Source organism: Chiloscyllium punctatum, chromosome 3 (genome assembly GCF_047496795.1).
Source record: "Chiloscyllium punctatum isolate Juve2018m chromosome 3, sChiPun1.3, whole genome shotgun sequence".
In the NCBI taxonomy this organism is placed as follows: domain Eukaryota; kingdom Metazoa; phylum Chordata; class Chondrichthyes; order Orectolobiformes; family Hemiscylliidae; genus Chiloscyllium; species Chiloscyllium punctatum.
The window spans coordinates 85407739-85463624 of record NC_092741.1 but is presented as its reverse complement, the minus strand read 5'-3'; the positions used below and the strand labels follow the sequence as shown (position 1 = coordinate 85463624).

At 40.5% G+C, this 55886-nt stretch overlaps 2 protein-coding genes across 2 annotated transcripts; both read right to left on the bottom strand.

The window, feature by feature from the left end:
- Positions 1-2619: 2619 nt before the first annotated feature.
- On the bottom strand, positions 2620-52194 carry smpdl3a (sphingomyelin phosphodiesterase acid like 3A). Its single transcript, XM_072555935.1, has 8 exons — positions 51965-52194; positions 25480-25693; positions 21498-21642; positions 19673-19769; positions 15323-15501; positions 10614-10794; positions 8681-8805; positions 2620-5957 (listed from the first exon to the last, which is right to left on the bottom strand). The coding sequence occupies exons 1-8, from the start codon at positions 52062-52064 to the stop codon at positions 5658-5660; spliced, it is 1341 nt and encodes a 446-aa protein (XP_072412036.1). The 5' UTR covers positions 52065-52194; the 3' UTR covers positions 2620-5657.
- A 1809-nt stretch (positions 52195-54003) lies between these two features.
- Positions 54004-55518, bottom strand: fabp7b (fatty acid binding protein 7, brain, b). Its single transcript, XM_072555931.1, has 4 exons — positions 55328-55518; positions 54872-55044; positions 54487-54588; positions 54004-54392 (listed from the first exon to the last, which is right to left on the bottom strand). The coding sequence occupies exons 1-4, from the start codon at positions 55398-55400 to the stop codon at positions 54342-54344; spliced, it is 399 nt and encodes a 132-aa protein (XP_072412032.1). The 5' UTR covers positions 55401-55518; the 3' UTR covers positions 54004-54341.
- Positions 55519-55886: the final 368 nt, after the last annotated feature.

Here is a 55886-nt window from a genome sequence, read left to right as displayed (position 1 = left end):
TGATTAAAACCTTTGACCCCACAGCATTTTCCTTTTTCTTGCAAAGTCTAAAAATGTCTGACCAGGATTTTTCTTGTTGTTCTAAATTTTAATTAAAAAGCTTCAAGGGCAAGCTAATAAGCACTGAATTATGATTTTTAAAATCAATTTTGTAACCGGAAGGTGGGTAGGCCGTCCTGACCACTGTCACCCCGGACGGGTACTGGGGCGGGCTGTCCTAGAGGTGGTCGAAAGGTGTGTCAGGGCGGACCAAGAACTGGAAGGGGCATGGGGTGGACCGAGAGCCAGAAGGTGGGTAGGGGTGGGCTGCCTTAGAGTGGTCGGAAGGTGGAAGGGACGGGGGCTTGCTGGGTCTGTATTGTATGCAGTTTTTTTTTAATGTAACTGGATTGGCTTTTTATGTACAAATGTCATTGTTGCTGTCTTTTCATATGTGGAACTAGGATTTGAGGTTTGTCCTCATCTCTCTGTAAACTGGTTGAACGGTAGGGTTTGGGCCTGGTTTTGCTGCTCCTCTCCCTTGTAAAATTGCTGTTGTATACAGCTGTAAATGTTCACTGTTTTCCTTTTTGTAAACTGTTTTGTAACTTTTCAATAAAATAAAAAAAAATCAATTTTGTAACCTACAGATTTGTTTTCCTGGTCAACTTGTATACATAGTGATAGCTATAGAGTTTTAACAGATATGTAACGTTAAAGTCCAAAAGTCTTTTGGTCACTTTGTCTGTCCAGCTACTTTTTCAATTGAGGTGAAACAAATGTAGGCTCTAAACCAGGATGGTTGGTTAAATCAAACACCTCCCTGCAATCAGAATTATCTTCTGACCTACTATCTCCTCTTTCTTTACTCTAAACCTTTCTCTGACCAACTACTGTTGTCTGATTCCCCAGTTTCTTTGAAATTAAAGTTTTGTTTTAAAATTCCAACTCCTTTTCCATTTCATGCATTATTTCCGAGTGTCTCTCCCTTTAATACTCCTGCGTTTCCATTTCATTTTGTTTTTCTTTCTCTTCCTTTTCCACTTTCTTCCCTTATTTTCCAACTCACATCTTTTCATCTATTTCCCCTCTTTCTCCTCTAATTCAAGCTTTTCCTTTCATTCCTAACTCTATTTTTAGCTAATTCTAGCTGTGGCATCTCAATTTCAGGCTTCCTCTTCTAATTATAAATGTTGGATAATCACTTTAACATTTGCTCATTATGAGATTCTGTTTTTACTTCTAACTTCAATTATCTACTAACTCTCAGTTCAGCCTTAGTCAAAGAATTCAAATAATACATTGTTATGTCTTCCACGCTCATCAGACTCTTAACAACATTCAAAGCCACCATATGCAAAAAACTTCACCCAAGCTCCTGTGATATGGTCAATATTTCTAAACACCCATTCCTTAAAAGAAACAGAGACTTCTTAAATTTAATGAACTCAAGTCCTGGCAAGAAGCCTCATTTGTTGTGATATTTACACCATAGTAACTGAGTTTTCCCTAAACTGTTCAATACTCCCTTCTGGGAGAATAACAATAATTGCTTCTGACCCCAGTCATCATTTGTCCAAAAATTGCCCTAAAAGCTTTCAATCTCTGGGTTTCCAAGCTAAAGTTAATCCTGGATTGTTCTAAACCAAATGCAAGCAAATACCTTTTAATGTTAACTTCCCCTGGCATAAACCCCTCTGTATCAATCTACTGTTAACATCCCAGTGTACGTACAACAACCTGGTCTGTGGCACAACCTCCACCACTTCCTCTGGCACCTCATTCCATACACGCACCACCCTCTGCTTAAAAAGGTTGCCTCTTAGGTCCCTTTTAAATCTTTCCCCTCTCACCCTAAACCTAAGCCCTCTAGTTCTGGACTCTCTGTTGAAACGCCAAAAATAATATTAATATATGTATATAAAAGTCATACATTTCATCACAGCAGCATCAAATGCTGTTTTGTAAGCATTCTCTAAACTTTATCGATCTAGAAGTGTTATCTAGCTTCACTCCTGAAAGACGTGACTATAATTTTCAGGTGCTGTTATCTAGTTCTCCACGTTCAAAGTAACTGAAATAATTTCTCTACCGTACAAATTCCTTGTAATACCTTAAAATTTTCCATCAAATTACTCAAACTGTCCAAAGACAGTGAGTACAATCCTGAATAGATCATACTTCCTGTCAAACTGCACATTTCATTGTCAATCTTCAATTTCAAGACCTAAAGCTAACTAAAAATGGGTCATGTGAGAGCATTAACATTGTTCTCTACTTGTATATTATTGACATGTAGGAGAAAGTGAGGACTCCAGATGCTGGAGATCAGAGTCGAAAAGTGTCATGCTGGAAGAGCTTATGCTTGAAATGTAAACTCTCCTGCTCCTCGGATGCTGTCTGACCTGCTGTGCTTTTTCAGCATCACACTTCTTGACTATCTTTGACATATGTATTCTACTCCACCAAAGGGGTGAGGGCACTCCTCCGAAACAATGATGAATGGAGATATTAGTGCCCCCTTAGCTGGAAGGGGTTAGTTCACTGAAAATTAATGTACAGTGATTTAAACCGACTTCATCTGTAACTATTACAGCTTTGTGACCCCCAAATGGAGCAGAAAAGAAATGGGTGCCAGAATTCCAATGTGATTCTTTATTTTAAGTGCCACAAATTGAACAAGACGTGAATAACTGCAAGATGGTGAAGGATTAAGCCATTGCATCTGTAACAGCAAACAATAATTGAGAAAAAACTCCATCATTTGGTATTCTTCTCCTTACTCAGTAACCCGAAAGGATACTTCAGGTAAATCTGAATGTATGAATGATGAATTGTCACTGAGTGTGGCACAAAGCCCACCAGATTCTAGGATGGATGAGGAATCCAAGTTTTTAATTGGATGCACAGAGGCTGTCAGCTTTAGACCAGGCAGGCAATAATCTCAGGGGTATTACAGGGAAGAGAAGAATACTAGCAGAACATTACACACACACAAACACTGTGTTCTACCTCAAACAATATACGGCTGCAGAAATTTCTAGCTTGAGGCAATACATTCTGAGCAAAGACACAACTGCATTAACATCTATATCCAACTCCATGACATTCCGCACACTAACACTGAAGCATTCAATAATAGGCCTTGGGAAAACAAATAGATATCAGAAATTAAATTATACCATATAACAGTTCAAAAGGCTGAAGAGATATCAAACATACTTTTCCACAGGAGTTTAAGGATCTGAATGAGATACAGGTAATTAGGTGTCCTTTTCCATAGATCAGTGATGCTGATCTTGTATCCTGTATAGTAGGAGGAAAAATAATCTAAGAAACTTGCTTTTCGGGACAGAGCTGCAAAGGGAGCTCTTTGAGTTGTTTCATCATATGTCTTCAAAGTCAATTAAGGTAAACATCAGGCGTAAGGGTGCAAAACCAAGTTGTGCTAAATTTACCCTCCTCCAAATCATATATGTATATATTACAAACAACAGGGGGCTAGCACTGATCCCTACGGAACATCACTGGTCACAGATCTCCAATCATAAAAGCACCCTCTCATTGTTACACTCTGTCTTCTATGACTAAGCCACTTCTGGACCCATCTTAACAGCTCATCATGGATCCCTTGTGACTTCGCCTTTTGTTTCAGCTTGTAATGAGGGGCCTTGTCGAAGACCTTGCTATAGAGACAACATATACCTCTTGCGCTCATCAACCATTTTTGTGATTTCCTCAAAAACCTCAATCAGTTTGTGAAACATTATCTTCTCCACAAATGCCACACTGCCTATCGCTAACAAATTCATTTTTTCCCCCAAATATAAGTAAATGCTAAGAATCTTCTCCAATAATTTCCTCACCTTACCAGCCTGTAATTTTCCAGAATATCCCTCTTGCCTTTTTTAGGTAAAGGAACAACACTGGCTGTTCTCCAGTATTCTAGGACATCACCACCTGTGACTAAAGAGGATAGAAAGATTTTGTACTGGGCCCCAACAGTTTCCTCGCCTACCTCAGCATTCTGGGAGAGATTTCATTAGGTCCTGTGGACTTGTTTACCTTAATGCTTTTTAATTCACCCAAAACCTCCATTTTTTATACTGACAAGCTCTAGAATAGCAACCAACTCACCATCCACTATGTCCTCCTTTGTGAACACCGATGCAAAGTATTTAAGGACCTCACCCACTTCCCTCCAGCTCCATGCATACATTTCCTCCTTTGTCTTTGAGTAGACCTACCTGTAGCCTATCAACTCTCTTACTCCTTATATATGTATAAAATGTCTTACGATTCTCCTTAGTCTTGCTTGCCAAAGATGTTTCATGGCCCCTTTTAGCCTTCCTAATTCCTTGTTTGAGTTCTTTCCTGCCTGAAGATGAACAATCAGGGCTCATCTAGGATTTGAACATGGGGCCTCTTGCACATGAGTGCAGTACAAGCCCCTAAGAGAGAATCGTACCCCTAGACCAACCAGCCCATTCCAAATTCTTAGCATTATACTTTTAGATGTACATCAAAGCATTGGAGACAATGTAAAGGCAATTCACTAGAATAGAACTAGTCATGATCAGCTTCAGTTCTGTGTAGTGACAAAGAAACTGGTTGATCTCCTTTCAACAGGGTATGAAGAAAGGGGATTTAACAGAGGCATCCAAAAGATGGGAAAGGTTTTTAATAGAAAGATATACCTTCCAGTTACTAAAAGGATTAGTAACAAAAGGACATAGATTTGAGATAACTGGTAACATGAGGAAGCAGAATTTTGATAGCAAGTTATGCTGATATGTATTGCACTGGAGGGTGATGGAAGCAAATCAATAACGATAAATAAATTTGAATAAACATTTGAAGTGGAATAACTTGCAGAACTTTGGGGAAAGAACAACAGATGAGATCAATTGGATAGGTCTTTCAAAAATAGGATTTATTTCTATGTTGTATAACATTACAATCTTTGACTTGGAGAATTCCCTTGCCTTTCCAAATGCATGTAAATCCTGTCCCTCAGGATTCCCTCCAACAACTTAAAACATTTTATAAAATCATGGATAGGATAACTAGATAAGGTTTTTCCCTGGGGTGGGGGAGTCCAGAACTAGAGGGCATAAGTTTCAGGTGAGAGGGGAAAGATATAAAAGGGACCTAAAGGGCAACATTTTCATGCGGAGGGTGGTACATGTATGGAATGAGCTGCCAGAGGAAGTGGTGGAGGCTGGTACAATTACAGCATTTAAAAGGCACCTCGATGGCTATGTGAATAGGAAGGGTTTAGGGAGACATGGGCCAAGTTCTGGCAAATAGGACTTGATCAGTTTAGGACATCTGGTCAGCATGGACAAGTTGGACCGAAAGGTCTGTTTCCGTGCCGTACATCTCTAGGACTTCATAATTGGGGAAATACTCACTGCAGCTCTGAAAATGTAACTTGTGATGCTAACAGAAAAGTATATGTAGCAATGAAATGGGCAAAAGGAAAGCAGGATGCTGGCGAAATAAAAGCAAAACAGAATCAGCAGAGAACAGGAAAATGGAATAAAGGTAAGGAATATTAATTTAAATGATGGAGACTGCCAAAAAGCAATAGAAATTAAGAGCTTTCAGCACAAATTGAAGAAGAGAATGAATAAAAGTTGCATGGCTCAATACACTTTCTTTGACAGGGCCTTACTTCATTCCCTTAAAATGCAGTTCATGTATGAAGCATGATCTAAATATTTTATAGCACATATCTGTTTCACTTTACAAAGGCCAACACATTCCACGCTGGAATTGTAACTGACAATATAATGATTATAATACATTTGGAACTTCTGACTATATGGACCAATGAATGTATTAGCTAAATTGTACAAACATTGTGGTTGTATATCTTTTATGCCATAGGCTACAGTCATGATGTATTCCAACTTCCATTCAGGTATTTTCTCCTCATTGGCTTCAGTAAGGTTCAAGTAATACTGCCATATATCCTGCAAAAGAAAATGAAATGAAAAATAATAGTTTTTTTGTCCATTCTATTAACTGGTATATCTTTTAAAAACCGCTTTTCATCTGAAAAGTTTGCTTACATTAGACTTGTCTATGTGGATACACTATTTGAAGTAAGGAAAATAAGGACTTCAGCATATAAGCTTTGCAAAAGCAGGAGTACATTAGAGAGGCTTTTCATTAAGTACAGGAATACTGACAATGCATTATGTTACCAGCTCACCTGGTAAATTATGAAATTTTCACACAAGTTCAAAAAGCAGTTGTGTGGATCTCTTGCTGTAGTGTTTATCATTACATAAAAAGTAAGTTAAACACAGGATAAATACCACTGAACTGAACTCTCTGAAAGTCATTTGAATCTTTTTAAAATGGGAGTTTAGAAGATGAATTCTTGGACTTTATGAATTGACAGATTGTTTTTGCAGCTGGCAGGAGACAGCAGAGAGAATTAAAATGCTCAGTTATAACTGTTTGAGACAGGCTTGAGAAATTAGTAGGAAAGACTAGATTGGAGTGCTTGTATATTTTAGATTAGATGTGGAGAGAGAAGTAAAAGGGAGGAAGGAAACAGGTGAACACCAAAGTAACAGAAAAACCTAAGATGCATCACATGTTCTGACTTACAGGTCCGATAAGTTCTTATATGTCAGATGGTATTTCACAGGGTCAATGCGTGTACACCTAACATGCACCAGGTGGACATGCACAAGCACAGCAATCAATGCACCAGGGGTTCCCATACAGCAGATGTCTACAACGTTCCTCTTCAACTTATGTTTAAAGGTAGCCAGTCGGATAGTTTTATTAATGCTCTTTTTAATAGTTACTGGCCTGGCATCAACTAGTTTTGTTAATCCAGGTACTGACACTTCAAATTGTCAGCTACTCTATTGTTTCGAGACATGGTAAAACCTGTGCAAGTTACTAAGCAAGATAACTTGAGTATAAAAGGAGATTTTTCCTCTTGCTCTGTCCCACCACACAATGAATTTTCTTCTCATGGATAGAAAGAAGTACTGTTCTGTGATCTGAATTTACTGGGGAGCACAAGATAACAAACTTGAGAACCATACCAAAGCAAGAGCACTCAACAGCACCATGTTTTAGATGGATGGCCCAAATGTTGTCTGTTATTGTTGTTGCTCATAATATGCACTGGGGTAATCTTAAAACTATTTTAATGCTTACCATGTATGATAAAATTAAATAAAACAGACATTCAAGCTGCAACTGAACCAAAATAATTAAAATATTGATATTCTGTAATAGGGATTAACATTAAAATTTATTTAACACCATGTATCCAAACATAAGCATTTTGTATGAGCATTCTGGAGTTCTTCTTGCGTTCTCTGATCCTCAAAGCTGCCCTCTCCATAATGGTTAGGGGAGATTCTGAATCTGCCCCAGCTGGAACAGGTTTGAACACCATGCTGCTGTCAGCAATCTGATCGACATCCACCAAAGAGGTAGAGTTGCTGTATTAACTACACTTTTACATGTAATAGTCTGTAATTATGAACATTGATGGTACAGGCTCAATATTCTTTCCATCATATAGCTGACCAAGAATCTCTCCCAGTCTTTCCGCATACCATTGACATATGTTGGATGGATTTACAGATTGATACTCAACCTGTTTGGCCACATTATGAAAACATCTCCCGTGGCTAACAAGTCCTTGAGTAAAATTTTAATCGAGAGTTTGTCCGAGAAGGAGAGACACTACTGTCTCTTAGTCTCTCCATTTGGAGTTCTGTATGCTGTTGAAACGGCTGACATCGCAGAACCACAATACCTACAGGACAGGACTGGTTAGTCTTAGCCTATAAAGCTAATGAACAAATGTGCATAGTTAACTTTCCAAGAGACTAAAAAAGATATTCATGGCCTGAGAAGCAATGAGAAAAAAGATGCCCCCCAAAACATAGCAGCAATTTTTTTTGCTTCATCATTTTTACCTAGTCACTTTCACACAGCCCATAAACCCGGGTATTATGGATTAAATTGGTTTCCTGCAGTTACAAATTAAACCAGTTCAGTTCGCTATGTCTCTTGCAGTGATTTTAATGCCAACTACGCAAGTGGTGAATTTCAGACTCATTATACATGCTAAATTTGGCTGTAAAACCCAATTTTTGATTAGATTAGATTAGATTCCCTACAGTGTGGAAACAGGCCCTTCGGTCCAACCAGTCCAGACCGACCCTCCGAAGAGTAACCCACCCAGACCCATTTCCCTCTTACTAATGCCCCTGAACACTATGGGCAATTTAGCATGGCCAATTCACCTAACTTGCACATCTTAGGACTGTGGGAGGAAACCCACGCAGACAAGGGGAGAATGTGCAAACTCCACCGAACCTGGGACCCTGGTGCTGTGAGGCAGCAGTGCTAACCACTGAGCCACCATACCGCCCAATTTTAATTGTGTTAACAAAATTTCTCCACGTCACCACCCTTAACTACATAAAATAATGTTACTTAATGGAAACAAAGATAAACAATTATGTTCTATTATACGTCGTAATTGTTCTGGTTCATGGACAATTCTACATTTCTATTTGCACCATTCATTTTGACACCCACTTGAAGCATAACTCAACAAATTCAATTTCAAGCACATTTTGGAAATGTTTCCTGATTTTATGGCCAAGCAGAAACACTGTTGTCCAAGTTCTTGCATCCAACAAGCACCTACCAATAATGTGTAGTCATCTGTGTCATACTTGTACAAGCGTAATCCTGGATTATTGGTTACACCATTCAAGGATAGTCTTTGAGGAGTTACAGCTGGTGCAACAAATAGAGAGTTGATAGGATTCCCTGTTGAAGAACAAAGAACTAAATGAATAAAATGACTGAATCATTCAAAACTTTGAGATTTTGGCACTCTACTTTAAAACATATTAATTCTGTAATTACAGAATTTTAGAACTCTGGATCAATAGAAGGGCGAGGTTCGACAGCCCTGCTAAGATACGGAATGTCCCTGACAGACATCGAGTGCCTTTGAAAGCCAAATGACATGAGAAATTTGTCTGGCATTCATTCACACTTCCCTCTCTTGCACGTCAAGGTGACAGCCAGGGATACCTTGAAGAGTTCAGGCATGTGAGCATATCCCAACTCCACTGAGGCAGCCATTATGGTCACTAATGGAATGATTATTGAGAGTCTTGGCCACTGGAGAAAATGAGAGAAGAGTGAGAGTGGGGAAGCCTCCTTGTCACAACCCATTTCTTCTTTGCTTCACAATCTCTATTGATGTCTAAACTACAGATGATATAGGTATCATTCTCCTGCTAATGTGACACTCTGCAGACACTGTGAATACCGGTTTCCCTCAACATGATGGCAGCAGACTAGAAGCACCAACTACAGACCCAACTCAAAACAAACCTCTAAATTATGCACTGTCAATTTCTGAACTGAAGGCTAAGTGTCTGAAATCAAGTGTTAGCGTGGTTTCATCTACACTGTCTATTCAAGAAATCCTCAGGATAACAGGACAGAGAATGGACACACAGATCCATCTCCAAGGAGGTGAAACCTCCTATCAGTTGAGCGTCAATTCTCTCAATGGATTTGTATAACAATGCCCTTTGAGACAGATTTTCATAACAGCTCAATGTTTGTATCTGCTACATCCTAGAACAAGATCGCTCCCCAATGGGTAGGTATTTCCAGAGGCCATTAAGGTGCCTGTAAATGTAGGGTCACACCCCCCCCCCCCCACCGCCCCTTCCCACCCCCACCCAGCAACCGCAAATAGTCTCTGACTCTTCTAAGTTGGTGTTCTACCATGTACTGCAAGGAAACAAAGCTGTGTGTTCAGAGTGTCAGAAATAGCTTCCATGGATGGAAGGAAGTGCAATGTTGGTAAATGGTGAGTTACTGGGGGGGCGTGTGGAAGATGGCAATAGAATGATAGTGAACGTAAAAATTGGACATTCAGATGGGAGTTTAAATAGACAGGAAAGAGAGGAGTTAGTGCAGCTGCCAGGTGTACTATTCTGAGGAGACCTGAGAAAATGCTGAGAAATCAGAATGTAGAGTCCAACAGCAGAATGTGTTATGCCAGTCAACTTTCCCCACCATGCAGAGATTTTGGATTCTCGTGGTGTTGTGTCCCCAGGATCTCCACTTCCCTCTTGTTTTTTTTGACAGAATTCATCTCACTCCAGTTTTCACAGCTGGTCCTCCATGTAGAAGTGAGAAGCCTGGACTGAAATCTCTCTTTCCAGGTATCCTCTTCATTGCCAAGGTTGCTGAGACTTAAACTTCCACAGACAGTTCAGCCTTTCTGACTGTCTTAATTAGGAATCATCTCTTTGACAGTTTCAGCTTTCTCTCTCTCTCTCTCTCTCTCTCTCATATGGACCAGGAAGCTGAAAAAAAATAAGTTAATGTTGTGGCTCAGTTAAGAGCCACAGCAAAATATTCAAGTCAATCACCATCTTTAGATACCTTTGCAAGAAGTTTGCGGGTGCATGTGATCTATATTCTGGGCTTACATAGCTACAAGTTGACAAAGGATCGGCAGAACTCTGAGAATTATAATCCCTTTCCTTAGGGAAGGAGACAGAGAAAATTACAGTGAAAGGAAGAAGAAACAAGAGAGAAGCTGTTACCTTGATTATCCAGAAGGACCATTATGCTATCCCTGTGAGTATGACCAGTAAACTGTCCAACAATAACCTCGCTGTATTTGCGAAAAATTTGCACCAGCCTTTCATTATCTTTCTCCCTTATTGCAGTGGTGCCCATTGAGTCTGGCAAGTATCCTGGAGGAACATGTGCAATGAGATAAACCTGTCAGAAAAGACAATGATTCAGAAGAAATCAAATCTCATTTAGCACAACATTTTTATTCAAAGCTTCTCATTTAATATAACTTTTGATACACAATGGGAAATTTTACCCAAAGCATTGAAAATTTGTATATTTTAAGTGTTAGTGCTCTTCAATTCTTTCTTTCCATTCCCCAAATTAAGCTACCATTTTGCTTAGTGTATGAGTATTTCATGACTTGTTGAGACGTTGCAGTATAAATTTGAAGTAACTGTATGATAACTATACAATAACTGTCCAATATTTTGTTAGTACATATATAATCCTACAAAAATACACATTTTGTCAAATATTTGCATGTTGCACTCAGGACAACTCACAAGAATACCCATTCAAAGGGAAAACCAACATTTATACTGCATCAGAGGAGACTGTGGAAACTGGTATTTGGTTAAGTTGATTCTTGATTGGTAGAGATGTGGCTATGAAGAATGAACCAATTAATTGTGATTGACAGCTAACTGCCAGGTTTTGTTTAAATTTTAAGTCAGGCAGCTTGGCGGTGATTGCTGAAGACATTGCCCTGAGAAATGAACCAGCGAATGGTTGTCACCTGCTGAGGTGAGATGAAACCAGTGCAGGGCATTTACATGTTGGTGAAAATCCATGCCGATCACACAAATAAATAATGTGATGTATGAATTTCAGTTCTGGTGTGATGCCAGGGATGTAGACCATATGTCACAAAGACTGACATATCATATCAAAGGGATATCCATTCAGCTGTTCACAACAAGCAAGGATCTCGCCATATCAAACCAACTTGTGCTTGCAACATTTTGTGACTGTACCAACTCAACAAAATAGGTGCAGTTATTTCCTGGTTCATTTCCAGGGCAATGCCTTGACCTAGATATTATGGAATGCAAAACCTGGCATTTAACTGTTATCATTGGTTTCTGCATGCTTTATGGACACACCTCTATCAGGGTCCACTTGCCAAACAAACAGCACTCTTTATTCATGTAGTACAAGTGGATTTGTATTCTTGTGAAGTGTCGTGATGAATGCAAGACAATAAGCTTCAACAATGTCTATTGTCAGCAGTGGCTTTCAGCATCTTTTATCTTTATATTCTTGATTGCTTGGAATTAATAAACAAGTTCTTGCAATATTCAGCCTTGGCGTTAGTGGCATCTAGTAAAATAAACACTGATTGCTATGATGACTTAAACTTGATTGTTAGTCCCAACAGCAGAGAATGCTAAGATGTTCACCTCTATTGAGTGCTACAATTTTCATGAAGCCCCCTTACCTTTGTAGCTAGAAGGTGCAGTATGTTAGATGGTATCTGGAGGAGCCTATACTGATAGGACCACCTTGACCTGTCAGTTAAAAACTTGAGTTGGTTGCAAAAATGGTTTTTACTTTTTTTGTTTAGGGCTGCTCCCAGGTACATCCTACTAGGAGCACATTCCTTTAAAATAACAGGATTGTGACAACATTCCCAACACTCTGAGTCTACTGCTCCAAATACTTTTCTCTGCCCACCTTGCTCCTGTACCTGTATTCCCAGCAACTCTGGCTTCCCTCCTGAATCCAATTTAATTAATTCCCTTGCATATCCAGCAAACATTTGGACAGTGGAGCCAGGGGATAGCTATCATTATTAGTGCGCCAAGAAAGAAAATTGCAATGAGTCAAGTGAAAATTACCTGTCATTGAGCTGAACACTTATCTCAAGTTGAGTGTCGTTCAGCTCAATGGGTGCAACGTTGGCATTATATGGTTAGAACTCTCTATTCACTTGGTCAATGAAGCTACATTGCAACCAAAACAACAAGTTCTCACTAGAGCCTATCAAAATGTAGGGCTGTACTTTTACACATAGTCAGTGGCAAACACCTCTGTCTCACCACCAATTGATGATCAGAGCTATATACATTGTTCCAATGTTCTGACTGAGCGAACAATGGTGACACAGTGATCATTTCACTAGGCCAGTAATCCAGAATGCCAGGTAAACGTTCTGATGAAATGGTTTCAAAGCAGATGGCAAAATCTAAGTTCAATAATAAAGTCTGGAATAAATAGTTGGCCTCACGGTGACCGTGTAACCACTGTCAATTGTCATAAAAAAGAATGAGGTTCACTAATGTTTTTAGGGAGGGAAAGCTGCCATCCTGAATAGGTCTTGCCAATAGTTAACTTTAGAACAACAGCCAAGCAATTGACTTAGAGCAGTTAGAAATGGGTAGTAAGTGCTGGCTTAGCCACTGATACCCTCATCCCAAGGACAAATCCAAAAACACTTCACTGAAGTTAAGGCAGGCCATCAAAAGTATTAGCAAGTTTTGAGAAGATCTGTACCTCAGGTTGAGGTTCTGGATGTAGGTTTGCTCACTGAGATGGAAGCTCAGCGAGCAAACCTACATCCAGATCAAAAGTATCGTGCATAAATCCTCTCCAATGACCAATTTGTGCAAACCTGTGTCTTATCAGTACTTACTTAGTGTTCTTACATGTTCTGTACAGTAAGAAAAGCATCTGGTATTATAATTGATGATACATTCATGCCTAATAAGTAGTACTTTAAAAGTAACAAAGATGTGAATGAAGAATTCAATGGCAGCCAGCCCATGAGGTGGCAGAATAAGTTAATGTCACAGTAGTGAACATAGAAAGTCTTAGTCTTGGCACAGACATGAGCTTAGTTGCTCAACTTGGGGTCTACATAACTTAAAAGGTTCTAACATTCTCAAGTTAACTGAGTCAATACCTTTTGTAGAAGACATCAAAAGGAATATAATAGCTCCAACAGCTCAATTCTTGTACAGTGCCAATGATCTCTGAACTATCATTTTTTTGAATGATAAAAGATATATTTCTTTGAAACACTTACGCTGGCCCGCTTTGCTTAAAGCCTGCAGGCAATCAAAAACAAAGTATCCATTTTCACCTGCAAGATGTTAGTGAATTGAATACTCCACAAATTTTGTAAATTCCAACATTCTATGATTATTATTCAAAAAAGGTCGTGGAAAAGTGGAATATTTTTAGACTTTTTTTTCAGGTTACGACTTTTCAGGGGCTGAAATTCATGCTACAGTCCAAAATACCATATCATTAGCAGAAGCCCAACTGATTGCTAAACAAATAAAGAAAAAAAAAGCACAATGAATTACGGTAATTACTGGATAAAAACAATAGAAACGAAAATGAATTAGTAAACTTTATACATACATACATACCAAAAGTGAAGTAGGAACATAATACATCTTTAAATTACAGTTGCATGGTACATCTTAAATTAAACATGCCAAATCCAGAAGTTCATTAAAATCCTGCAAAAGCACACTGTTCAACATCTTCAGCACCAAATAAAGCTTCATAGTCATCAGGATGAACGATATCATCACATAGATCCTCTTCATCTTCGCTGTCCATAGTTAGGGGTAGCACATCATCCGCTTCTTCTTCTTCATCTATGTCAAAGGGGCATTGTCACCTGACGCTGACTGGATGCGTCATTTGCGCCAAATTGGTGTGAATTGTACATCAAAACACATAATAGCATGAAAATAAAATGAACTTCCTCATCAAAACATTTATGTACAGGATACTACCTTGACTCTCAAATGCTGATCTGTTATCTGTGAAGAAATAGGATCAACTTTTACATGAAATGTATGGAAACTTATAGATTTTTTGGCTATAAATAGTGGTTGACTTGTACATAAGATTGACTTTTACTCGTGTATATAATGGTAATTTATCTGATATAAAGGAAACACAATTTGGAAACAAAATCCCCCAAACTTAAAGACGTTGTAGAAATTACAAAACAAAAGAGGAATGCAAGGTCTTTGAAAAGTCTGTTTCTCTCATTATGTGGAATATGTTGTGTTGTGATTCGTTCCTAATATAAAAGAAATGAATAGAAATTTTCCCATGAAGGCCATGTCTTATAGACACAATAGGGGAAAACATGTGGCCTCCCCAGCTGTAAAGATTCCTTAGAAAAATGGAATACAAATTTTATTTTCCCATTGAACCAATGTTATAAAGATATATAACATGGTTAACAAAACAACTTGGAATTTACAATGTCTTCTTAGGATATTTCAAAGTACGACACAAATAATGATTTTTTTTAATGTTTGAATGTAAAATCTGCTTCAATTGGAGACATAGTAGTGAGGTCTCTGGACTAGTAATCTAGCACCGTAGGCCAATGTTCTGAAAGTATGCTTTCAAATCTCACCGTGGCACATGATGAAATTTGAATTCGATAAACTCTGAAAGAGTAAATCTGATGGCAACCATGTAACCACTGTTGGTAGTTATAAAAATATATCCGGCTCAGTAACGTCTTTAGGGAAGGAAATTATCTGGTTTGGCCTCCATGCGACACCAGACCCATAGCAATGCAATGGACTTTTAACCACCTTCCGTGCAATTAGGGATGGGCAATAAATGCTGGCATAGCTAACAATTCCATGAATGAATAAAATAACTCTTTTATTGCAAGATTGTTAAATAGACTTACCTTCTCTTTGTTTTGTTGAGCTTTCTTCAGTGTATTTTCAAGCCACACAAACTGCCCAGCAGGGTCAGGAATTCCCTCAGTCTCTTTATTGGGACTATAGTACAAGTTTGTGTTTAAGCTGATTATCCTGAGGGTCTGCTGGGTAACATTACAATTAAAGATCTGGGTGTAGAACCCACCTATAGTGAAAAAAAAACAGAAGGCAAATTCACAAATGCAACAAAGGGATTAAGTTCAAGAACCTCCAAAATATGTAATGAATTGATAAAGGGGACCATTGCTTGTAATTGAAAGAAACTGGAAATCTCACGATAAACTAACTTTGAACATTAAAATGATATAGTTGCTTAACATATTTGGATCTTGATTCATTAATAATTAAGCATTGTTATGCACTAGGAAACAATCTGGTGAAATTTTGAGAAAGATCACACACAAATACAATTAAGTTTGAACTATTTATCCATACATTCTTGAATTACTTTTTCAGCTTGCATTGTAGAGACATTCTACTGGCCCATTTTATATTAGTTTACAGTTATAATGATAGAATCTGTAACTCAGTAGATAGTATCGAGGGGAACTATATGGGATAAAGGAACAGTTACCAACCAACGGAAAACTTGGAGCAAACTTAAATAAAAATTATTTATTTTTAATTTGGTGTAGAATTATTATCATTTTTGATAAGGTCAATTCTGAACAATCACCTAAAATATTTGACTTAAAATCTGGCAAGAACAAGTACTTTAAGAAACAAAATTTTGTTTGACATGATTTGATAAATTGTGCTGATCCTGTTGTACTGAATGGAAATCAGTTGGTATATCATAATTAGTTTGGTTCTTAGTGATGATGAATGTGAGGGATTAGGAATGAGAGTGTGTAACTGAATTCAAAATGACTGGATCTAGATTATAAATTGTTCTTTTACTTTTCTCATTTTTATTTTGGCTTGAAACAGTGATTTCAAACTAACTTTGAACAGTAGTTTGTTGTAAAAGAGAACAAAGATGTTTGCTGTTGGGAATTGGCCTTGATGATAATGCAACTTCATTACCATTCTAAGGACACTGTACATGAATTAGCCCTGAGCTGTTGCTATGCTCTGACCTGTCAGCTGGTCAGATGTTGAATTGGTCAATCAAAACGGGAAAGTTAGGACTGCAGATGCAGGAGATCAGAGTTGAGTGTATGGTGCTGGAAAAGCACAGCAGGTCAGGCGGCACCTGAGGAACAAAAGAATCAATGTTTTGGGCAAAAGCCCTTTATCAGGAATGAGGCTTGTGGACCGGGGGTGCTGAGAGATAAATGGGAGGGAGGTGGGGCTAGAGGGAAGATAGCTGGGAATGCAATAGGTAGATGAAGGTGGGGGAGTAGGTGATAGGTTGGAAAGGAGGGTGGAGCGGATAGATGGGAAAGACGATGGACAGGTCAAGAGGTGCAAAATTGGAGGCTTGGGACTGGGATAATGTGGAGGGAGGGGAAATGAGGGAACTGCTGAAATCCACATTGATGCCGTGTAGTTGCAGGGTCCTAAAGTGGAAGATGAGGCGTTCTTCCTCCAGGCGTCAGGTGGTTAGGGTTTGGCAATGGAGGAGGCCCAGGACCTGCATGTCCTTGGTGGAGTGGGAGGGGGAGTTGAAGTGTTCAGCCACAGGGCGGTGTGGTTGGCTGGTGCTGGTGTCCCAGAGATGTTCTGTGAAACGATCCGCAAGTTGGCTTCCTGTCTCCCCGATGTAAAGGAGACCACATTGGGTGCAATAGGTACAATAGGTAACATTTGTGGGGGTACAGGTAACTTTTTGTCAAATGTGGAAGGATACTTTGGGGCATTGGCAGAGGTGAGGGGGGATATGTGAGTGCAGGGTTTTGCACTTCCTGTGGTGGCAGGGGAAGGTGCTAGGTGTGGGGGCGTTGGGGGGAGGACATGGATCTAACAAGGGAGTCACGGAGGGAATGATCTCTCTGGAACGCTGATGGGGTGGAGAGAGAAATATATCTCTGGTGGTGGGGTCTGTTTGTAGGTGGTGGAAGTGGCGATGTATATGGGGGTTGGTGGGGTGGAAGGTGAAGACTGGGGGGGTGGGGGAGCGGGTTCTGCCCTTGTTGCATTGGGAGGGGTGACGTTCGAGGGTGAGGGAAGTGGGAAGTGGAGGAGATGCGCTGGAGAGCATCGACCACGTGGGAGGCGAAATTGCTGTCTTTGAAGAAGGAGGCCACCTGGGATTTTCTATGGTAGGATTGGTCATCCTGGGAACAGATGCAGTGGATGTGGAAGAATTGGGAATAAGGGATGGAGTTTTTACAGAAGGCACGGTGAGAGGACATGTAGTCCAGGTAGCTATGGTAGACCATAGGTTTGTCATAGGTGTCAGTGGTTAGTTGATCACCAGAAATGGAGTGGAGGGCTGCGTGTTGTGAGGATGGGAGGTTTGAGTGGGTGAGGGGTGTGGACAGGTTGAGGGCCTGTCCACACCCCTCAAGGGAGGACCAGTGCTCTCCAGCCAACCCCACAGGAAATGTTGATTGGAAAGGAAATAAATAGTTCTGATTTGGTTTTGGCAAGACAGTGATTTTTGGAAGTTCTAGAGACAGTTGCTATGTTATTCTTCTCTAGCTCTAATTTTCCATTGAGTTTTTAAATGTTCTCAGAAAGGAATCCCAGTCTGTAGGAAATAAGTAAATGCTTCTGGAGATCTACATTGACTGGTGACTTCAGAATTCAGGCCAGATATATAGTTTGATATGCCTGTGAACAAACCTTTAATCAAGGATTTTATGAAGGCCAAGTATCCATCATTTCAAACAGGTTATTGAACTAAGAAATTGCAATTCCTTTTTTTCCTCCCAATTTACCCCTTAAATGTGTCTGCTTATCAGAGTGGAACTTATGATCAAAAAGACTGGACTTTAGATCATAGATATTAATTAGATTATCTTGTTGCTTCTGTGTTCTGAAGTTACATTATTAATGATAAATTGTAAGTTTAAGTTGTAAACTTGGCACCCAAGATCTGTTATGTGTTTCTGGTTAGAAACAATTAGGCAAGTAAGAGTCATTGAGCATTTTAATTTCAAAGTGTTGCAAATTCAGTGATAGAAAGGTTGATTTGGCTTGGCTTGCTATCCCGGTGTCATAACAATATTCAAATTGTTCACAGAGACTTGTCACAGCATATCCTTGATCTGCATTCACACATTCTACACTAAGTTTGGACAAAACGCAAAACTCAAGCAGTTGTAATGAAGCACTAATGTGACAGACCTGTCCACCGTGCCCTCTCGGAGTAGGGAAACTCTAAAGTTCAATCTTACGTGTATAAATGAAATAAATAATTGTACATGGAGGTGAAAATCGTTTTCCTATAAATTCAACTTCTTGCTACTAACAGCTTATATTTTAGTTTACTGCCGTTAAGATAAACTCCATTGAACTAAGGCCTACTGTATATTCTGAAATGATACAGCCAAATATCAACTCCATAAGGCATGTACAACATTGGGACAAATAATGTGACTTGAACTTGTGCTGTAAAATTTTAAATATTAACTAGAATTTATTTTCATAGGCAATGAATAGGAGATTTTGGGCTCCATAGATAGAGTATAACAGCAGGGAAGTAATTCAGAATATTTTTGTAAAGCTTTGATAAAGTAATGATAAGTACATTGCTTCCAGTTCTGGTCACCACACTTTACAAAAGAATATAAACATACTTGAAAGGTGGAAAAGATTTATCAGAATGAGCCCAGGGTTGAAGGTTTTTAGCAACAAGATTAGTTTAGAGATGCTGTTGTTGGATTCCTGGAGAAAAGATGATTGAGGGGAGATTTGATAGCAGTGTACAAGATTATGATAGATTGAGATATAGCAGAGAAAGAAAAGTGTGTTTCTATTTGCTGATGTTTAAGGACTAGAGTACTCAGGGTTTTGAGCAAGTGATTCAAAGGCTGCGTGGAGCAGGGGACGGGGAAGAGAGAGAGAAAAAGAGAGGGACAGTTTGTGAAGAGTTATTTTACACAGTAAGTGTAATGATCTGGAACTGGCTGCCTACAAGGATAGTGGAAGCAGTGACAATCATTAATTTGAAAAAGAAATTAAATGAGTGCTTGAGAATATTAAACTTTCAAAGCTACAGAGATAGAGCAATATAATAATATGGGGAGTTGCAGAAAATGAATGGGCTGAGTGCTCCCTTTCCATGTTGCCATGATTATGACATCTTATTTGGATTATATTTCAAGTGACTTGGAAAAGCAATAAATGTGATTTTTTTTTAAACAGTTGAATAAAATTTCCCATTTCAATTAAAATCAAAATCTAAGCATCAATGGTCAAATGTTAACCTTTTCGCAAGGTCCAACGTGCATCTTGTGTCAACCATTGTTTCCACATATCAGCTGCTGCATTGTAAACATCACTTCTGTTAACAGGAAGTTGGTCCTGACCAAATAAGAAGAACAGAATTTTATCATTTTCTTTCTTTAAAACTACTAGTAATATCAAGAAGTATTATAATGTAAATTATAATTATGGTTTGCACAGTGGCTCAGAGGTTAGCACTGCTGCCTCACAGCACCAGGGTCCTAGGTTCAATTCCATCCTCGGGCGACTGTCTGTGTGGAGTTTGCACATTCTACCTGTGTCTGCGTGGGTTTCCTCTGGGTGCTCCGGTTTCCTCCCACAGTCCAAAGATGTGCAGGTCAGGTGAACTGGCCATGTTAAATTGCCCATAGTGTTAGGTGCATTAGTCAGAGGGGGTTGGGTTGCTCTTCGGAGGGTCGGTATGGACTTGTTGAGCCGAAAGGCTTGTTTCCACACTGTAGGGAATCTAATCTAAAAACATTCCTGACCACTTCTATTAAGTTTTGCTGGAATATCCTTCATGGAAGCAGACATAGGTCTGAGTTTGTTTTCTTGGCTGGAGGGGTAGGGGCCCTGGGTTTGACAAGGTGTGCTGGAAAGCCAATTCCAGACATCCTACCCTGAAACTGGCACCAAACATTTTCAACAGTGGGGGGATCCCAGAGATGGGTGTTATGTCATGCATCTGTTTACAGAGATAATTGGCTTTGAACAGATCCAATTTTTGTTAGTGGGATTATCAAAATACAATTCTTGGTTTCACGCTTTTCACGAGAAGGTCTAAAGTTTATCGAGTTCTTTGAATAGTTGGAGTGGTGTTTTGGAGAAGCAAGGTGCCCTGTTAAAAAGATCCAGGGAAATCTTTGAAACAAGTGTTCTTTGGCCATGTTAGAAATAGAGACCAATGTTTACATGAGCTGAATAAACACATTGGAACAGTCAAAGCTGTCAAAACATTAAAATTCCATTGGAACTGCCAAGTTGTCAAGGCATTTAAATCTGCTACCCTTTAAACTTAAAAATAAAAAATATTTAGTTAAACAAGAAAAAAATCAGCCCTTCATAATTCACTTTGTCAACACAAAACTGAAAGCGATCATTATAGGATTTGTGCTGCATGACTATTTCATAACTAACCATTATTACACCGGATTGTCTATCCCCTCACAGTTAGGTTTTTTGATGCGGGGCTTTCAATTCAAATTAACTTTGTCATCATAAAACTGAAAGTGATCATGATAGGTTATGAAATAGTCATGCAGCACAAATCCGATCATTATCACCCTGGATTATCTGTCCCCTCACAGTAAGTTTTTTGATGTGGGGCTATAAATTCAAATTCTTTTTAAAATAAGGGATTAAGTAGATTAAATAATTTAAGTGCAATGCACAACTTTTTACCAACGAAAGCATTTTTTTGTAAAAAACATTAATTGACACTCGACCGTTCTTTTATTTAATCTAAGCATGGGCTGAGAGGTCATCCCATGGTGGATGAGTGGGTTGGATTGGAGGACTATAAGAATAAACTATGGTGGATGGGCGGATGTGTCAGCACTAAGTTGGCAGAGAGGGCCACAGAGATGGATGATTCTGCCTAAAGAGGGCAGGTAAATTTGAGCATGTGTTAAACATAGCCTGGATTATAAATTTACTTCAAGGCAAGCTAACTGTTAGGGCTTGTGGAACATCCCTCATGTATATTAGTAAGAATACACAACACTCAGATAGTAGGTGTTAGAATTATATGGTGCTTTGTATAAAAATCTATGTTCATTGCATTACCATGGCGAACTAATCTACTACCTGTGGCCAGTAGTCATGATTTCCCAATGCAGGAAAAACCTGTAGATCTTTGAAATATTCCTGGATCGTCTGCGTCATATTACGGAGAATGTCAATCACAATCTTTGTTGAAAGCTCTGCAACTGGCACATGAGGAGGGCTATCTCTACAATAACAAAAGAAAACCAAAAGCAATAATGATGGTAATTGGTCACAGGACACACATGGGGCTGATAATAAAACTGTAACAAAATATTCTACCTTTTTCCTTAGCTGTTTACTGGACCAAATTAAAACATTGAAAATACTGAGTGGGTCACAGTATCCTATTTCAAATGCCTTAAACATTCAAACTCCAGAAAACTTTAAATGGTAACATTTATATTCCAAAGTAATTCAGTGCTTCTACTATAAAATGAAGACAGTCTTGACTCAGTGGTATCACTTCTGCCTCTGAATCAGAAGGTTGTGGGTTTTAGTATAATAGAAAGCAATCTTAGCTGACAATTCAAAGAAGCAGTAAGCAAGCCTGCACTGCAGAGATGTCATCTTGCAGATGAGATGTAAAATAGAGGCTGGTCTTCCCTCGAGTGAGTATTAGTCAAACAAAAGGAGAATTGCTCTTGGTAACCTGGAAAATCTTTATCACAGAACAGACATCAATGATGTCTCAGGGTTTAGCAAACTGGCTGTCACATTTCCTTCATTGCAACAATATATTTTTTTTTAAAATGGAGTCTCCTGAGTTGTAAGGTGTTCTATAAATGCAAGAACTTTACTTTTCATAGAATCCAGAGAGTGTTGAAACAGGCCATTTGGCCCAACAGGTCCACACTGACCCTCCGAAGGGTAACTCACACAGACCCATTCCCCTACTACTCTACATTTACCCCTGACTAACGCACCTAGCCTACACCTCCCTAAACACTGTGGGCAATTTAGCATGGCCAACTCACCTAACCTGCACATCTTTGGACTGTGGGAGGAAATTGGAGTACCCGGAAAAAACCCACACAGACATGGAGAATGTGCAAACCACAGACCGATAGTTACCCGAAGCTAGAATCGAACCTGGGACCCTGGTGCTATGAGGCAGCAGTGCTAACCACTGAGCCACCATGCTACCCTTTAAGCAAAACTTTTGCTGAACATTATTTGAAAAGCTAACTTTCCTTATTGATTGAGATATAGAATCTCTACAGTGTGGAAACAGGCCAATAGCCCATCAAGTCCACACTGAACCACCAAAGAGCATTGCACCCAGATCCCTCCCATCCCTGTAATTCCCCATAGCTAATCCACAGAACCCGAACATCCCTTGACACTATGGGCAATTTAGCATGACCAATCTACCTAACCTGCACATCTTTGGAATGTGGGAGGAAACCAGATTATGTGGAAGAAACCCATGCAGACACAGGAAGAATGTGCAAACTCCACACAGACGGTCGCTGAAATTGAAACCAAATACCTGGCACTGTGAGGCAGCAGTATGAACCACTGAGTACCGTGCTATCCCAGTGATTTACACAGAATACATGACAATTTTGTAAATCAAATGTTTTTAATAAACCTGCAGTTGCTGAGTCTACCCAGCAGGTTGTGGTACAGTCTGTTAGGAAGGGTTACCATATTGTTTTGTCACTGGTCAGCAAAATGCAAATCACTCTTCAACTTGTTGTTAAAGGATACATGCTTTTCTATCATCGTTGTCTGCACAGCTTATTGATCAATAAGCCCTAAGATAAATTCGTTGGCTGCTCATTCCCTTCATCTATCTTTCAACATGTGGCACAAGACCCTACTTTTGACATGGCCTTGTCTACCTCTTGAATAAGTTGGCTTGATTGTATATTGTATCATCTTGGCTTTGTTGTACCCTAATGCTTAAGTAGCCAGCTCTCCATCTCACAAATGAATCTGTGTTCAAGCGGAGCACAATTGGAACTCCCACAGGACTGAAACTGAGAGATATGACTTCATCTAACCCCTGTGGGAACTCATTTCATCAGAGCAGCAACATAACTAACAAAATCCAATGTTCTTCCCCTTCCAGCCCTGGCAGCAATGTCCAACTCTATGGTTACTAAATCTGGCTCAATATTTCTCCCTCACCTGTGATCCACACCATGTTAAACAGTAATGATCAGTCAAGAAAAGTCTGGTACTATGGTAGGAAAAGTCATTTCAGCAAAAGTTTCCTCCCACCTGACTAAGAGGAAATTATGATGACCATTCACCACATTTCATCTAATCATGTCAGTCAAATACTATCTATATTATATTTAGCCTTTCTTCTAGGTTCAATTACCCACCCACAAGTCTTACTCTATTTGAGCAAGAATGCTCTTGTATTTAGTTTCTCATCAGTAGCACTATGAGTAATTCACTAATGAACTACAAATTGCAAGTTCATAAACTTAAACCGGGTCATTCAGCACAACTGGCAGATGTTGGTTTTGCTCTGCAGGAGTAGCCAAAAACAACCAATCATCTTGTTCTTTTTGTTCAACTACCTTACTCTTAGATGTTAACATAGTGTCTGCTTCAACCACCAAGCCCAGTAATCCACTTCACTGCATTCAAAAAAGAATTTCACCTACATTCTGTCCTACTTCAATGTTATAATCATATTGCCTGTGCTATCTAACTTCAATTACTTAAACTTTTTTCCTTGTCCCAAACTTCAGAGTGCAATCAACAATCACCACAGTCTCCTTTGACCTAACAAAAAAAAAACAGTCTGAATCATATTTGTGATTCCTCAATATATACTTATTTTGGATCCTTCCTATAGTCAACGCCAAAATGCTGTACAGAACTTGAGTAGTTGACTTACTATGCTTTACAAAAGGATTTTACAATCATATGTCAACTTTTGTGTTCCAGTCCTAGGACATAACCTTGCAGTATGACCCCTTAACCCATTTCAGCTATTCTTGAGAAATTGCTTTGTTATTTCTCCTGACATTTTTTTGTACAATTTCCTACCTTCCCCCACATTCCATACCATTTGATCTTCCTGATAGTCTTTTATGTGGTATCTTATCAAAAGCTTTCTTAAAGTTCAAATGCACAATGTCCTTTCTGAAAATCATGCTGGCTGTTTTTTATTATTTTCTATACATTTTAGGAATTTTATGTTTAATTTCCAAATTCAAAATTCACCCAACCATAGATACAAATCTGCAAAACACTAGATTAAGATAAATTTCCTTACATTGAATATGTGCTGGAGAGTAGTCAATGTCAGCAGAACCTTGCAACATAATTGCTAAAACCTCCGGTACTCTTTTTCCCATTTTTCTCAGGATTAAGTACATACAATGCTTTTTGTGACCTTATTGCATTTCAAAGCATTTCACACTAATTGAGTTTGTTTATAGTGTCATCATTGTTACCTCATACAGAAATTAGAGCAGAGAAAGATTCTATACGTTGCAAAAAAAAGATAAACAATCAACTAAGCTGTTTTGGTAGCATGGGCTAAGAGACAAGATATTGTTTCAAATAGTTCCAAGAGATATTTTATGTCCATTTGGGAATACATGCAGGGCTTCAGTTTAACATCTCAGCCAAAAGATGGCATTTCTGATTGCACAACATTCCCTCAGTACCAAAACAGATATTATTTTTGAAATACCTAGTCATAGAAAAAGCTGGACAAACTCAACAGGTCTGACAGTTTCTATGGAAAAAAAACCAGAATTAACATTTTAAGTTCAGAGACCCTTCTTCAGAGCAGTGATCTGAAGAACAGTCACTGGATGTAAAACATTAACTCGGTTTCTCTTGCCACAGATGTACCAAACTTGCCGAGTTTCTCCAGCTATTTCTGTTGTGTGTGTGTCAGATCTCTAGCATCTGCCATCCTTTGTTTTATTATTAATTATTATTTGTTTTATTATTATATTTATAAATTATAATTGACAGACATTGTATAGTCTACTAATGTTTGGCATTAAGACACATCCAAATCAGCTTGACTTTATGTCATATTTACCCAGTCCATATCACAAAAGAAGGTTGAAGTTTAGCATCTTTCATAAACTTAAAAGCAGACTGGATAAGTCTATACGGTGAATCACACAAATAGCCGCCATAAGGTCCTGCATGCTTTGCTGGACGCCCCATTGATGAAAAGCAAACTTTGGTAGGATCATCAGTCAAGTGATAGGTTGGATCCAAATGCAAGTCAGTTATGTGCCAGAATTGTCCTAACAGAAAATAAAATGCAACGGTTACCAGCTTGTCATACAATGTCCTTCCACATAAGTTTCACATTACAATATAACTTAAAACAGTGAAGCAAATTGAACCGCTTGTGTATACTTACCAGCAGTTGTTCAATGCAGTTTGGGTTATTAGTTACTTTGACATGTTATCGCCCATGTATTGGCACACAGTTTGTGACCCACTATATATGTGTTTTTATTAATATTCTACCTGTGCTGCAGCCTGTTTCAATTCTCCATACCTGGACTTCTAAAATGATATGCTGTAACATTTTTATCCTCCTTACAGATCTCATTTAGCTTTTCCTGTTCAGGAGATCCTGAGCAAGTTAAATGGTACTTCCACTTTTAAAAAAAGATTTTAACATCACTGATCATAGAAATCACATTTTGTGTCTAGAGTCACAAGGTTATTAATGGTATACTTGGGTGTTTTCATCTGCAGAATTGTATTTGGCTGTTGATGGATCAAGGTTATTGAGATAGACAGGATTATGGAGTTTGGGCCACTAACAGCTCAGCTGCGATCTTACTGAATGACAAAACAAGCTTGACAGGCCAAACAGGTTACTCCAACTCCTAATACTTGTATGTTTGTCCACATGTCTGAGATTACCCGAAACTGAAATACAACATTGTATCAATAAAAATGCTACACTGTTGGATTAATTTCTAAAGGCATGGTGTAGCAGATCATTGCACTGTCAACACTTCTGATTAATGTACTCACCTATATGACAAATGAACAGAGAGGCAGTAAGATATCTAGCCAGACAATAAGAATGTTGAAACACTTGAGCTAAAAGAAACAAGCTGAGCAATATTCTGTTATATTCACACTTTTCCAAGAGACATCAAAGGAATCAACTAAAAAAAAGTTGCAGGTATGGAATTTCATGCAAAATACACAGATTATGATACGCCTCTTTCAGTGAATTTAAAAGTTAAATGCGTGAGATTGGAGGATAGTATACTGATATAGATAGAGAATTGGTCGACAGACAGGAAACAAAGAGTAGGAATAAAGGCCTCTTGGAAAATAATGGAGTTTGTGATTAGTGTAGTACAGCAGCGATCAGTGCTTGGACCTCAGCTATTCACAATGATTTAGATAAGATGGCCCAAAGTCAGGTGGGAGGGTAATCTGGGAGGAGAATGCAGAGATGCTTCAGTGTTTTGGACAAGCTGAGTGAGAGGACAAACGCAGGCAGATAAAGTATAATGTGGATAAATGTGAGTGATCCACTTTGGTCACAAAAACAGAAGAAAAATTACCTAAATGATGGTAGATTGGAAAAGAGAGCAACAAGAGCTGGTGTCTTTGTATACCAGTTGCTGAAAGTGAAGATGTAGGTGCAGCAGCAGGTGAAAAAGGCAAATGACATGCTGGCTTTCATTAGAGAGGATTCAAGTACAGGAGCTAGAATGTCTTGCTTCGATTGTGCAGAACCTTAGTGAGACAGCAACTGGAGTACTGTGTGTAGTTTTGGTCCTTTCATCTGAGGAACAATGTTCTTGTTATGGAGGGAGTGCAACAAAGGTTGACCAGATTGATTCCTGGGATGCATGAAGACAGACTGAATTGATTAGGTCTATATTCAACAGAGTTTGAAATTCAAAAACAGAACTGGACAGGGTAAACACAGGAGGATTAGTGGTGCTGGAAGAGCACAGCAGTTCAGGCAGCATCCAACGAGCAGCGAAATCAACGTTTCGGGCAAAAGCCCTTCATCAGGAATATTCCTGATGAAGGGCTTTTGCCCGAAACGTTGATTTCGCTGCTCGTTGGATGCTGCCTGAACTGCTGTGCTCTTCCAGCACCACTAATCCAGTATTTGATTTTCAGCATCTGCAGTCATTGTTTTTACCTTGTTGATTTTAAACACAGGAGGATGTTCCCCATGATAGGGGACTCCAGAATCAGGGGTTAAAGTCTAAAGGTATGGAGTAAACCATTTAGGATAGGGATGAGGAGAAATGTCTTCATCCATTGATAAAGAGTTAGATATAGTTCTTTCGGCTAATGGACCAATGGATATGGGAAGAAAGCTGGAACAGCATACTGAGTTGGATGATAGCCATGATCATATTGATAGACAGAGAAGGTTTGAAGGGCTGAATGGCCTACTTCTGCTCCTGTTCTCTATGTTTCTATGTTTCAGCCAGTGAAGTACTGTTCCAGGTAGGAAATGTAGCAGTCAATCTGTGCACAGAAGTTCCCACAAACCATAATGTGATTATGATCAAAAAATCTGCGTGATGTTGGTTGACAGATATATGTACTGGTTAGGACTTTGAGGAATATTGTCTTGATCTTCAAAGTAGTGCTGCGAATACTTACATAAACAGCTAAAGTTGTGGGGCAAAATTTAGAGTAGGTATGTAGGAGGTTACAGGGGTGGATAGGGCAATGTCATGGAATTATAAAGTAAGGATGAGACCTTTAAAGTCATTATAATGCTTCACGAGAAGCCAAGGTATGTCAGAAAGCACAGATGGAAAGGATGAATGGGATTGGTGAGAGTTACAATAATCAACAGAACTTTGAATGGGCTCCAGTTGTATATTGTAGTGTAAGATCAAATTCAATAGTTTTCTTTTAAATTTGGTGTTTACACATGTTAAGTGCAAAGAGTGTGTAAAATTAGAACTGTCATGAGTTCTGGAGTGAAATCTATCTACATGTTGTATGGTTTCAATGTTATTTACTAACAGGAATTTATAGGACCTTTTCTACACAAAAAAACCTACAATGGCTTTATAGTACACAGTCATCATTAACAAGCTAATCACCAATTCTATTAATCTTTTACTAAATGTCATGATATCTACATGCATATTAGCTAACTCACTCTAAAATGTATTATCTAGTCCATGAATGTATACCAAAAGCTCGATGCTTGATCCAAATTCTCTATCATTATGGTAAACTTAAAAAGACATCTGTTAAATGTATTCACACTCTTTTTCGCCTGCAAATGAAGTTTCAAGATAGCCAACCTTTGCTAATAAATCAAGTTGGATCTTAAATTGTCTCAGCGGCAGGAAAAAATTGATAATGGTCAACTGTAATTTTTGTTACTGGAAGGATGTTTTCAATGGAGTGTATAAGGCATATCCACTTTCCTGCCCTTTTCCATTAATCTTGATTTCCCCACTGATCAAGAAGCTATCTCAGCCTTAAATATCCACAAGGACTCTGCCCCCACAGCTGTCTATGACAATGAGTTCCAAAGACTCTCAACCAAGCCCCTCCCCTCCAAGAAAAATAACCTCCTGTTCTCAGCCTTAAATTGACACCCTTTAATTCTGAGGTATTCCCTCTGGTCCTAGAGTGTCCCATGAGGGAGAGTATCATCTCTATATTTACACTGTCAAGCCCCTTAGGAATGCTATATGTCTCACCAACATCACACCATATTCTTCTAAACTTCAACGAGTAGAGTCCCAACCTGTTCAATCTGGCTGAATAGGGTAGCCCCATTAGAGTCTTGTATATTTCAATAACTTTTCCAGTTAACAGTTTTAACAAAACCTAAATCCATTCATAAGTGGCATTTCCATTCATAATGATGGAAGTGCAAATATTTTTATAATTTCTGTTTAATGGGTGTAATGAGACAATATATAATGATGTAACGATCTTTATGTCAGTGTCACATGAATATGTTGACAGAACTGAAGAGAGCAGAATCTTGAACAGGATCTTGGGACAATGCATTCACTTACTAAGCTGAGAATTCTCACAAAGCCTAATGGACTCAAGAAGGATCACTTTGAGACATGACAAGATAATTGGCTACATCAGTCTTCTTTTCAACTTCTCCTTTCCCTCATCACAACCTTTCTGGTATATAGTGATGCTATTTCTATAGAATGATAGAAATACACAGAAGAGATGGATCCTCTTCAGTCCAGGCTGCTTGTGCCAGCTCCTTGCTAGAATACTCCAAAATGTAGTCACAGTGTACACGACACTCTTCACCTAGCCCAGAATCTTCCTCCACTTCAAACAGTAAACCCAATTTTCACTGAAAGTATCTATGCTCCAATTCTCTGCATAAAAATCACCTAACCTCCCTCAGGGAGAAACTTTCATTTCTGACCTCATAATTGGAGAAGATAGCTTTCTCCAATTCACCCTAAAAATGTGGTTCATTCCAAACTTAAAACTGCCTAGCTTCACCGGCATAGAGTCATTGAGGCGTACAGCATGGAAACAGGCCCTTAAGTCCAACTCGTCCATGCTGACCAGATATCCTAACCTAATCAAGTCCCATTTGCCAGCACTTGGCCTATATCCCTCTAAACCCTTCCTATTCACATACCCATCCAGATACCTTTTAATTGTACCAGCCTCCAGCACATCTTAGTGGGCGGCATGGTGGCACAGTGGTTTGCACTGCTGCCTCACAGCGCCAGAGACCCGGGTTCAATTCCCGCCTCAGGCGACTGACTGTGTGGAGTTTGCACGTTCTCCCCGTGTCTGCGTGGGTTTCCTCCGGGTGCTCCGGTTTCCTCCCACAGTCCAAAGATGTGCAGGCCAGGTGAATTGGCCATGGTAAATTGCCCGTAGTGTTACGTAAGAGGTAGATGTAGATGTAGGGGTATGGGTGGGTTACGCTTCAGCGGGGCGGTGTGGACTTGTTGGGCCGAAGGGCCTGTTTCCACACTGTAAGTAATCTAATCTAATCTAATCTAATCTTCTGACAGCTCATTCCATTCATGCCCTACCCTCTGCGTGAGAAAGTTGCCCCTTAGGGCCCTTTTAAATCTTTCCTCTCTCACCCTAAACCTATGCCCTCTAGTTCTGGACCCTCCCCCCACTCCAGGGAAAAGACATTGTCTATTTACCCTATTCATGCCCCTCATGATTTTATAAACCTCCATAAGGTCACCTCCCATCCTCCGACTCTCCGGGAAAACAGCCCCAGCCTATTCAGCATTTCCCTTTAGCTCAAATCCTCCAACCCTGGCAACATCTTTGTAAATTTTTCTGAACCCTTTCAAGTTTCACAACATCCTTCCAATAGGAAGGAGACCAGAATTGCAGAAATACGTCGCCTAACCAAAAACCTGTACAGCCTCAACATGACATCCCAACTCCTGTATTCAATGCTCTGTCCAATAAAGGAAAGCATACCAATGCCTTCTTCACTATCCTATCTACCTGCAACTCCACTTTCAGGGAACCATGAACCTGCACTCCAGCAACACTCCCCAGTACCTTGCCATTAAGTGTATCAGTCCTGCTCTGATTTGTGTTTCCAAAATACAGCTCCTCACATTTATCCAAATTAAACGTCATCTGCCACTCCTCAGCCCATTGGCCCATCTGATCAAAATCCCATTGTACTCTGGGGTACCCTTCTTTGTTGTCCACTACACCTCCAATTTTGGTGTTATCTGCAAACTTACTAATGTTTCCTCTTATGTTCACATCCAAATCATTTATATAAATGACAAAAAACAGTGGACCCAGCACCGATCCTTGTGACATACCACTGGTCACAGACCCTCAGTCTGAAAAGTAACTCTCCACCACCACCTTCTGACTTCTAACTTCCAGATAGTTCTGTATCCAAATGGCTAGTTCTCCCTGTATTCCATGAGATCTAACTTTGCTAACTAGTCTACCATGAGGAACCTTGTTGAACGCCTTACTGAAGACCATATGGATCATATCTACCACTGTGCCCTCATCAATCCTCCTAGTTACTTCCTCAAAAAATTCAATCAAGTTTATGATACATGATTTCCCACGCACAAAGCCATGTTGAGTATCCTTAATCAGTCCTTGCCTTTCCAATTGCATGTAAATCCTGTCCCTCAGGATTCCCTCCAACAACTTGCTCACCACCAGCATCAGGCTCACTGGTCTACAGTTTCCTGGCTCTTCCTTAACACCACGTTAGCCAACCTCTAGTCTTCCGGTACCTCACCTGTGACTAACGATGATACAAATATCTCAGCAAGGGGCCCAGCAATCACTTCCTAGCTTCCTACAGAGTTCTAGGGTGTACCTGATCAGGTCTCTCTCCTTAAGTTACTTGCTCCAATTCAGACAGTCCTATTATTTATCACAATTATTGTTTCTCATCACTGAATCATCCAGGCTCATCTATATTGTACACTTCAGTGGGAGCAGTTTAGTTTAAATATTCCAGCTCCAGCTCAAATCCTGGAACTTCTTTGAAAACAGGAAAATCTACATTCAGTCAGGTGAAGGATCCAGGAAGAGGCTATTTAATTCTCAAGGTGTTATGGTATCATTTATACCTTAATGTGGCATGTAGAACTGTGGCCCAACAACTATATTGCATTAATGTACAATTTTAGGTGCACCATTGAAGTGACAGTGGCACTGTGAACATACAGGGAGTTGGACGTATTGTAATGGGGTGAGGATTATAAATGGGAGTGTGACTTTTGAGATCCTATGGATTGGAGGATAGTTAATATAATCCACTTTATTTTAGAAAGGGCAGCAAGGAAGCAGGAATTATAGACAAATTAGCCACCCATTGGCAGCAGGGAAATTGCTAAAGACTATTATCAAAGATAATAGCAGAGCACTTGGAAAACAGTGATAGGATTGCACAGAGTCAGCACAGATTTATGAAATGGAAATCATTTATTGACAATCTTGGCAAATCCTTGCAAGGATATTTCAAGGATGTAACTAGCACAGTTGATCAGCAGGAGCCAGTGGATGTGGTTTACTTGGACTTTCAGGAGGTTTTTGATAAAGGCCACCATAAGAGATTAGCATGTAAAATTAACAGGCATGGGTTTGCAGGTAGTTCACTGACATAGATGGAAAACTGACATAGATGGAAAACTGACATAGATGGAAAACTGACATAGATGGAAAACTGACATAGATGGAAAACTGACATAGATACAGGAAACAAAGAGTAGGAATAAATTGGTGATTTTGCAAAATGGCAGACAGTAGCTAGTGTGTACCACAGATGATCAATGCTTGGACCTCAGCTATTCATAATATATATTTATGATTTAGATGAGGGAACTAATTGTAATATCTCCTTGGTTGTAGACGACACAAAACTGAGTTGAAGAGCAAACCGTGAGGAGGCTGCAAAGATGCTTCAGTATGATTTGGACAAGTTGAGTGAGCTAGCAAATGCATGGCAGATGAAGTATAATGCAGATAAATGTGAGATTATGCACTTTGAAAGCAAAAACAGGAAGGCAAATTATTTTCTGAATGGTGATAGGTTGGGAAATGGAGAGGCACAATGAGACCTGGGTGTCATTGTACACCAGTCACTGAAATTACATATGTATGTGCAGAAGATAGTGAAGAAAGCAATTGATATGGTAACAAGGGGATTTGAGTACAGGAATGGGGATGCCCTGCTGCAATTATATGATGCCTTGATGAGATTACACCTAGAGTACTATATGCTGTTTTGGTTACATTATTGAAGGCGAACAGAGGGATAGAGACTGTGTATGGGTAATAAGTAATGGGTCTAAATAAGGATTCGGAATTGGCGTAGGCTTGGTGAGCTGAAGGGCCTGCTCCTGAGCTGCATTGTAATTGCCTTAAATAGTCACTGGGGTTTTTGAAGAGGGTGAGACCTTATTGAAACCAATGAAATTTTAACATTACCAGACTGGGTAAACACAGGGAGGATGTGCCTATTACTGGGGAGTGCAGAACCGGGATCGCAGTCTAAAGTGGAAACGGATAAGGATTTGGATGATCAGCCATGGTGATAGTGAATGGCAGCGCAGGCTCAAAGGGTCAAAAGGTCTACTCCTGCCCCTATCTTCTATGGTTCCAAATACAATTTTTTAACACACAATTTCAAACATTGCCATCGAAGCACTGACTCAGAATTGTATTTACACAAAAAAACATTATACATTCAACTTTTGGATTTTATAGAATCCCTACAATGTAGAAATAGGCTATTTGACCCTTTGAGTTCTCACTGACTCTCCAAAGAGCATCCTACCCTATCCCTGTAACCCTGTATTTCCATTGGCTAATTCACCTAGCCTGCACAACGCTGGATACTATGGGCAATTTAGCATGGCAAATCCACCTAATCTGTATATCACTGGACTGTGGGAGGAAACCAGAGCACCCGGAGGAAATCCACACAGACATGTTGAGAATGTGCAAACTCCACGTAGACAGTCACCCAAGGCTGGAATTGAACCCGGGTCCCTGGTGCTGTGAAGCAGCAGTACTGACCACTGAGCTACCATACCACCCTTTTAGATCTTCCTTACTTTTATTTTAAACCAATTTCTTGCATTGACAGGCACACTTCTTGCCTGAGAGAAGAATTTATTTTCCTGGCACTTCTAAGCAGCAGTCTTTCAGTGGTAATGTTGCACTCACTCATCTATTATAGAGGTAGCTCTTTCATACAGAATCTGAAGAAAAGCCATGTTGCTGAGCAACTGTCCTGCATATTCTAACTATGTTGGGTTCAATTCACTTCTTTGCAGGAAGGTTCTTCTACTTTTTGGAATGCGTTGTATCACAAAATATATCAATTCTATAAAGATCATGAAAGAATGTGATTTTTTTCAACGCAAAGTCTGTAAAATGGACCAAACCAAATGTCAGAGTCAATATTTTCTGTGGAACTGTCTCTGTGACTACACTCCATTTTATAGAACAATTGGTTTGTAGATATTATTTCATGAAAGATGAACTGTTCAACAGTTCAGCCCTGAACTGAAAGTCCAGAAATACTGGGTATGAATGTTTTTGTTAATGAAGAAGAAAGCAACCACAAAGATTAAGAAGAATGATCATGTAAATTAAACATATTCTCATTTTGAAGAATAAGAGTTGGATTTTTCTTCTGTCTAAGGATGTAATGGGTCCAGATCAGTGCTTTTCAAACTGGAATCTGTGAATGTCTGTGCTGCAAACAGAGTTTCCATGGAAGCCACAAATTTATATGAATAGAAAGCAATATTAAAGGCTTTGTCACAATGTCAGAAATTGTGATAATCAGACTAGAGTTTCAGATGAGAGAAATAAACCTCTCAAATATTCAACAGCTTTGCAAAGAGCAGGCAAATGGTGAAGTTGCAGTTTTGGTAAGCACATGACCTCTTGCACAAACTTGCATTGGAAGTGGTACAGCAGGGGTTCACTAAATTGGTCATTGGAATAAACGGATTGTACGGTGATGAGAGGCTGATTAATTGGACCTAAAGTTTAGAAGAATGAGAAGCGATCTAAATAGGATTTTGATAGGGTAGATTTAGTAATTGTAATGAGGTCAGCCGCATAGAATATGAGTTCCCAGACTGGGGCTGTAAATCTGGTCCAATCAGGGAGCCCTGGTGAGAGATAAGAACAGGTGTGTCAGACTGCTCTCCACTCTGAAAAAGCTGGATCAGTGTCAAGAACTCTCTGTGTGTCAGTAAAAGGTGACTTGGTGATGGGATATGGGTCCCCTGTGGAGTTGTATCAGTGGCAGTGAGAGTTAAGCACATTCTGAAGAAACTGGCTCACAGAGTCATCTGTGAGTTAGAGTAAACTTTGCTTGCGTCATGCCGTTACTGGAAAGCTTGGCACGTTTGACCAAGCTGTTGAAGACCAGGTCCAATATGTGGTAAGAACGTGTTACTTTTTCCAGGCAAGTGACATTGAGGCAGATGAAAAACAGTGAGTAATTCTCTTGATAGATTGGGAACATGCAGCCTTTTCAGTTATTAGGAGGTTAACTTTCCCTGAGGCACCAGATACTGAAAATTTTCACAAGTTGTTGGATTTAATTAAGGAATATTGCAACCCCAAATCTCCCCTAATGCTATTGTTTCCACTCAGCAGTTAGAGAACCAGAGGAATCTGTATTGGGATTTTTGACTAGGTTAACACGTGGTTAAGGTGACTGGCAGAGGCATGTGACTTTGGTTTAACCATTAATCAGATGCTGAAAGACTGTTTGGCATGTGGGATTAATGATGTAACCATGCAAAAATCTGCAATAATTGAAGCCCAACTGCTCTTAAAACAGGCACTATAACTGGTTTTATCATTGGGAAATCCAGCAAGTGGAGCATGAGGGTTGCAGGATATTCCAAGGAAAGTAGGAAGACCACTTGAGTGTAGCCAATTGCATAGCCTCACTCAGGACATACCCTAAACAGAGGGTATGTCAGACTCTCAGTCAGCACAAAACATCGAAACAAAAGCAAGCCTTGGCCAAACAGTAAAAATTTTCTTTGGAATCCGGGCTGACAAGCCATTATAGTTGCTGCTGGTATGTGGACTTGAGACAGCAAAAGGAGTCTTACTATACCTGTATTGAGTAAGAGAACTTATAGGCTGGTATCCAGGACAGTGCACACCCTGGAAAGTCCACCTACATCTGGTTTGGAACAGTTAAATAGCTTAGCAACATTCAAATCAGAACCAAAATAAACATCTGGTTCAGTGGTCAACTGATTCTAATGGAGGTGGATACTGGTGCGTCCGTTTCAGTGATCACAGAATCAGTCTTTAAAAAAAATTCACTATAGACGCCAACCCTTAAGTTTGCACAAGGCCTCGGCTAGACTGAGATCCTATACTGGGAACCTTTACAGATTAAGGATACGACGTTGGTTCCAGTTGTTTATGAGAAGCAGTTGGCTCAGTTCCCACTGATTGTAGGTAAAGGCTCAGGTGCAAGCTTGATGGAATGAAATTGGTTGAGAAAGATTCACCCAAATGGGCTTAACATTTTTCAATTAAATTGGCTGCTTGGGTTCAGTCCGAATTAAATACCCATAGGATTTTCAGGAAGGACCAAGGACTATCAAAGAAGCCAAGGCCATCTTGCATATTGACCAGGAAGCAATTCCACAATTCTGCAAAACACACCCAGTGCCATTTGTCTCATGGGCAAAAGTAGAAGCAGAAATCACAAGGTTGGAAAGCAAAGGAATCATCAAACCAGTCCAGTTTGTGAAATGGGCAGCACCAACCGTACCGATTGTGAAAGCTGGTGGGTCAATTCACCTTTGTGGGCACTTTAAACAAATGGTAAACCACTTTTTTAAAGCTGGATAAACAACCAATCCCTTGTATACAGGATTTATACACAAAACTGGCAAGGGGATCTTCACAAAGCTGGATATTAGCCCTATGTACTTGCAATTGCCGTTAGATGAGGATTCCCAGAAATATGCTACAATTAATACCCATCAGGATTTGTACTAACATACAAGACTGCCATTTGGGGTATTGTCAGCCAGTGCAATTTTTCAAAGGGCGATTCAGAATATTTTACAAGGTCTATCCCAGGTCACCATTTATTTAGATGACATGATAATAACAGGGAAGACCAACAAGGAGCACTTGGAGAACTCGGACATAGTCCTAGACATTTTTCCCAGGTGGGCGTATGCTTAGAAGGGGAAAATCTGTGTTCCTAACACCCCAAGTGCACTTGGGCTACAGAGTCAACGAGACCAGGTTACACCCATTGGAAGATGAAGCAAGGGCAATCAAAGGTACACCAGCTCCCATGTCTGTACCAGAGCTTAGTCTTTCCTTGGGCTGGTGATTAATTATGGAAAGGGCATACATAATCTGGCTTCCATCCTGGCACCTTTGCAATAACTCCTAAAAGAGGGTCAGCCTTGGAAATGGTCATTTAGCCAAGCCACATCAAATAGCCAAGCCATATCCTCCTCCAAGGTCTTGATACATGATGATCCCAAGCGAGATCTGGTATTGACATACAATGCCTCCCCATACGCCATTAGGGTGGCCCAATGGAGAGGAACGTCGAAAAGCATATTCATCCAGCACTTTGGCTAACGCAGAGTGCAAATATGCCTAGATAGAGAAGGAATGTTTGGCGGTCATATTGGAAATTTATTGTAATAGTGAACCACAACCTCCTGCTAGGTTTACTTAGAGGTCAAGGCAGTGCTGCTCACAGCTTCAGACCAAATTCAGCTGTGGTTTCTAATACTAAGTGCATATAATTCCACCATCCAGGAGGCCAGGTAGTGAATGCATTGAACTGCCTCCAGTGGTAGATCCATCACTGGTGGTACCCCCACTGGAAGAGTCTGTAACAGTTTTACATTTTCTGGGCACACTTCCAGTTACAGCTGACTTTGGATGCAGAAAGATCCAGTGCTGGAAAAACTCAAACGGCTGATGCTAATGGGGAAATCAAAGGACCATCACAACCAAAACTGAACATCTTTTGGACCCAGAGAAACCAACCACAGTTGAGGATGGTATATTACTATGTGGAGCAACAGTGATTGCCCCCCAGCAAAGGTCGCAACCAGATACTCCATCAAGGTCATCCAGGGGTGTCCAGAATCAATATGATGTTGAGAAGTTATGTCTGGTAGCCGAGGTTAACTGCACGGAGGGAACGGTCTTTGCGGAAGATGGAAAGGGGTGGGGAGGGAAATATATCCCTGGTGGTGGGGTCTTTTTGGAGGTGGACCATTCCCTCCAATGACTACCTGGTCAGGTCCACGCCCCCCCCCCCCCCCCTACAACCCACCCTGCCATCCTGGCACCTTCCCCTGCCAACGCAGGAACTGCAAAACCTGCGCCCATACCTCCTCCCTCACCTCTATCCAAGGCCCTAAAGGAGCCTTCCCCATCCATCAAAGTTTTTCCTGCACGTCCACTAATATTATTTATTGCATCTGTTGCTCCCGATGCAGTCTCCTCTACATTGGGGAGACTGGACACCTCTTAGCAGAGCACTTTAGGGAACATCTCCGGGACACCCGCACCAATCAACCACACCGCCCTGTGGCCCAACATTTCAACTCCCCCTCCCACTCTGCCGAGGACATGGAGGTCTGGGCCTCCTTCACCACCGCTCCCTCACCACCAGATGCCTGGAGGAAGAACGCCTCATCTTCTGCCTCGAAACACTTCAACCCCAGGGCATCAATGTGAACTTCAACAGTTTCCTCATTTCCCCTTCCTCCACCTCACCCCAGTTCCAAACTTCCAGCTCAGCACTGTCCCCATGACTTGTCCTACCTGCCTATCTTCTTTTCCACCTATCCACTCCACCCTCCTCCCTGACCTATCACCTTCATCCCCTCCCCCACTCACCTATTGTACTCTATGCTACTTTCTCCCCTTTACCCTCCTCTAGCTTATCTCTCCACGCTTTGGGCTCTCTGCCTTTATTCCTGATGAAGGGCTTTTGCCCGAAACGTCGATTTTGCTGCTCTTTGGATGCTGCCTGAACTGCTGTGCTCTTCCAGCACCACTAATCCAAAATTTGGTTTCCAGCATCTGCAGTCATTGTTTTTACCCTGTAGGGAAATAGATGATGACAACTTGCAAAATATCCATTTTACAGAGGAGGAAGTGCTGGATATCTTGAAATGCATAAAAGTGGATAAATCCCCAGGACCTGATCAGGTGTACCCTAGACCTCTGTGGGAAGCTAGGGAAGTGACTGCTGGGCCTCTTGCTGAGATATTTGTATCATCGGTAGTCACAGGTGAGGTGCCGGAAGACTGGAGGTTGGCTAATGTGGTGTCACTGTTTAAGAAAGGTGGTAAGGACAAGCCAGGGAACTATAGACCAGTGAGCCTGACATCGGTGGTGGGCAAGTTGTTGGATGGAATCCTGAGGGACAGGATGTACATGTATTTGGAAAGGCAAGGCCTGATTACGTATAGTCAACATGGTTTTGTGCCTGAGAAATCATGTCTCACAAACTTGATTGAGTTTTCTGAAAAAGTAACAAAGAGGATTGATGAGGGCAGAGCAGTAGATGTGATCTACATGGACTTCAGTAAGGCGATCGACAAGGTTCCCCATGGGAGACTGATTAGCAAGGTTAGATCTCACGGAATACAGGGAGAACTAGCCATTTGGATATAGAACTGGCTCAAAGGTAGAAGACAGAGGGTGGTGGTGGAAAGTTGTTTTTCAGACTGGAGGCCTGTGACCAGTGGAGTGCTACAAGGATTGGTGGTGGGCCCTCTACTTTTTGTCATTTACATAAATAACTTGGATGCGAGCATAAGAGGTACAGTTAGTAAGTTTGCAGATGACACCAAAATTGGAGGTGTAGTGGACAGCGAAGAGGGTCACCTAGATTTCAACAGATGGGCCAATGGGCTGAGAAGTGGCAAATGGAGTTGAATTCAGATAAATGTGAGGTGCTGCATTTTGGGAAATGCAAATCTTAGTAGGACTTATACACTTAATGGTAAGGTCCGAGGGAGTGTTGCTGAACAAAGAGACCTTGGAGTGCAGGTTCATAGCTTCTTGAAAGTGGAGTTGCAGGTAGATAAGATAGTGAAGAAGGCGTTTGGTATGCTTTCCTTTATTGGCCAGAGTATTGAGGTCATTTTGCGGCTGTACAGGAAGTTGGTTAGGCCACTGTTGGAATATTGCGTGCAATTCTGGTCTCCTTCCTATGGGAAAGATGTTGTGAAACTTGAAAGGGTTCAGAAAAGATTTACAAGGATGTTGCCAGGGTTGGAGGATTTGAGCTATAGAGAGAGGCTAAACAGGCTGGAGCTGTTTTCCTTGGAGCGTCGGAAGCTGAGGGGTGACCTTATAGAGATTTACAAAATTATGAGGGGCATGGATAGGGTAAATAGGCAAAGTCTATGAGGGAATAGGTTTAGGGTGAGAGGGGAAAGATATAAAAGAGACCTAAGAGGCAACATTTTCACACAGAGGGTGGTACGTATATGGAATGAATTGCCAGAGGATGTGGTGGAGGCTGGTACAATTGCAACATTTAAAAGGCATTTGGATGGGTATATGAGTAGGAAGGGTTTGGAGGGATATGGGCCGGATGCTGGCAGATGGGACTAGATTGGGTTGGGATATCTAGTCAGCATGGACGAGTTAGACCATAGGGTCTGTTTCCATGTTGTATATCTCTATGACTCTATGACTAAGTAGAAGGGACTAAAGATGAATCAGAGGGGACACCATAGGTAATATTGCACATACAGGAACAAATGCATTTTAATATTCCATTTATTTTAATATGAAACTCTAAACTCATGGAGCTCCATTACTATCCCAGTTCCTATTTGATTATAGGACCACTCCATATGCAACTACAGGGATAGCTCCAGCACAGTTGCAAATAGGGAGAAGACTCTGCACCAGGTTAAATCTGATCTTCCCGGACCTGGTGGCATGGTGATACAGCACCAGAAGGTGGTTCATGTGTGGAATGAACTGCTAGGGGAAGTCATAGATGCAGGTACAGTTACAACAATTAAAAAATATTTGGACAAGTACATGAATAGGAAAGGTTTAGAGGGATATGGGCCAAACACAGGCAAGTGGGATGAGTTTAATTTGGGAATCTTGGTCAGCTTGGACAAGTTGGACTGAAGGGTCTGTTTCTATATTGAATGATACTTATACACGTTGAGATCAAAAATCTGTCTATCCCAATCTTACATGTATTCACTGACGGAACATCCATAATCTTTTAGTGCAAAGAATTCCACGGGTTCACACCTCTTTGGCTGAAGTTATTTATCCTATCTCAGTCTGATCATGATCACTCAGCTCCTTAAACATAATAATGCTCATAAGTTTTAGATTCTCTGGCCCGTGGAAAAAATCTGAGTGTCTACCAAAGTAACCTTCATAGAGGCTGGTATCCCATCACCAAATCATCCTTTATTTACACATGGAAAGTCCTTAACACTGATCCAGCTCCCTCAGAGATTTTAGGAAGTGATGAGGAGAACTAGCAACAGGACTTCAGTAAGGCAGTAATTTCTGGATTACTTCCAGTGAAGAAATAAGTGGACAGAGCAAACAAACGTGCGACAATTGATTTCAGACATGTCATAATGTTGAACTCTTCTTCTGTCACCTTCACAGTGCTGCCTATTTCTTTGGGCAATGTTTCCTCCACATTTTAAAGGTTCTTTCACCCACCTCCAACATGCTCCGTCATCTGGACTCCTTCTTCTTCTGGTCCTTTTCCAGCCCTCAAACACCACATCAAGAACATAACATCAGCCATCTTAATTTCTCAGCTTCCCTCACCGACACTAATCTATCTTATTCTGAACTCGCAGCATGCCATTCTCTCCAGTCCAACCCCTACTATGTTATCAAACCTGCTGACAAAGATGGTGCTGTGGCTTATCTTATTGATCTTTACTTTGCAGAGGTTGTGTGCCAACTCTCAGAAACATTCAGCCATCTCCCCTGAAGCATGACCAAGTGCCACTGAACAACAAGCTGATGTTTCCAGGACTGTCATCTCCTCTAGAGGTGTTCCCCCCACCTCATACCCCCGCAACTCTGCACAGCCTGCTTGTCCATCCTTGCCAAAATCAACACCAGAAGTGCCCTGTCAGACAAGGACTACAGTCTGTTCCTGCCCTACTGAGCTTATTCCTTCATATCTTGACACAACTTTTCCCTCCTCTTGAATAATCTCTTCCCAACTATCTTTGTGTTTCTAACAAACATACGAAATAGGAGCAGACAGAGACCATCGGCCCTTCAAGCCAGCTCTGCTATACAAGATGACAGTTGTTTGTGTTTCCAATTTCACATTTAAAACCACCCTAATAACCTTTGATTGTCTTTCTAGCAAGGTTCTGCCTTCATTGTATTTAAAGATTTTGCCTCTATCATCTTCTGAGGCAGAGAGTTCCAAAATTATGCAACATTCAGACCAAAGATGTCTCCTCATCTCTGTTCTAAAAGGATGACTCCAAATTTTAAAACAGTGACCCCTTAGGTTTGGACTCCCCTACAAGAGGAAACATCCTTTCCACATCTACCTTGTCAAGACCATTCAGGATCTTATACCCTTCAGGAGAAAGGGAGGACTGCAGATGCTGGAGATCAGAGCTGAAAATGTGTTGCTGGAAAAGCGCAGCAGGTCAGGCAGCATCCAAGGAGCAGGAGAATCGACGTTTCGGGCATGAGCCCTTCTTCGGGCTCTTGCCCAAAATGTCGATTCTCCTGCTCCTTATAGGCTGCGCATGTTTCCATGGAGTTTAACAGAGCAAGGGTTAACTTGATTGAAGGGTATAAGAGCTGAAAATGTGTTGCTAGAAAAGCGCAGCAGGTCAGGCAGCATTTAAGGAGCAGGAGAATCGACATTTCGGGCAAGAGCCCGAAGAAGGGCTCATGCCCGAAACGTCGATTCTCCTGTTCCTTGGATGCTGCCTGACCTGCTGCGCTTTTCTAGCAACACATTTTCAGCTCTTATACCCTTCAATCAAGTTAACCCTTGCTCTGTTAAACTCCATGGAAACATGCGCAGCCTATCTCTCCTATTCTCATAAACCAACCTTCTTATTCCAGGTAAAAATTATTTAAACTTCTACACTGTCTCCAGTACATTTACATCCTCCCATAATATGGAAACCAAAACAGCATATGGTATTCAAGATGTGGTCTCATCAATGTCTTGTTTATTTTAAGTATAATATTCCTGCTTCTATTATCAATTCTCCCATCTGCCTTCTTGTTTGCATGTTGTACATGTGACCCTTGCATAAATCTGTTTGCACCTCAGAATTCTACAATTTAGATTTAGATTAGATTTAGATTACTTACAGTGTGGAAACAGGCCCTTCGGCCCAACAAGTCCACACCGCCCCGCCGAAGCGTACCCACCCAGACCCCTACATCTACCCCTTACCTAACACTATGGGCAATTTAGCATGGCCAATTCACCTGACCTGCACATCGTTGGACTGTGGGAGGAAACCGGAGCACCCGGAGGAAACCCACGCAGACACGGGGAGAACGTGCAAACTCCACACAGTCAGTCGCCTGAGTCGGGAATTGAACCCAGGTCTCCGGCGCTGTGAGGCAGCAGTGCTAACCACTGTGCCACCGTGCCGCCCAAATTGTTCTCCATTTAAATAATACTGTTTTATTATTCTACCTGCCAAAGTGAACAACTTTTCCTACATTATGCACTATCCTGCCAATCAGATAAAGACTCGTTTATGCGTACTATGTTTTCTGCCAGCCAGCCAATACTAATATGTTACCCTCTACACAAAGAGCTTTAATTCTGAAATAACCTTTGATGTTCTAGGTTTGCTCACTGAGCTGGAAGGTTAATTTCTAGATGTTGCATCACCCTGCTAGGTAACATATTCAGTAGGCTTCCAGGTGAAGCACTGTTGATAATCCCTGCTTTCTATTTACAAGTTTGGATTTCTTTGGGTTGGTGATGTTAATTCCTGCGGTGACATTTCCTGTTCTTTTTCTCAGGTGGTGGTAGATGGGGGTTTAACTCAATATGTTTGTTGATAAAGTTCCGGTTGCAATGCCATGCTTCTAGGAATTCTCATGTATGTCTCTGTTTGGCTTGTCCTAGGATGGATGTGCTGTCCCAATTGAACCTTTGATGTAGTATCCTATTCCTTCTCGAAGTCCAAGTATGTCTATAAGATCTGATTTATTCACAGTGCATGGTATTTCTTCAAATTTGACAATAGCATGCTAATTCTTCCCAAATACATTAAGGTTTTTTACGTGCGCAGCTATATTCCCTTTCATGATCATTCTAACCCTTCCCTACAACTGACATCAAGCTAACTAGCCAATAGCTTCCTGTTTTCCACTTCCATCCCTTCATAAATGGCAGTGGGACTGTGGGGGAATGGTCCGTATTTGCTACTTTCCAGTCCAATGCAAAATTGAACTTAGAAAGTATCAGAAGATTAACATCAACACAACTACCTCACTCACAACCTCTTTTAAGGTATTAGGATGAAGTCCCTCTGAACCCAGAGACCTGTCAGGCAACTGCTTCATCAGTTTCCTTAATACCATTTGTCTCAAGACTGCAAGCTCATAAGTTTCTCTCTCCCTTCTACCTCCTGATTTATGACTATTACAAGACATTTTTTATCTTTTATAATAAAGACAGATAGACACAACATATTCCATCTGCATTTTCTTGTTATCTACTGTAAATCCACATTCTCACTTTCTCGAGGACCAACACTCACTTTACATCACTATATTCCCATGCCAATATCTCTGCCTCAGACCTGCTACAGTGCTCCATCAAAGCTAATGCAAGCTGGAGGAACAACATCTCATCTTTTGCCATGATACATTACAGCCTGCAAGACTCAATGTCCAGTTAAACAATTGTAGACCATTAATCTAAAGTCATCAGTTGGGGTAAATACAGAGTAGAGAAACGGGTCTGGGTGTGTTACTCTTCGGAGGGTCGGTGTGGGCTTGTTGGGCCAAAAGACCTGTTTCCATACTGTAGGGAATCTAATCTAATCTGAACAACACTATCATCCACGTTCTTTACCCCATCCACACATCCCAAGTCCAGTTCTGAATATGGGTTGCTCCGAGCACATTTTCAACTATTTACACTTCTCAATAGTACGTATTCAGTATCACTCTCCCTCACTGTCTCCATGTATTTTATTCATTCCTCTCACTCCCAAGCCAATCTCCTATCATCAGCATAAATACCACCATTTCCCAGCTGTTTTCTGTTCTGAAGAAGGGTCATCAAGCTCAAAATGTTAACTGTTTTTCTCTCCACAGATGCTGCCAAACCTGATGATTTTTTTTCCAGCACCTTCTATTTTTGTTTCAGATCTCCAGGGACTGCAGTTCCTTCTATTTTAATCACTTGACATAGTGTTTCCACTTTTCAAACTTGCAGAAATTTTCACTGTTGGTTTTTACATTCCTAGCTAGCTTCCTTTCATACTATAATTTCTTCCTCCTGAATAACCTTCTGTCATTCTTTATATTCTGCTCACATTCAGAATTGGAAAATTTAGTCAATTTTACTTCAAATTACAGTCCTTCTCTAATTTTCACCAGGTCCACTTCTGACTCATCTCTTCTTTGACATCTGTTTCAATTTCTGCAAATATGCTATCCACTAATGTTCATTTCAAACCCACCAACTCCCCATAGTTACTTGCTCCAGATCTCCATTTAGTAATACCTACTTGAAAGCATCTACATCGATGCCATGGAAGAATAGAATCAGACACTGTTCTGGTGTCCATCATGATAAAAAGGGTCTGCCAATTAAATTGGTTTAATTGAAAGTATTGGGCGGTATTGGTGGAGCACCACACACTTCTCAAAGATAAGTCAATCATAAATAATAACTTTTTCTGGAAAAAGTGGGAGACCAACTTATCCCTCAACAAAGAAAAGATGAAGCACTAAAATAAAAATTTTGCCTTCTTCGAGTGAATTAGAGTGTGATGGTTATAATGTTTTACCAATTAATCACATTAATTCCCAAGCAGGAATTTTCAGAAAATGGCAGGATGGTGGGAGAGAATGAATTATGCATTTGAACATTTTAGCAAGATGCAGCAGTGTATTAGTTTGCTCTTTTGTTCACTTTTACTGCAAATATTAGGCAAACAAATCCACCAGGAGACTCCATGTATTCAAAATGAACATTAAATGTCATCATTTGCTGTCGAATAAATCCTTTCATAACTTACTAGGATTCTGAATTTGTAAACCAAGCAACTCTTAGGGTACTAGAATTTTTTATTCTTATTATAACCCTGAGCAAAAATTCTCAACATCTGTTGTCAACAGATCTGGATCAAACAACACAGGGAGTGATAAAAGGGTTACTTTTTCACTAGTTTTACGTGTCAGTGTTTCATGCATTCTACAGAAATTACACTTACGAATGGTCGCATGTCATTATTTCAGTTATAAAGAGAAATTCCGGCATCATTTCCAAAGGTTGAGTTTTTACTCATTTTGATAACGTGAAATACAAACTTAATATTCAGTATATAAAAATTATCAACATGGATATATTGCAATAAATAAATGATAGCAGCATCATTTATTAATACATCCGTGTTATTACAATCAAAAAGGAGCTTGTCAAGTTGTGAAATCTGTCTACCTGAATTAGACAAATTTTGATTGACTAAAGAGTCAAGAGTTATAGATGCAGGAATAAAACTTATGGAAGGGGAGGAGGAATTGGGTGTCTTGAAAATCATTAAGGTAGATAAGTCCCTATCCCTGTGTACTGAAGGGGGCAAGGGAAGAGATTACAGGGCCTTGACAGAAATCTTTCTAACCTCTTTAGTCACAGCCAAGGTCGCAGAAGACTGGAGAATATGCAATTTGTTCCTTTCTTTAAGAATAGAAACAGGGATAATCCAGGAAACTAAAAACCGGTGAGCCTCACATCGGTGGTTGGGAAATTATTGGAGAAGATTCTTAGGGAGAGGATGTAGTCACATTTGAAAAAGAATGGACTTAAGAGAGACTGTTGGTATGGCTTTATGCAGAGGAGGTCTTGTCTCAAACCTAATTGAGTTTTTTTGAATAAGTGACAAAAATTATCAATGAGGGTAGGATAGTTAATGTTGTTGAAATGGATTTTGCTAAAACATTTGACAAAGTCCTTCCTGGTCTAAATAATTAAGTTGCATGGGCTCCATGGTAAGTTGGTAAATTTGAAACAAAACTGGCTTGGTCATGAGGGATAGAGGGCAATCAGGGGTGTTTTGCTGACTGGAGATCTGTGACCAGTGGTGTTTCACAAGGATCAGTGGTAGAACATCTATATATTAGATGAAAGTACCAGAGTTCTGATTAATATGTTTAGAGATGACGTGAAAGTTGGTAGACTTGTGGATAGTGAGGAAGCCTATCAAAGGATATAGCAGGACATGGACCAGTTAAAAGGTTTGATGCAGAAATGGCAGATGGAGTTTAATCTGAAGTGTGAGGTGATGCATTTTGGGAGGTCAAATACAAGAGAAAAATATACTGAATATGGTAGGAGCCTTAGCAGCAATGATATACAGAGAGATCTTGAGGTCAGGGTCCACAGCTTGCTGCAAGTGGTAATACAAGTGAATAAGGTGGCAAAGAAGGCATAAAGCATGCTTAGCTTCACCAGTCGGGGCACTGAACATAAAAGTTGGCAGTTGTATAAGACTTTAGTGAGAACACATTTGGAGTGTTGTATGCATTTCTGGATGCCACACTATGGGAAGGATGTGGATGCTTTAGAGAGGGTGCAGAAGAGGTTTACCAGGATGTTGTCTGATTTGGAGGGTATTAGCTACAAGGAGAGGTTGGACAAACATGGGTTGTTTTCCCTACAGGCTGAGAAGTATATAAAATTATGAGGGGCATGAATAGGGTGATAATTCAAAATGTTTTCCCAGGGTGAGTATGTCAAACACCGGGGGCATAGGTTTAAAATGAGAGGGGTAAAGTTTGAAGATGTGCAAGGCAAGTTTTTTTTTTACACAGATGATGATAGGTGCCTGGACACAGTGGGAGAAGTAGGCGTATTAACAAACTTTAAGAGGTCTGTACCAGCTCTTCAAACGAGCACCATAAGAACATAGGACCACCATATCTGTGCTAACCATGATGCTGCTCCAAACTAATCCTATCTGCCTGCATACGTTCCAAAATGGGCCAAGTACCCTTCTTTTGCAACATAACAATTCTTGATTCTAATGGAACAGTGATACAATGAAATGGTCAGAGACCTCCAATTGGAAATTATAGGCCGATTCAGTCATTGGTAAGATTTTAAAGTCCATTATTAGAGTTGAGAATGCAGTTACAGGTAGTTCTTCTATAAAGCAATGGTTGTGACCCCGTGTTACAGAAGAATCATGCTTTGAAAACAGCGCTTAAAGTATTGGTGATGTAATCGTAATACAGCCAACACACGTTTTAAAAGTTTGTGCTTTCGAAACAGCATCCTTAGTTCGTCAACCAGGTTATAGCAAATTCGCATTAATGAAATGCGTATGATAGCAGAACGACCTGTACTGGAAAGTGCATAGTAAAATAGCGCTGAGTCAGCACAGCTTTGTCAAGGGGACATCATGCCTGATAAATCGGTTAGAATTCTTTAAGGAACTAACAAGCAAGTTATACAAAGCAGTGCCAGTGGACATGATCTGTTTGGATTTCCAGAAGGCATTTGACAAGATCATGCATTGGAGGCTGCTAAATGAGGTAAGAGCATGTGGTGTTAGGCACAACGTACTGGCATGGAGAGGGGATTGGCAGACGAGCAGATGGCAGACAGTGAGAATAAAGTAGTCTTTTTCAGGATGACAGCAAGTATCTAGTGGAGTTTCACAGCGGTCAGTATTGGCATCACAACTATTCACATTATCTGTAAAGATCTGGATGAAGAAACTGAAGGTATGGTTGCTAAGTTTGCGGATGGCCAAAGATAGATGGAGTGACAGGCAGTGTTGAGGAAGCAGGGAGGGTGCCAAAGAACTTGAATGGAATGTGTAAGGTTATGCACTTTGGTAGGAAAAATAGAAGCACACACTATTTTCTAAATGGATAAAGACTTCATAAATCTGAATCACGAAGGCACTTAGAAGTCCCAGTTCAGCATTCTCCTATGGTTAATAGGCAGGTTTAGTTTGCAGTTAGGAAGGTAATGGCAATGGTGGTGTTCATGTCAGAGGGTTCATGACAAAAGCAGGATATATTCCTGAGGCTGTATAAAACTCTGACCAGACAGTGTTTGGAATACTGTGAGCAGTTTAGCCCCACCTGTCCCCTTTCCAAGGAAGGATGTGCTGATCTTGGAGGGGTTCCTGAGGAGATTTACCAGAATGATCTCAGGGATGAAAGGCTTGAGGATTCTGGGTTTGTACTGATGGAGTTTAGAAGGAGAAGGGGTTCTCACAGAGAACTTAGAGAGAGTACTGACAGGTCTGGACAGAGTGGACATGCAGAAGATAAGGTATCCACTAGTAAAAAAGACTAGGACTAAAGGGCACAGTCTCAGAGTGAAGGGCCAACCTTTAGAACTGAGATGAGGTGGGATTTCTTCAGGCAGAGGAAGGTTAAGCTATGGAACTCATTGCTGCAGAGGGATATGGAGGCCAAGTCATGGAGTGTATTTAAAGCAGAGATAGATAGGTCCTTGATTGGTCAGGGTATCACAGGTTACAGGGAGAAGACAGGAGAGTGGAGTTGAGAAACGTACAAGCCATGATTGAATGGCAGAGCATACTCAATGGGCTGGATGGCCAAATTCTTCTCCTATATCTTATGGTCTTATAGTCTAAAATAATTCTGGTACACATTTAGGTATGACTCAATAAAAGGCAGAGCTTCCAGGATAATAAAAAAAAGTAGAGAGCAAACTGATGCAAAACATGTAACTGAGCTATATTAGGTTGATGTATGTGGAAATGAGGCTGAAAGCAGAAAGGTCAGAGCTGAAATGAGAAAGATAAAAGAGTGACAGAGAGAATGTGAGAAGCCATGAGCAACTATCATAAAAGGAAATTCAGAAGTGTGCTGTTAGCTCTGTATAGTAAAATGACAGTAAGAGAGGAGTGAGGTCATTTAGAATTCAAAAGGAGATCTATGCAAAGACTTGGAAGGCAGGATTGAGCATTCAAATTAGTTCTTTGTCTCGGTCTTAAACAAGTAAGATGCTGCCAAAATCAAATTGAAAGAGGAGGTTGGTTGAGACACTGAATGGCTAAAAATTGATAAAGAAAGGTGTTAGAATGGCCAGCTGGATTTTAGGTTGATTATTCAACAGGGCCAGTTAAGGACACAACAGATAGTTGGGGTGGGAAATTGCAGAACCATCATCAGTAATGTTCCATTTACACTCAGATATTCAGGATGGTGCCAGAAGACTGGAGAAATGAAAACATTATACCTACATTCAAAAAACCGTTTAAGGAAAATCCCAGAAATGCAAGCCTGTCAGCTTAATCTCTGTGATAGGGAAGCATTTAAAAACAATTCTCTAGGTTAAAATTAATAGAAACATGGACAAATTTAGATTAATGTTGGAAAGCCAACACAGGTTGTTGAAGGAAAATTGTGCTTACGTTATCTGACAAGGGCAATGAATTGATGTGTATTTTGACTTCCAAAAGGAATTTGATAGGATGTTGTGTAACAGGCTTGTCAGTAAGTGGGAGTGCATGGGATAAATGGAACAATGACAGCTTGGATATCAAGGTGGATAAGGGACAGATGTAGACACTCATATGTTGATTTTCTTTTTATTTTTCAGACTTGAGGAAGGTATAAAGGGTTAGTACTAAGGTCAAAGCTTTTCTTGATTTATATTAATGTTCTGGGCTTGGCTGTACAACTACAAATGTTGGAAGTAATCTAAATCATGAAGATATTGCTACACTTCAAGAGGACAAATGGGCTGCCAGAATGGATGGATACCTAACAGATGCAATTTTAAGAGAGAAATATGATGTGATGCATTTTGATAAGACCAAAAAAAGGAAAGGTCATAAAAGGATGTAATTCTAAAAGAGGTGCAGGACCACATGGATGTGGGGATTAATCTACAGAAATTGTTGAAGGTGGCAGAACAAATTGAGAAAGTTGCTGAAAAACTCCATCCAGGATCCTGGGTTTGACAAATAGAAACAAAAGCAAGTTATGTTATGATTAACTTTTATAAAGCCTGGTTCAGCATCAACTAGAGTACTGCTTCCAATTCTGGGCACAAATGTTTAAGGAGGTCGTGAATGCACTGGAGAAGGTGCAAAGATGATTTGCAAGAACAGATCCAGGGATGAAGGATTTGTGACTTAGAGATACCGGACAGCCTCAGGCTGTTCTCCTTAAAGAAGGGAATGTTGAGACTCTGGATACACTGATTTATGGTGAATGTCAGAAGAATAAAGAGCAACACAAGAAAAAAATATTATTTATAAAAGGAAGAGGTTAGCGTCTGGAATGCACCGTGAGTGGGGGCAGATTTAATCGTGATTTTAGGAAGACAAATAGAGGGGTGGAAAACGTGTGGCAAGAGAGGGTTAACTGGACGTAGCGACTGACTTCTGCAGAGAACACAACGACAGCGACCGGGCAAATGGCCTCTCCGTGCTGTGGGCTTGATCCAATGTATTCTGTAAACTCACCTGCTGTGCTTCACTCAAATATAGGCATGTCTCCTTCCCCTCTATTATTTCCGGATCAACCAGGAAACAACAAAAGTTTGTTTTCAATTTCTCGCTGAGGGAAACCGTACTCGTACGTCAAGAAAATAGCAACATCTGAAATCACTTCGTAACCAATTGATCAAAACAAAGTGGTTCTGCATTAATGGGACAAAACAATAAAACAAAACTCTCCGAACATAACTTTAGATACAAACAGTAACCTCTAGAATGGACTACTTGATGATTACAGTCGACGCGACAGTAAACCAGCAATGAGTCTAGGCTAGATAAAGGTGGGAGACATTTCTCTCCTTCCTTGGAATGATAGCAGCCACTGACCTGCGGTGCCGAGTGCTGGGTGATTCCCAGGGAAGGCGCACAGAGTGCAGCCGAAGCTCAGAGCCAGGCAGAGGGAGCGCAGCACCGACCTCACCTCCATCGCTGGGCGTTTTCACGTGATCGCCGTCTTCCGCCAGGACTCACTGAGCAACTCAAGAGTTCGAGGGCTCACTGAGCAACTCAGGGACCGAGGGCTCACTAAGCGCAGTTGGTCAAGGTTCACAATTGTTCCATGTTAAAGCGACCCAGTTTTGCATTTCACAACTCGTCAGAGCTCTCGCGATCCTTTCTGATACTGAATTTGGCACAGGCAGCATTTGGTGATTGTGAAATATTGTGCTGTTGCGGTCACAATTGTACAGCAGTAATCGTTTTAATTTTAGTCCGAGTTACTGCAATACACAGCGGATGAATTTCAAAGCAAATACTGCGGGTGCTGCAAATCTGAAATTTAAAAAATGATTCGGAGATGCTAGTGTTGGACTGGGGTGTACAAAGTTAAAAATCACACAACACCAGGTTATAGTCCAACAGGTTTAATTGGGAGCGTCGCTCCGAAAGCTAGTGTGCTTCCAATTAAACCTGTTGGACTATAACCTGGTGTTGTGTGATTTTTAACGAAATTTAAAAAAAAAGACATGCAGGAGAACTCAGAAGTTCTGGCAGCATGAGCACAGAAAGAAACAAGAGTCAACGTTTCTAGTCCAGTATAACTCTGGTCAAACCGGGCTCGAATCCTGTTTTTCTCTCATAGAGTAATACAGAACGGAAACAGACCCTTAGGTCTATCTCGCCCGCGCGGACCAGATATCCTGAACTCATCTCGTCCCGTTTAGAGACATAGAGATGTACAGCACGGAAACAGACCCTTCGGTCCAACTTGTCCATCCTAACCAGATATCCCAACTTAATCTAGTTCCATTTGCCAGCACCCGGCCCATATCCCAACAAATCCTTCCTATTCATATACCCATCCAGATGCCTTTGAAATGTTATAACTGTACCAGCCTCCACCACTTCTTCTGGCTATTGGTATCAGCGACCACGCTCTGCCCGAAAAAGTTGTCCCTCAAGTCCCTTTTAAATCTTTCCTTTCTAACGTTAAATCTATGCTCTCTAGTTTTGCACTCTCCTGCCCTCGACAAAAGACCTTGACGATTCACCCTCTGATGCCCCTCATGATTTTATAAGCCCCTATAAGGTCACCCCTCAGCCTCCAACGCTCCAGGGAAAACAGCCCCAGCCTATTCAGCCTCTCCCTACAGCTCAAACTCTGGCAACATCCTTGTAAAACTTTTCTGACCCCTTTCCAATTTAAGAACACCTTTCCTTCAGCCGGAGTGTGGTCAGACCTGTCGAATGTCTCCGGCACTTTCTGTTTTAACATCTGAAATATTTACTGGGCTCTGCTGTCCAGGTTCACTAGTTTTCTTTTTTAAAAAAAGTTTTTATTCCTCGTTCACTAAAAAGAATCTAAGTTACAAAATAGCTCAAAATTGTATTGTTAATTTTAATCATCTCTAGGTTTCCATCTCTCTGATGAGAGAATAGTCCTCTGACCCTCAAACACTATGGCGACTTTACCTTTATTTGACAACTGTTGACGGTTTTTTTAATCAATGGAATGCAATTTCTTAATTCACCGTTCAAGTTATTAATTATTCTGACAGCAGTTTGTCGAATGATGTATAACCCTAAGCCATATTATCCTGCTGTCATTATCTGCTGAGTTTATCCTGTACGTTCATACTATTGAACAAGATTGACTTTGGACCCATTCCTACCATTTCTCCCCTTTGACACAATTGCAACAGGTTGCCCACGCTATTTCAGTTACCCAGAAGCTAACGGGAAATAGCCCAGTGAATGACAACATCGACTTTCAGAAAAAAAATGTACCAGCTTATACCCACCATAAAAAAAGTTGGCAATTTCAAGCCAAATGCAGTAATTGAAAGTTCCAGATGGTATGGTGGCCTGGTCAATATTTTAAACAGAAGCAAATCTCTTGTTCACATAAGAAACACCACGACTAACAGTTTCAGAGCAACTCTTTTATTAACCTTTTTAACTTGTCATTGTGACTAAAAGACAGGCCTTCCACAACTGAACTCCGTTTTATAAAAAAAAATGATTAAGTGATGTACAGATATTACAAAAGTTGTTATTCCTGTTACATTGTACAACATAAAATGCGGTTTTTCGAATCTTGTTACAAAAAAAAGGTCCGTGGACTCAAAGCCCCCCATGGAAATCCCTGTAAATTACAGAAATGCCAGAGGAAGGACCGCTCCAGATTTCAAATACTGTCATGGGAGTCCAATAAATCGGACCCGATTGCTCTGACAGGGGCACGGGGCTCGCTCCCCATGGAACGTTATGCCTTCTCATAGGTACGAACGGCAACAATATCGTCAAATGTGAGGGTCTGTTCAAACATAAAAAGAATTCAATAATACAACTCAAGCCGCTCACACACTGACAGAAGACTCAACCTGAAATGTAAATGCAGCTCCACCTACCATCAACATTTTACCATCCTTGATCTCCCTGGCAAAAGTCGTTTCCTTTCCATCCCATTTCTGAACATGGACAAGCTTGTCACCTTCCAAAGTCACCGTTGTCTGTTAGCACCAAAAAAATACGAATTATTGATTGGTAAAGAGTTGGCTGATTGCCAACCTTCACAATTGTTAAATACAGCTGCAAATATTTAACATCAGGTTCCAGCACTAATTCCCTCCCGTCTAACGGTATGCTGTCAAACTGAGAGGGGCAACCTAACTCCGCAAACTTCCGTACCAGCCGGGAATCTGGAGCATGGGTTGGGGCGGGGAAGAGAAATGAAATCAAATTATCCCCAGCGACTGCATCCAGTCTGAAAGCACAGCGATTTCCACAACTTACTTTGCAGTTTCGGTCATCAGGAGTGATCTCGTCGAACTCTTCCCCGAGTCTGAAAGTGATTTCAGTATTTTTAAAGGTACTTAGGGTCTTCAGCACTATTTTATCGTCCTCTTTACTGATGACAATCGTCGGTTTGGTAACATTCCCAACTTGGCGAGTAGCGAAATTCACACCTGCAAAAAAAAATACAAAAACTACAGGAGTTGCTGCTTTCTGATCAAGCTGAGACTGGAAGAACAGTTGGCTTCATTAATTGCACTAGAAGATATTAAGTTTTAATAAAATCAAGACATCCCTGGAATTTATGTCTTAAAATATGGATCATTTAACACAGTAATAAAATCCTAAACACGGTTATCTCAAGTACAACTTCAGGCAGGATTTGTAAATTTTTTGCCTTCCACTGTCCTGATAAAGTTTAGATCGAACTCCAGGTATTTCTGCAAGTTAGCTTACCCAAAGCTTTCATGTAGGCATCAAAATTATCGCTTTCAACGAGCTTCCAGGTTCCGACAAAAGCATCGACCATGGTGACGGTGCCGGAGATTGGAGATGGGGACAGAGAAAAGATTGGGAACTAGCGTCAAAGTTGGAAGTGAAGGTCCTGGTAACGGTGAACCTGTAAAGGCCGTGGTCTTGCTCGGTGCGATAGCCCCTATATACAGTCCCCGGGTGGGAGGAGTCCTGGACAAAGCACCAAGAGCCGATAAGATAAACTGCCTCTCAGCGACCGAGACTAAAGCAACAAGTTTCACAAAAAAAGGGAGTTCGACAAAAAAAGAACAAAGCGCCGAAGGTAGAGACTGTAATTAACACCAAAGATGACGGATCTGTTCTCTTATTATTGTCTCCGTTGCACTTACGAATTATATCGCTAGATCACCGCCGCAAACTGTCTTTTTCCAGTTCATTAACGGACGTTGCGAGCGGACAATAAAGAAACAGAAATAAGTTTGTTTTGTGCATTACTTTATTGATGAATATTTCAACACTGTTAATGTATGCAAATCTCAGA

What these genes read in the sequence shown, in the direction of transcription:
- fabp7b (XM_072555931.1), bottom strand. Translation starts at nt 55,400, where the DNA reads ATGGTCGATGCTTTTGTCGGAACCTGGAAGCTCGTTGAAAGCGATAAT. An exon ending in CTGATGACCGAAACTGCAAA is followed by an intron (nt 54,589 to 54,871) that starts GTAAGTTGTGGA and finishes TGGTGCTAACAG; the next exon opens with ACAACGGTGACTTTGGAAGG. An exon ending in AGGATGGTAAAATGTTGATG is followed by an intron (nt 54,393 to 54,486) that starts GTAGGTGGAGCT and finishes ATGTTTGAACAG; the next exon opens with ACCCTCACATTTGACGATAT.
- smpdl3a (XM_072555935.1), bottom strand. Translation starts at nt 52,064, where the DNA reads ATGGAGGTGAGGTCGGTGCTGCGCTCCCTCTGCCTGGCTCTGAGCTTC. An exon ending in TCTTTTGTGATATGGACTGG is followed by an intron (nt 21,643 to 25,479) that starts GTAAATATGACA and finishes TTGTTATTGTAG; the next exon opens with AGATAGCCCTCCTCATGTGC. An exon ending in ACGTTGGACCTTGCGAAAAG is followed by an intron (nt 15,502 to 19,672) that starts GTTAACATTTGA and finishes TTTTCACTATAG; the next exon opens with GTGGGTTCTACACCCAGATC.